Source organism: Helianthus annuus, chromosome 10 (genome assembly GCF_002127325.2).
Source record: "Helianthus annuus cultivar XRQ/B chromosome 10, HanXRQr2.0-SUNRISE, whole genome shotgun sequence".
NCBI classification, from domain to species: Eukaryota; Viridiplantae; Streptophyta; class Magnoliopsida; order Asterales; family Asteraceae; genus Helianthus; species Helianthus annuus.
The window spans coordinates 89,823,973-89,896,061 of NC_035442.2; the positions used below are offsets into that span (position 1 = coordinate 89,823,973).

Sequence of the window (72,089 nt, forward strand, 5' to 3'; positions counted from 1 at the left end):
GAAGTTGGGATGACCATCTTCCTTTGGTTGAATTTTCATACAATAATAGTTATCATTCAAGCCTTCAAGCCGCACCTTTCGAAGCTTTATATGGAAGAAAGTGTAGGACGCCAGTTTGTTGGGCGGAAGTTGGAGATGTCCAACTGTCAGAACCCGATATAGTCCTGGAAACGACGGACAAGACTGTGCAGATCCATGATCGTTTGAAAGCTGCCAGGGATAAACAGAAAAGCTACGCAGATAAAAGACGTAAACCTCTGAAATTCGAGGTAGGTGATAACGTGTTACTCAAGGTATCACCCTGGAAAGGGGTGATGAGTTTTGGAAAAAAGGGCATGCTGAGCCCAAGGTACATAGGACCATTGAGATCAGCTAATGTGTCGAAACTGTAGCTTACAAGCTGAATCTGCCAGAAGAACTCAGTGGAATTCATAATATATTCCACATCTGCAACTTGAAGAAATGTCTAACCGATGAGTCGCTAGCAATGTCGCATAAGGATGTGCAGATAGATGAAAGCTTAAAGTTCATTGAAAAACCTTTGTCGATCGAGGATCGACAGGTTAAGAAGCTTCGAAGAAAGCATGTGCCGATTGTGAAGGTAAAGTGGGAGGCCCGTAGAGGCCCAAAATACACATGGGTGGTTGAATCCACAATGAAAAAGAAATACCCTCATTTATTTCAATAAATCTCGAGGTTGAGATTTCTTTTAAGGGGTGAGGATGTAACACCTAGCAACATCATGACCAATATTATAAAGACACGTGTCATGGATTTTAAACGTGTAACAGATTAAAGATATCTTGAGGGACTAAAACTATCAATCAATGCAAAGATGTAATTAGAAGAACCAAAAGTGTCAGCATGCGAAACTAGTGCCTCTAAATGACTTTGTATAATGTTCGTATTTATTATTGAATAAATTGTCAGACAATAAAAGCCGTTTGCGCTTAAAAATCAAAAGTTACAAAACACAAGGGTTAAAAGTGTCAACATGTAACTTCTTACCTCTGAGAGGCCTTTTAACGTTCCCGAAGCCTTATAATACATTATTATACGCTCAAGTACATCTGATAAAGGTTTCGTAAAGATCCGATTCAAAATTTGTGATGTAAATTGGAGTTTCCAAGAATAGGGGTTAAAAGTGTAAATATCACAATTCTAGTCTCGGGAGACTTTTTCAAAATGTCCAAGACTTTCAAATGCATGGCTACACTCCCTAGAACAACCCTGACCTATTTTCACTGACCATGCAAGCTGAAAATGTCAGATTATCGAGTAATAAGAGTGCAGGGACTGAACATGCAACAAAACAAAACAATTTTAAAACTTGGTGCCTCGCGTGGCGCGCCAGGGTTTGCCTGTCCTGGCGCGTGGCGCGACGAGGAGCATTTTTCAGCAGAACTGGCACCTGCCAGCATGCATGACCTGAAATTTGTTCTGGATCTTCTGCAACCAGTAAACGTAAACAACAGCATGCAACTGGTTTCTAAAAACCACTAACACATGTATGCATCAGATTTCACCTGGGGGACACTTGCCTTGATCCTAGAACATTGAAATCACTATAAATAGGCCTCATTCCTTCTCTTGTTCATTCACAATTCAAGAATTTCTCAAAGCAAACTCTCAAAAACAAGTTCTCTGGAGCAACATGGTCTTTAAGGAGGCTCTATTAGTTCAAACTTTCGTGCTAAGGACCATTGTAAGTGTACTTAGCTTCTGTAATTAAGGTTTTATTAGTTTAATGACCGAAATTCAAAGTTAGCATAATTCTGCTTTGACTTTGTGATTATCCACTAACGATCCAGCCATTATTCAATAGGGGGAGACAGTGTTAGAAAGTGGGTTCAAAATTTTCAAATCAAGCAGGTTATAAGGTGGCTGTTTAAAATTTGTGCGTGTTGGTGCTGAATGGAAAGTGCTTAATCTGTGATACAGTTTGACAATCTCTTGAATAATAATAATTAGTTTAACGTTGTTGAAAAATTCTTATGGTTTCTCGAGATGTTTGTTTTATAGTATACAGATTGAAGCAGTGTGTTGCTGAGAAGTTGCTGTGAAGATGAGAGTTTGATTGGACGCATGGTAGAACCTCCTCTCTACATTGCAGACAGAGTTGAAGAGTTGCAGATTGCTATTCAAATGTTGAACTAGAGTTTACTCAAGTGCTAAAGTTTTGAAGATTTGGTGATTGGATGCATCAGCTTAGGGGGAGTCTGTTGCTGACAAAAGCTGTTAAAGCTGAAGCTATCCAAAGACCAAAAGACTGTGAGATTCTAAAGACTGAAGTTACCTTTGCGAGCTATTGTCAAGGGGGAGTTTGTTGGTGCATATTTGTGACAACAGCTTATATTTGGTCTTTGGATATCTTGTAATTAGTAAAACGATAAACAATTAGCGGGTTTAGCTTTGTAATAGTTAATTAAGAGTGATTGGGCCAAACCAAACCCACATATGGGGAATGGTTTGCGAAATGGGCCTTGCCCATGACCTAGCCCATTTGCAAAGCTTTGTCCTATATAAACAAAGCTTAGCATTAGGGTTTAGGTTAATCTTCTAATCACCTTAATCATTTGGAGAGAATTCGTAAAAGAGAAAGGCTTGGACGAATAGAGATCTTGATTGATTGTAATCGTTTGAAGATAATCAATAAAGATCGGGTTTATAGAGATTTCTGTTTCTACATGTTTTCTGTGAAATCTGATCTTGGGGATTCCGCACTCTAGGTTAGATCGGCGATTCTATTACGATCCGCACGGATTAGGGGACCTACACCCCATTTCAAGGCTCTAAAATAAAGTTAAAGTATATGGAACTTGAAATGTGCTAAAAAATATCTCGGATGTCGGTTCGTTTGGTCGTACGGTTGCGTTGTTCGGTTAATTACGACGGAAATCGTAATGAACGCAAAAACAATCCAAATTACGCGACGAATGGAATTTTATCATGCCAATCACTAAAATAAAATATTTTAATGATTACATAAATTTTTGGATGTCCGGATATATTCAGAACGTAAGATATGCGCGAAAATGCAAACTTATGCACTTTTGACGCTTTTAGTCTCTATTGATCAAATAAGTTTATTTTAGCATACCGAACCCCTTAAAGCCTATTTCTAAGCTATGTAAAGGATATTTAGGGTATGCTTAACTTATGATCAAGTTCCGGAATGTTCTTTACAGTACGAATCGGCATACTTTCGCAGTTTGTCGAAATTAGTCCCTGTAAGCGAATAAACTTGATTTCAACACACCAAACCATCCAAAACTTATTTCAAAGTTATATAAAGGTTATTTAAGGTATGTTAAGCCTATGTCACTATTCTGGAGTGTTTGTTGCATTAAACTGATTATACTTACGCATCAGATCGCGTATAATCTTCTAGAAAGCGATTTAAAGCTCGAAATCGAACAAGAATTGATATGTGAAAACAATACACATATTTATACAAATTCCAAGTATGAAATACAATATTTCATTGGTTTGGTATTTGTATGATGGCTGAAGTGACACAGGTGTCACAGTCTCCCCTACTTCAGGAAATTTCATTCCGAAATTTAATTTTAGAGGAAACTTGTGAAGACTACTGTGATGGTTTCGCTTTCGAATGAATCCCTCAAACCCTAAGTAAAACTTTGGGCCATGTTTGGATTCGTAGCGAAATTGTCAACTGTCAAAGTGAAGTCCTTGTAGTAACAAAACATGGAGTTTCGAACTACGGACAGAAGAACATTTCTTATGAAGACTATCATAGGAAACTTGTGTGTGTTCGAAATTAGATTCGGAGAGTGAAAGATAAAATGACATTGGTCAAGGTCCAGGACTTCTAGTAACTTAAATAATGCTACGTTCGCAATGTAATAAGGAACACTTATATATAGGAAGTACCAGCGACGTATCCACCATGCCCCTTTTCACATTGTTCCCGTATCGTTATTCTCATCACTATAGGTCTTAACACATGACAAAATTTGCTGTGGTTTCTGTGCACTGAATTCCATAATTATGTATGCATCCATAATTACGTAATTCCTTTCACAGTCCGCACAATTCATTTCATAATGCGTAGGGGAAAAATCAATCGAATAACCATGAAGTGACTTGATTAGACCACCAAAGGATCTTTTTAACTAGATCAACGAACAATCTTTTTAACTAGACCAACACATGATCTCCTTAACTAGAGCGTCGTACGATCTCTTTAAATAGACCACTTAAGGGATCTTTTCAGCTATATCATCACACGATATTCCTAACCAGATTTTTAAATCAATCTGTTTAACTAGACCACTTAAGGGGTCCAATTATAGAATAGTACTTTATAATCCAAGGGACTTAACTATAACGTAGAAGCCCATAAAGGATTAAAGGTAGTACCTTTGGATATCCTACTATGAATCCCTCATATAGAGATATGGAAGATTCTATGAGGATTTAGACTGATCAAACAAAAACACGAAACATATAAGAAAACATATAAGCACATAATCACATAATTGTTTATCTTGATCTTTAATTTGTTATCTTTGGACACGGATATTTAAAGCATACCAGGAATCCAATCCGTGGATTTCATTTGGCACTTTAAACATCTTCAAGAATTTAACTATGGAGACAGAAAGATCTTAATAGGAATTCAGCTTTGTCCTTATTGAATTGTAATATACGTATTAAGGCATACGAATAATTCAATTAATGGTTCCGATTTGAGTGATAATCATCCACAAAGATCTAATTGTGAAGATAAGAAGATCCTATATGGATTTTGGGATTTGTGTAACGAAAGGTGTTTCAAAACCTTGCACTAAACGTGCTTAAGTCGATACACAAGGTAGAAAGTTCATGAGGTTGAGGTACTAGATATGCCAAGGCGACATATGAAGCAGAATTTGGAGTTTGAGCAGCGGCATGATTTGCAACAGCTTGGTTTTGGATAGCAAAACGGCACAGGTCAACCAAATGTCCCCATCGTCCACCGTGGGTACATTTGAAAAAGGGTATCTGATTCGGATGATGACGGGTGCATTGATTGCACCAAGGAGCAGTTCCCTTGTATGACTTCATCCCTGAGGCGAGTCATGGTGATAGCTAAATCCACGATCCTCTGGAGTACGACGTCTAATCATTGGGCAATTGCAGCACCTAGTTCAGACATTGTTGTTGCTACGAAGAGGCATTATAAAGATGATGAAAGATATGGGAGGAAACAAGTGTAATGAAAACAGAATGACAACGCGTAAAAATTGCGATCATTTGTTTGTTACCTAAGGCAAACAAATGAGATGGTGACTAATCAAAGTTAGTGGGTCATATTAATGTATCGCGAAGACATGCTTTAGCCTATACGTGGACACTCACCCCAAGAGTTCCCAGGTAAGAGTGACTGGTCCGATTATGTGGATTTGTACGAACACTCTAGCCTTAGACAGAAAGCTCAGAGTACAGGCATCCACCCTTCCAGATTGCACGTGTTCACATTATAAGGCCCAAACTTTGACGAGATTTTGAAAATTTAGAGGGTTCAAAACCTTATAATAAATCATCCTAGAACAGATGACTGGTTTTCAAAGTGGATTCGAGATTTGTATTCTTATTGTGGTTGTCACCTAAGGATAAGTGACAGTATTGTTTTAAAACTAAACACAAGATAACTTGTGTTAGGGTCCTAGGAAGGTTATAGACTAGGTCAAAGCATTACTAATAACCTAATTCCTTATAACCATTGGCTCTGATACCAACTTTTCTGTCACACCCCGACCACGTAAAACAACAAATCGTGGCGGAAACGTCGGGGAGTGTTGTAACAGAATCATTGTTTCACAACCATGGATTAAATAATTTCGTTTTATTGAATGATTGAACTCATTGTTTTATTACAAATCAGATAAATACAAATATTATCTTTCAAGTTTTAAAGTCGCTAAGGCACGAGTCCATCCTATGTATAGCATGCATCAACAATCATCACATAACAACACCTGAAACATGTGTAAAAATAGGTACGTCAGCATAAAAATGCATGTGAGATACATATGTTTTATTATAATAGGATTCATGACTTACAAGTTTTAGAAAATATTTAATCAAAAATAGTCATGATCCTTAAAATACTTTCTTTTATAAATCATACTAAAATTTATAAGAAATCAGATAATAAAACAGAATAATACATAAATAAATAATTAAGTAAAATGAGTTTGTAAAACAATCTTTTGATAAAAAGGTTTGTAATATATATATAAAAATATACTTTGGTTTTAAGAAAGTAGAATAAATAATATAATAAAATATATTTCAGTTCCAAAATCGTTAAACAAATAATATATTAAATACACTTTAGTCGTCAAAATACTAATTTTCAGTATTATATTGATGTGCACAAAATGCAACATATAAATTACATCAATTGTGGCATAAAACTAGCCCTTTTTTAGTACTAATGTTGGAAAAAGTGTGCTTTTGTCTTCCTTTTGTATTTTCAGGATTAATAAGCTCAAATGAACAAAAGAAGCAAAAAGACAGCTAAATCTAACATAAATACAAGAAAAGGAACAAAATGTGGCATGCCCGACCTCCCGACAGCATCTTCCCAAGAAAAACAAGAAGACAGAACCCTGAACACGCCCCGTGCTCAGCGAGCACGGGGGCGTGCCCAAGTGTCAGCAGAAAAGACAAAGTGGTAGAATCTTCCATCGCCCACCACGGGGCCGTGCTCAGCGGGCACGGGGCCGTGGTCAACTATAAGATTCGCGGAATCAAGGCAAATCTTGATAGTATAGATATGCTTCTTCACACGGGGTCGTGCTCAGCGGACACGGGGGCGTGGTCAACTAATGCAGACAAACTGCATTTAATGAAGAAAGAGAGGAGGATGGACACGGGGCCATGCCCGAGCTTTTGTTCAGCCTATAAATAGGAGTGCTTGGAGCTCTTGCAACTCATCCCTTGGCACACCACCTCTCTCACACTTCACCCACCACCCACCACCATCACAACACCATCATCCACCACCATCATCCATTGTCCATCATAGAGTGTGTGAGTCGTCTCGGGATCCAAGATTGATCGTAAGAGTTCTTGACAATCAAAGGCCATGTTTGCCTAAGTCTCTTACATCACTTGGTGAAGACAAGTGTTTAGTGTAATACTTTTTATTTTTAATCTTTTGCACTTTTTAATTGGTTTTGTATTAATGACTTTAATTACTAGTTTCTTATGTTGAAGGTGATTCTTCCTTATCGTTTGTCTGTGGTGTCTTGGCATTATTTTTATGTCTATATAAAATAAAAGATTTTCACCATTCATATCTCCACGGTCTATATGGAGGTATGTTAGCTATCTGGTCGGGGGTTAAGGGAACGGTTTGGTAAGAGTCTTGCCATTGTTCAGTGTATAGATCCTGCAAAGGACCTGGGTCAAATTTAGTAGGACCTCCTTCAATACCCAACGGTATTGGATGGCAAGGGGCCAAACTCTTTGACCCCCTCATAAGTTAAACTACTATTAAAACTTTAACCCGGCTACTTAGGACTGTATCCTTGCTGACTCAGAGTACTTAGCCGAGGGTAACGTCGCCTTCAAAAGAGGGGCCTACCACATTACGCATTAATAACTTAATTAATTATCTTTCAATAATCCGACCCTTTAGGATTATATCCTTGCTGACTCAAACTACTGGGTTGAGGGTAACGTCGCCTTCAAAAGAGGGGCCTACTACAATAACTAAGATAATCTCTTAAACAAGTGCAAAAGTGCAAAAATAATCAAAGGTTACACTACACACGAGTCGGATCCAAGTGATTCAGCTTGTCTATCTGTTTTTATCTTTATTTTATTTTCAGCATTTTAGTTAGTTTTATTTTCCTAGTTTAAAAACCTTTTTTCAAACATTTTGATTTGATTAGATGTTGAGGATAAACCGATACTAAGAGCTCTTGTGTCCTTGGACGACCTCGGTATCTTACCAACACTATACTACGTCCACGATGGGTGCACTTGCCCATATGTGTGTTTAGTGTTAGTGAATATCGTGTTTATAAATTTAAAACTTGGCTAAAAATTGTAAAAAGGGCTTAAAATATACACCTAATATATATAACACTTCACACGCATCAAGTTTTTGGCGCCGTTGTCGGGGACATAAGGATTTTAAGAAAGTTAGGAATCAGCGGCCTAATCATTTTTTCTATTTTATTTTATTTTTTTTTTTTAGGATTTTCTTAATTTTTCAGCTTCTGCAGAACTCAGCACGGGCCGTGCCCGCTGAACACGCCCCGTGCCCAATCGTTGGAACTGGCAATCCTGTTTTAAGTCAGACAGTAAGCTGAACACGGGGCCGTGCCCACTCAACACGACCCTGTGCCCAAGATTCAGTTACTGAAAACAGAACCGTAAGATCCCTACGGTTGGTAATTTCTGACACAAACATGAGTGATAATGATATTTTTTTACTTTCGGCACTTTTATGGTACGTGGTGTCAATTATGTGGTGGCGGTCATAAAGAATTAGAATGTTATTTTTATATACTATAAGCCCCACTATATAGACCCATCGTTTTCCTGTAGCCGTAAGAGGGGCGAAAGTAAAAATAATCCTTATCTCTCCCTCGAATGCGCTTAACCAGATATTCTAGGAGAAATGCTCCTCGACGAACTATTTCAACTAGAAGATCTAGTTCTTAATTGGTTAAAAGAACTTAAGATGGATTTCCTTAATTCATCTCAAGACGATGACCAAGAAGAATTGTTGGGTTCACATTCAAATAAAAACAACCTTGTTGCTCCCGATAATACCTTCCACTCTAGAGAGGACTTGGACGATAGTCGTCCCTGTGCCGATTGTGCCGTGAAGGACTCCCCATCGACTTCGTTCGATGCATACATAGACCTGAGCGATTCGGGATACACATTCTTTAACAAGAGCCCGGAAAAGGGTTGGACTTGTCCACCTACATTAAGCATAGGAATCACCCTCACCGACAACCTCTTGCGTTCTCGTCTTAATCTAGAGCAGTTAAGGTATCTTAGGCACTTTGGGGTTGTTCCATCCAGTAAGGAACCGCCCGATCCGGATAAGTTCCTTGAAAATAGACAAACTTCATAATCAGCCTTTCGACACGGGACCGTGCCCAGCCAACACGCCCCCGTGTCCACCAAAAGATTACCTTCTGACTTCACATCAGAATACAGACAAAGTGTGTCAGGATCTTGCCTGCACACGGGGCCGTGTCCAGCCGACACAGGGCCGTGTCCAGCACGCTGTCGTTTTCAATAAATGCAGCCAAGAATCCTACACATTTGGACCATCCAGGGATAGATATTTGAAGGGATCTTCTCTCCTACCATCCTAGGTATGTTCTAAAAGAAGCTTCCAACAACCATCTTGTCCTTTCCTCTTTTATCCATTTCCTTCTTCTTCATCTTTCTCCAAAACCTCCATTAAAGCTTGAGATTTCAAGCTTTATTGTAAGGATTGTTGAGTTTTGTTCAAAGAATCTTGTTAAAAATAAGTTGTATAACGTTGTTTTAAGTTATTATTGTCCAAAGAGGCTTCACAAATTGGAAAAATAAATTGAAACTTCAAGATTCCTTGTTCCAAAATTCTGCAGAAAGGTGAACACGGGGCCGTGCTCGTTGAGCACGGGGCCGTGTCCAATGTACTGTTTCATTAAAATAAGCTATTTCTGGTTTGTTTTCGTAGAATGTCAAGTCAAAACAGTGGAACATCTTCTACACATTCATGAAACAGTCGACGAGAGAGAAGATCTTCAATTGAAGCTACTCTCGTACGCTACCTCATGGCTTTACGAGAAGCTCTTGATGAAATGACTTCGGTAGAGGAGGTCCTAATAGACCGTATAAACTATCTTACGGTAGGGCTGGAAAATAGTTTTCAAGAAATTAACCTCTTGCACTAGAGGTTAAACATTCTTGTAACACCTCCCATGGAACCGATCCTCCCTCAAGAGGATTGGAACCTAGCACTTGGGGTCAACAATCCTACCGGATGGGATGACATTCCAGCGGAGCCTCCACGTGAAGATCTACAAGAAGTCCCGGTGGAAGTAGTACCTCCTCAAACCGACGCCAACGAGCTCGCCTTCCTCCTCCCAAGGGAGATATAGGAGTGGCTCGCCGACGTGTGAGGAACCCATGCCCGGAGGAAGGAGTTCTTTGAACCCACATCTAACCGAGAAAATTATCTTTTCAGAAGTTTTGCTAATTAAAATAACTTGTAGGCTAGAACTCCTTGATTTAAGCTCCTTGTGCTTACTTATCTAACTTACTAGCTTTTTAGGATAATGTAATTCTCTCTATGACTTTAATGAAATGATGGTTTTAGTGTTTGAATGATGTTGTGATGAATAAAACACACTCGGGATGGTAAAGGATAACAAGGGAAACGAGAAACATAACCCCATGCACGACAAAAATTTCTTCATTACAGTAAGTTCAGCACGGGCCGTGTCCGCCCGACACGGCCCCGTGCTGCACAATCTACAGAAAACGCCCAGTTCAGGTAACTGGACACGGGCCGTGTTCACTGAACACGCCCCCGTGTCCAGACTTCTGTTTCTCTTTACTAAATTTTGTCGCTGGCACCTGAACACGGGGCCGTGCCTGGACACCACGGGGCCGTGTCCATAGTGCCAGTAACATAAAATTTTGTTTTTAACACCCTTTTACACATTCAATCAACCTAAAAACTTATTTTTGGGACACATTGAGGACAATGTGTAATTTAAGTGTGGGGGGGGGGGGATGCTAAAACTTTGAATCTTGCAAGTCCTAATCAACAAGCCTTACACAAAACTCTATTGGAACCGCTAATCACCCCAAATTTTTTCAAAAATTTTCATTTTTTTTACTTGTCTAAGTTTAAGTTGGGAATTTCAAGTTCTAAAAAAGGTTATATTTTTACAAATTTACAACCGATAGCGTCGTGATAAAAAAAGAACCAACATAAGAAAATTATGAAACGGCATGACAAGCTTAGTTAAAATTTGATTATATATACTTGATCACATAAAAACCCATTCCCACAAAAGTGAGTTTTGAGCCTTTATTGAGCATACAAATACATATCTTTACACTAAATGCTCATTTTTCGTTTCTTGTGTGAATAGCCGCTTGGTTCTTACGACTCTAGAACTTGCCACGACAATGCATTCCCGGTCCTTACCAACTTAAACCCAAGTAAGTAAATGATGGAGGCATTAGGACTAACCCTTTTTCTTTCTACACCATTATTTTTCATTTTTTTTACCACCTACCCAAAATCCCCCTAGTTAACCCCTTTGAGCCTAAACCTTTTAATTTCTTAACCCAAAACAATCACCCTTTTTACCCACCTAAACCTTTTTATTTTAACCCTTTCTTTTAGTAACAAAGCTCGGTTTTTCTTATGACTTCTAAAAAAAAAGAAATTATATATTTGATGAAACCAAATAAACAAACAAGTTCATCAAAAATAACTTTGTTTGAAAGAAATGGTTCATCAAAATAAAAATAAAATTGTGAAAAAAAAAGTCTTTAAAAAAACCCGATGCTTTTTACGCTTTTCGCCCTTTTACTAACCACTAACCCAACCACCCACCTTTAGCCCAAGCCTAACCCTTCACCCAAAAAGTTCTATTGATATTTACAAAGGTATATAGTTAAAAAGGAGGAGGATTGATTGCTTGGCAAGCTTATGGTAGGAGTAAGTTCCATGCCGCTCTCGAGTGATTCACTAAAAATACACCTTCAGCCGAGTGTTGAGTGATCCCCCGTGAGGTATGTGAACTTGTATATAAATGGAATTTTAAAAAAGGCATGTTATGCCCTAATAAGTAATTTATCTTATGAAACGTTTTTAATAAATCATGACGAATAGGATTGTAAATAAATAAAAATAAAACTTGATAAAGAATCTTGGAAATCCCGACACTCTATGACAAGCCCAAAAAACCTTCTCTTCTACCCATTCCATTTGGGAGTGAAAAAGCCACATTATAAAGAGTTTTGCTTGAGGACAAGCAAAGATTCAAGTGTGGGGGTATTTGATGTGCACAAAATGCAACATATAAATTACATCAATTGTGGCATAAAACTAACCCTTTTTTAGTACTAATGCTGGAAAAAGTGTGCTTTTATCTTCCTTTTGTATTTTTAGGATTAAATAAGCTCAAATGAACAAAAGAAGCAAAAAGACAGCTAAATCTAACATAAATACAAGAAAAGGAACAAAACGTGGCATGCCCGACCTCCCGACAGCATCTTCCTAAACAAAACAAGAAGACAGAAGCCTGAACACGCCCCGAGCACGGGGCGTGTCCAGGTGTCAGCAGAAAAGACAAAGTGGTAGAAGCTTCCATCGCCCACCACGGGGCCGTGCTCAGCGGGCACGGGGCCGTGGTCAACTATAAGATTCGCGAAATCAAGGCAAATCTTGATAGTACAGATATACTTCTCCACACGGGGTCGTGCTCAGCGGACACGGGGGCGTGGTCAACTAATGCAGACAAATTGCATTTAATGAAGAAAGAGAGGAGGATGGACACGGGGCCGTGTCCAGCGGACACGGGGCCGTGCCCGAGCTTCTGTTTAGCCTATAAATAGGAATGCTTGGAGCTCTTGCAACTCATCCCTTGGCACACCACCTCTCTCACACTTCACCCACCACCACCACCATCACAACACCATCATCCACCACCATCATCCATTGTCCATCATAGAGTGTGTGAGTCGTCCCGGGATCCAAGATTGATCGTAAGAGTTCTTGACAATCAAAGGCCATGTTTGCCTAAGTCTCTTACATCACTTGGTGAAGACAAGTGTTTAGTGTAATACTTTTTATTTTTAATCTTTTGCACTATTTAATTGGTTTTGTATTAATAACTTTAATTACTAGTTTCTTATGTTGAAGGTGATTCTTCCTTATCGTTTGTCAGTGGTGTCTTGGCATTATTTTACTGTCTATATAAAATAAAAGATTTTCACCATTCATATCTCCACGGTCTATATGGAGGTATATTGGCTACCTGGTCGGGGGTTAAGGGAACGGTTTGGTAAGAGTCTTGCCATTGTTCAGTGTATAGATCCTGCAAAGGACCTGGGTCAAATTTAGTAGGACCTCCTTCAATACCCAACGGTATTGGATGGCGGGGGTCCAAACTCTTTGATCCCCTCATAAGTTAAACTACTATTAAAACTTTAACCCGGCTATTTAGGACTGTATCCTTGCTGACTCAGACTACTTAGCCGAGGGTAATGTCGCCTTCAAAAGAGGGGCCTACCACATTACACATTAATAACTTAATTAATTATCTTTCAATAATCCGACCCTTTAGGATTGTATCCTTGCTAACTCAAACTACTGGGTTGAGGGTAACGTCGCCTTCAAAAGAGGGGCCTACTACAATAACTAAGATAATCTCTTAAACAAGTGTAAAAGTACGAAAATAATCAAAGGTTACACTACACACGAGTCGGATCCAAGTGATTCATCTTGTCCATCTGTTTTTATTTTTATTTTATTTTCAGCATTTTAGTTAGTTTTATTTTCCTAGTTTAAAAACCTTTTTTCTAACATTTTGATTTGATTAGACGTTGAAGATAAACCGGTACTAAAAGCTCTTGTGTCCTTGGACGACCTCGGTATCTTACCAACACTATACTACGTCCACGATGGGTGCACTTGCCCATATGTGTGTTTAGTGTTAGTGAATATCGTGTTTATAAATTTAAAACTTGGCTAAAAAGTGTAAAAAGGGCTTAAAATATACACCTAATATATATAATACTTCACACGCATCATATATCAAAAGTATACTTTGGTTTTATTAATAACATATTAAACTATGCTTTGGTTTTATAAATAACATATTAAACTATGTTTTGGTTTTATAAATAACATATTAAACTTTGTTTTGGTTTTATAAATAATATATTAAACTATGTTTTGGTTTTATAAATAACATATCAAACTATGTTTTATTAATTAACAAAATATATGTTGGTTTGTACATTATCACATATAAGAGCATATCAAACTATACTTTTGGGATTATAACTAAATATACAATAAAAATATGATTTAAGAATTCATTCAGACCTGAGTGCATCAAAATACACCTTTGAGACTATAGAAATACCACAAAGCCAATCCCTATTTGGATAAAATATCAGTTTCTGACATTCCATGACAACAGGAATGGGGTGTCAAATCCTATAGCGCTATATCATACTACCAATCGGTCTGGTGAACATAAAATAAGTACTATCCAACAATTAATTTTATAATCTTTAAAAAAATTAGTGTTTAAACCATAAATAATCATTCAGTTTATCAAAACAGTAAAATCATGAACATAACAAATAGGTACACATGCTTCACCCTAAAACAGTTTAAAACAGTAAAAGAGGAGACTATGTACTCACTTGAGAGTGCTTAGAAGTCTTGAACAACTAGCAAGCAAGCTAGAGGGATCACGGAAATCAAACGGCACCTAATATAGATAACTAAGTAAATAAACAGGACCTAAATCGGAAGATCGGATAGGATGAGGTTTCGTAAACCAAATGAGTGTGGGAACTCATATGATATGGTTTAACAAAGCCTACATACTAAAATGAAACCTAATCTAAGTGCTTACGACCCATTTCGACCCGTTTAGGTAGCTTACTCTACTTTAACGCGTCGTTCGCGTAAAACGCGTTTGGAACGCCTAACTAGTCCTATGACAAGTATTATATGCCGAAACATATTTAATTATGTTGCATAATCAGTTAAGTGACAAAAGTTTGGGTTACATATGCTTAAATATCAATTATGCATAAAAAGGGCATTTTGGTCATTTTCCTAAGGCATATAAACTACCTATCATACAACTACTTAAACGAAGTGACCATAAGGTATAACCTCGGAAGGTTATTCCCTATATAACTATTGTCACTAAACATGTTTGGTCGGATCCTAATGATCAACCAAAAGGGTCTAGTTCGAAAGTCTAAGCGGTTGTTTAGACCGCTTGACTTACGACTCTATATAAGCACTAAACTAAAAGTGACGAGCTAAACATGTTTAAAACATGTTTAACAAGGTTTGAAAACAAGTTAGATATCAAAACAAATGGTTTTGATACCCAAGAGTAGTTTGGTTACAAAATACGCTTAAATACGCATTTTGGCCGAAACTACGACTCGTCACTAGACCTAATCAACGTGGTAATCAGTAGGTATAGTCACTTGGGTCTATAACCATCGTGATTACGCTCACGTTGCGAAGTTCAAACGAACTTCGTGTTGACCAACTCGTGGTCAAAGTAGAAAGTCAAACACTGTTTGACTTTCACGCTCGAAAAGCGATAAAAGAACGAAAGAAGCTTACAAAGGGTCCAAGCTAGGAAGATATGATCTATAAATTCTCAGGTATGAAGCATTTGAGCTTCAACTTAGAGAAAATTAGATCATGTGTGAGGAAAGAATGAAAATGAGGTGGGTATATATAGGATTCGGTCCACCGTTAAGATCGTTTATCGAGAACCGTGCTTTAATCATGGCCTTACACTTGGGCCCAAGGTTTTAGAATACCATGGGAACATGTAAAACCATCAAATACTAGCCCATAGGGTGCAAAACCATGGGTTAAAACCATCAAAATCTCAAAAATGGACCAAGTTCAATGTATCTGCCAGAAATTTCAAAAATGGTCCCTGCACTTGTAAAACTTGATTTTTTTGCACTTTTAAGCCCCGTTAACCCCATTTCAAGGCTCTAAAATAAAGTTAAAGTATATGGAACTTGAAATGTGCTCAAAAATATCTCGGATGTCGGTTCGTTTGGTCGTACGGTTGCGTTGTTCAGTTAATTACGACGGAAATCGTAACGAACGCAAAAACGATCCAAATTACGCAACGAATGGATTTTGTATCATGCCAGTCACTAAAATAAAATATTTTAATGATTACATAAATTTTTGGATGTCCGAATATATTCAGAATAAAAGATATGCGCGACAATGCAAACTTATGCACTTTTGACGCTTTTAGTCTCTATTGATCAAATAAGTTTATTTTAGCATACCGAACCCCTTAAAGCCTATTTCTAAGCTATGTAAAGAATATTTAGGGTATGTTTAACTTATGATCAAGTACCGGAATGTTCGTTACAGTACGAATCGGCATACTTTCGCAGTTTGTCGAAATTAGTCCCTGTAAGCGAATAAACGTGATTTCGACACCCCAAACCATCCAAAACTTATTTCTAAGTTATTTATAGGTTATTTAAGGTATGTTAAGCCTATGTCACTGTTCTGGAGTGTTTGTTGCATTAAACTGATTATATTTACGCATCAGCTCGCGTATAATCTTCGAGAAAGCGATTTAAAGCTCGAAATCGAACAAGAATTGATATGTGAAAACGATACACATATTTATACAAATTCCAAGTATGAAATAAAATATTTCATTGGTTTGGTATTCGTATGATGGTTGAAGTGACACAGGTGTCACACATAGCATCCACAATCAGCCATTAAAACCCATCAAAACTTCGAAATTGGACCAGATTCAATGTTTCTGTCTGCAAGTCTGTCGCGCCCCACGTAGATCTGCACAAGATCTTACGCGGCCCGCCTGGCATACTTTGGTAGAATTGCATTTTAGTCCCTGCACTTGAGAAACTTGCATTTTGATGCATTTTTGACAATTTTAAGCCCGTTAACCTCATTTCAAGGCTCTAAAATGATGTTAAAGTATAGGGAACTCAAAACATGCTCAAAAACATCTCGGATGTTGGTTCGTTTGGTCGTACGGTTGCGTTATTCGGTTAATTACGACGGAAGTCGTAACGAACGCAAAAACGATCGAAATTAAGCGACGAATGGAATTTTATCATGCCAATCACTAAAATAAAATATCTTAATAATTACATAAATTTTTGGATGTCCGGATATATTCAGAACGTAATATATGCGCGAAAATGCAAACTTATGCACTTTTTGATGCTTTTAGTCCCTATTGATCAATAAAGTTTATTTTAGCATACCGAACCCCTCAAAGCCTATTTCTAAGCTATGTAAAGGATGTTTAGGGTATGTTTAACCTATGATCAAGTTCCGAAATCTTCGTTACTATGAAAATCGGTATAGTTTCGCAGTTTAACACAAATAGTCCCTGCGATCGAACAAACTTGATTTTGACACACCAAACCATCCAAAACTTATTTCTAAGTTATGTGGAGGTTATTTAAGGTATGTTAAGCCTATGTCACTATTCTGGGGTGTTTGTCGCGTTATACTGACTGCGTTTACGCACCAGTTTGCGTATAACCTTCCAGAAAGCGATTTAAAGCTTGAAATCGAACTCGAATCAAATCGTAAAATCATCAAACATAGATATACATATGATAACACCAAAACACATATAATAACACCAAAGCACATTGTTTTATTAATAATTAACATTGTTTTACATTATACATCGATTACAGAACATAGTTGTCATAGTCTCCCCTACTTTAGGAAATTTCGTCCCGAAATTTTAACTAGAGGAAACTTGTGAGAACAATTGCGGATATTTTGCCTTCATTCGGTCCTCACGTTCCCAAGTAAACTCTGGGCCATGATTGGACTCCCAACGAACTTTGACCAATCGAATCTGATTGTTCTTCAACTGTTTTACTGCACGGTCCATTATCTCCACAGGTTTCTCGATAAAGTGCATCGTCTCGTCAACTTGAATCTCGTCGAGTGGAATGTGAAGATCAGCATCAGCTAAACACTTTCTCAAATTGGACACGTGAAAAGTCGGATGAATATTTCCAAGCTCTGGAGGTAGCTCTAGTCGATAGGCAACCTTTCCAATTCTTTCAACAATCTTAAATGGTCCAACATATCGAGGTGCAAGTTTTCCTTTCTTTCCAAATCTCACCACTCCCTTCCAAGCTGACACCTTGAGTAGGACATGGTCTCCGACTTGAAATTCCAAGGGCTTGCGTTGCATATCCGCATAACTCTTTTGACGGCTTCTAGATGTCACAAGATTATCACAAATTTTCTTGATTTTGTCTGTCGTTTCCAGAATGAGCTCAGGTCCAGTAAGCTGAGCTTCGCCGATCTCATTCCAACAGACAGGTGAATGGCATTTTCGACCGTAGAGAGCTTCGAATGGTGCCATATTGATACTAGCATGATAACTATTGTTGTAAGAGAACTCGATCAATGGAAGATGAGAATCCCAATTACCACCAAAGTCTATCACTCATGCTCTAAGCATATCCTCCAAAGTTTGAATCGTCCTCTCAGATTGTCCATCTGTTTCGGGATGATAAGCAGTGCTTAGATTTAGTTGGGTTCCCATAGCATATTGCATGGTCTTCCAAAAATGAGATGAAAATCGAGCATCACGATCAGATATGATATCCAAAGGAACACCATGTCGAGATACAATCTGTTCAACATAAATCTTTGCAAGTTTATCAGCAGATAGATCCTCGAGAATCGGAATAAAATGAGCTAACTTCGTTAAACGATCGATAACAACCCAAATAGCATCATGACCCTTAGATGTACGTGGTAATTTAGTGATGAGATCCATAGCAATGTTCTCCCACTTCCAAACCGGTATCTCTGGTTGTACAAGCAATCCAGAAGGTCGTTGATGTTCAGCCTTGACTTTGAGACAAGTTAGGCATTTCGACACATACAAGGCAATATCCTTCTTCAAACCAGGCCACCAATACTGAGTACGAAGATCCTTGTACATTTTAACAGCACCAGGATGGATAGAATATCGAGACTTGTGAGATTCGTCCATTACCAAAGTGTGAAGATCGTCTTGTTTTGGAATCCACAAACGATTCTTGAAATAGAGCAACCCATCGTCTTTTGCTTCGAGCTTAAGCTCAAGCTAATGTGGTAATTCCTTACCTATCAGATTTTGTGAAACACAAGATTGCTGAGCTTGAGAGACACGAGTTTGAAGATCAGATAGAGTTCGAACAGAATGAAGCTTGACTCGCTCTTTTCGACTAAGCGCATCAGCTACGACATTCGCCTTACCAGGATGGTAGCGAATCTCGCAATCATAATCATTTAAGAGCTCAACCCAACGTCGTTGCCTCATGTTCAACTCCTTCTGATTAAGAATGTGCTGGAGACTTTTGTGGTCTGTGAAAACCACACACTTCATGCCATAAAGATAGTGTCTCCAGATTTTTAGGGCAAAAACCACAACACCTAACTCAAGATCATGAGTCGTGTAGTTCTTCTCGTGAAATTTCAGTTGTCTTGACGCATAGGCTATCACTTTACCTCGTTGCATAAGAACACAACCAAGGCCAAGATTCGACGCATCACAATAGACAACGAAATCGTCATTTCCCTCAGGCAAAGATAGAACAGGAGCATCACATAGCTTCTATTTCAGTGTTTGGAACGCTTCTTCTTGCTTGGGTCCCCACTCAAAAGGCTTATTCTTCTAAGTCAAAGCAGTGAGTGGAACCGCAATCTTCAAGAAGTTCGAAATAAACCTTCGATAATATCCAGCAAGACCAAGAAAATATCGAATCTCTGTGGGTGTCGTTGGCGTATTCCAATCCTTAATTGCAGCAATTTTGGATAGATCCACATGAATACCCAGCTCGTTGACTATATGACCCAAAAATTGAACTTCTTTAAGCCAAAATTCACACTTGGAGAATTTAGCAAAAAGTTGTTCCTTCTTCAGGAGTTCCAGAGTCAAACGAAGGTGTTGCTCGTGATCAGCTCGAGACTTTGAATAAACAATAATATCGTCGATAAACACAATGATGAACTTGTCTAAATAAGGTTTACAGACCCTATTCATTAAGTCCATGAAGATAGCTGGGGCATTTGTCAAACCAAAAGGCATGACTGTGAACTCGTAATGCCCATATCTTATACGGAAAGCAGTTTTGGGAATATCTTCTTCGAGAACACGAAGTTGATGATACCCAGAACGTCGATCGATCTTAGAAAAACAGGTAGCATCTTGCAGCTGATCAAAGAGATCATCGATTCGAGGTAGGGGATATCGATTCTTGATGGTAAGCTTGTTAAGCTTACGATAATGGATACACATTCGAAAAGATCCATCTTTCTTTTTCAGAAAGAGGACAGGAGCACCCCAAGGTGAAAAGCTCAAATGGATGAATCCTTTATCAGATAACTCTTGAAGCTGTTTCGATAATTCTTGCATCTCCGACGGTGCAAGACGATAAGGTGCTTTCGCAATCGGGTTGGCATTGGGTACAAGATGAATATGAAACTTGACTTGACGAACTGGAGGCAAACCAGGCAGTTCATCAGGAAACACCTTTGGATAATCCCGAACAATCGGAATATCCTGAATACTCTTGCTCTTGCCTTTCTCCTCGGTGACATGTGCCAGAAAAGCAACATATCCTTTTCGTAGATAACTTTGGGCTTTCGTACACGACATGAGTTTCAAACCAACTGGTGGTTTTTCGCCACAAACTTCCAGAACATCGCCAGACGAAAGAGGAATACGAACGATCTTATCGAAACAAACCACCTCAGCATGATATTTGGTCAACCAATCCATCCCTACGATAATATCGAAGCTCCCAAGTTGCATCGGTGTGAGGTCAATAGGAAAAAGATGGTTATCAAGGTTCAACTGACAATCACGAATAACGGAATCGAGTACAAGCGGTTTACCAGTAGCAACTTCGACAGATAAGGGTTTCCTCAGTTTAGTTCTAGGTATCGCAAGCAAAGGATCAAATGGAAATGAAACAAAACTTCTATCGGCACCAGAATCGAAAAGAACAGATGCAGGTCGATTGTTAACAAAGAACGTACCAGTGACAACCTCTTTGTCAGCCCTCGTCTCGTTTGCATTCAGATTGTACGCTCGTCCACGAGCGGGATTCACATTTGCGTTTGCATTCACCAACCTCGGGCAGTTGTTGCGGAAATGACCCATTTCACCGCAATTGTAACACGAACCTGGTGGGAATCTAGCATCGTTCCCTTGAACTGGATCTTGATTCTAAAAAGCTTGATTTTGACCCATACGACAGATGTTGGCCAGATGCCCAAGTTTACCACACGTAGTACACTGCTTACACGCCTGTTGGGTAGCATGATGACCATTGCATCGAGCACAGTGAGGTGCGGTACCAGCATATTGCTTCTTCGCGGGAGGTTGTGCTGGTGGGTTCTGAGGGTTCTGAGCAGTAACTGCAAAGTTCTGGGAAGCCTTGCGCTTCCTCGACTTCTTCGAAGACTCACCCTTCTTCTTATCCTTACCCTTACCTTTTTCCTGTGTGGAATCAGCTGACTTCTTCTTATCACCCTTGCGGGTCAATTTACCTTTTCTGACCCGAGACTTGGTCAGAGTAGTAGCCAATTCAATCACTTGACGAACAGTAGTAGGATTACTGCCAGTCACAGTGTCTTGCACAGAATCGGGTAAACCATCGATATACTTCTCTATTGCTTTCTCCAACGGGGTAACCATCGTAGGACACAACAAACTGAGCTCCTCATAACGATCTGTATATGCATGGTGTTCTCCCCTAACTTGTTTCAAATCATCGAATTCTCGTTCCAAAGCTCGAATCTCGTGATGGGGACAAAACTCTTTCATCATGAGAGCTCGAAGCTCTTCCCATGTTTGTGCCATAGCCACATCGGCACCCCTATCACGCATCACTTCGTTCCACCATGTAAGAGCATGCTTCTCGAACACACTTGATGCAAATTCAACCTTACGCTCATTCGGACATTGCACATGTTTGAATGTGCTCTCGATACTCTCGAACCATTGCAGGAGCGCAGTTGCTCCTTGCGACCCAGAAAACTTCAACGGTTTAGCAGAATTGAAATTCTTGAAACTACATTGTGCATTATTGTTGTTGTATAACTGATGGATCTGGGTTACTACACTTGGAAGCACTGTAGCCATTTATTGAGCAACAAGGGTTGCGACTTCTTCATTGGTTACAGGTTGTGCATCACGTCGAGGAGGCATTGTCTAAAAAGGACAAGGAAACATGAGAAACGAGTGAGGTTGACAATTGGAAAAACACAAGAGGTATTGAAAACATCGACAAACACAAGGAAGGCGATCATTCGTTTGTTACCTCGAACAAATAAATGACACGTAGTGACTAATCAAAGTAAATGGGTCAAAATAATGTATCGCGAAGACATGCTCGCCTATAAGTGAACACTCACCCCAAGAGTTCCCAGGTAAGAGTGACTAGTCCGATTATGTGGATTGTACAAACACTCTAGCCTTAGACAGAAAGCTTAGGGTACAGGCACTCACCCTTCCAGTTTGCACGTGTTCACACTATTTAAACCCAAACTTTGACGAGAATTTGAAAACTTAAAGGGTTCAAAACCTTATAACAAATCATTTATGAAGAAATGATTAGTTTTCAAAGCGGATTTGAAATTTGTGTTCTTATTGTGGTTATCACCTAAGGATAGGTGACGGTTTTGTTTTAAAATATAAACGCAAATTTCCTTGCGTTAGGTTCCTTGAAAGTTATAGTCTAGGTCAAAGCATACTAATAACCTAATTCCCTATAACCATTGGCTCTGATACCAACTCTTCTATCACACCCCGACCGCGTAAAACAACAAATATTGGCGGAAACGTCGGGGGGTGTTGTAACAGAATTATTGTTTCACAACCATGGATACAAAAAGTTTCGTTTTATTGATTCATTAAGTAATTTACATTGTTTTAACACAAAACAAACGAGTTACATATCAACTATCATTGTTATTATGTCACTAAGGCCTCGTCCAGATCCTATGTGACTCATGCATCCTAGCAATCAACATCAAGCTACATCACCTCAAACATATGTAAAAACAAAGTCAACAAAGAAATGCTGGCGAGCACATAGGTTTTATGAGAGTATCGGATTCATGGCTCGTTTACATGTTGCAATACCTTGTTAAAAACCTTGTTTTGAAAAGTATAGTATTGAGACATTATTTAACCAACTCAAATCAAGTTGGTTACAATTTGTAAAATCTCGTAACCATGATTCTTAACCCCAAAACATTTATTTAATTAAATCAAATTGTAAAACATCTCGTAAAAACTTGTTAATAAAACTCGCATGGTTTATATTATTTTGAAAACCTCGTTGTGTGACATCGTTTTAAAATCGTTTCCCCAGTGAACCAAATAATGACACAAAATGTAATATGATAAGAGCACATATATATAAGATGTACCAGTGGCGTATCTACCATGCTTTTATCATGCTACACCTGTCCCATTATCTAATCACAACCCAAAACCAATCGTTTAATCAAATCGTTTATCTCGTTTAAGTCGTTTTAAATTGTTTAACTCGCCCCAAAATCGTTTAACTCGTTTTAATTATGAAAACTACTTTTGGTCGTCTCGCTAATAACATTCAAACCTTCTCAAATCGGCTATCTCGCTTCTCGCATTAACAAACCACCAAAGGGTAAGTTAACTATCACAGATTTAGTCGTTACCCACATAACCCCCATACATAACCATGGGTGCAGTCTGATAACGGGATTTGTCAGATCCTATGGTACCATAACCTAATACTGGTCGGCTTGATCAATGTTAATGAATGTCATTCATTATGTAATTACAACCAAAAAGTTTGTTCACTTTATCGAAATCGTTATTAATTTAATATAAACCATTTTAATCATTTTTGAAAACCATCGTTAAAACATCGAAATCATTTAACACATATGAATCACCCCAAAACAATCGAAAATAGTAAAATAGGGGAACTATGTACTCACGTGAAGTGCAAAGTATCCTCAATCAAAAGAACTTCAATAAACTCAAGCAAATCAGAGAAATCAAGCAGCACCTAGTAATCGAATCACTAGTCAAATAATCGACACCTAAATCGGAAGATCGGATAGAATGAGGTCTTGTAAACCAAATGAGTGTTGGAACTCATGTGATATGGTTTAACAAAGCCTGCATCCTAAATCGGAACCTAACCTAAGTGCTTTCGACCCGCTATGACTCATTAAGGTAGCTTACGCTACTTTAACGCGTTGTTCGCGCAAACGCGCGTTCGAGACGTCTAACTAGTCCTATGACAAGTATTATATGCCTAAACATGTTGCATAATCAATTTAGTGACAAAAGTTTATGTTACATATGCTTAAAATTCAATTATGCATGAAAAGGGTATTTTGGTCATTTTACCTAAGGCATATAAACTACCTATCATACAACTACTTAAACTATGTGACCATAAGGTATAACCTCGGAAGGTTATTCCCTATACAACTATGGTCACTAAACATGCTTGGTCGGATCCTAATGATCGACCAAACGGGCCTAGCTCGAAAGTCTAAGCGGTTGTTTAGACCGCGCCTTTGGTTGACACCACCTTAGCCTTAGTCAATAAGCTTTTGCACTTACTCGCAAAAACTCTTTTTTCTGTATTTGGTACATGTACTCTATGTTTAGTTAAGTTAGAAAACAGGTTTTGATGTCAAAACAGAGTGTTTTGATACCCAAGAGTAGTTTGGTTACAAAATACGCAGGAATACGCATTTTGGCCGAAACTACGACTCGTCACTACGCTTAGTCAACGTGGTAATCAGTAGGTATAGTCACATGGGACTATAACCATCGTGATTACGCTCACGTTGCGAAGTTCCATGAACTTCGTGTTGACCAACTCGTGGTCAAAGTAGAAAGTCAAATATTGTTTGACTTTCATGCTAAAAACGCATAAAAAAAGCACGAAAGAGACTTACAAAGGGTCCAAGCTAGGAAGTTTTGATTCAAACAACTCAGGTATGAAGTAATAACTTCAACTTAGAGCAGGTTTGAACCAAAGTGTGAGCAAAATGAAATGAGATGGTGAGTTTATATAGATTTTGGTAAACCATGAGGATCGTTTCTCGCATTCCGGGCTTCGATCTTGGCCCTCCACTTGGGCTCATGGTTTTCAAAACCATGGGAACATGGAATACCATCAAATTTGAGCCCATAGCATCCAAAATCAGCCATTAAAACCCATTAAAACTTCAAAATTGGACCAGATTCAATGTTTCTGTGTGCAAGTCTGTCACACACCCCGTAGATCTGCACAAGATCTTATGCGGCCCGCCAGGCATACATTGGCAGAATTGCATTTTACTCCCTGCACTTGAGAAACTTGCATTTTGATGCATTTTTTTTGACACGTTTAAGCCCCGTTAACCTCATTTCAAGGCTCTAAAATAAACTTAAAGTATAGGGAACTCAAAACATGCTCAAAAACATCTCGGATATCAGTTCGTTTGGTCGTACGGTTGCGTTATTCGGTTAATTACGACAGAAGTCGTAACGAACGCAAAAACGATCCAAATTAAGCGACGAATGGAATTTTATCATGCCAATCACTAAAATAAAATATTTTAATGATTACATAAATTTTTGGATGTCCGGATATATTCAGAATGTAAGATATGCGCGAAAATGCAAACTTATGCACTTTTTGACGCTTTTAGTCCCTATTGATCAATAAAGTTTATTTTAGCATACCGAACCCCACAAAGCCTATTTCTAAGCTATGTAAAGGATATTTAGGGTATGTTTAACTTATTATCAAGTTCCGGAATGTACGTTACTATACAAATCAGTATAGTTTCGTAGTTTGACACAAATAGTCCCTGCGATCAAACAAACTTGATTTTGACACACCAAACCATCCAAAACTTATTTCTAAGTTATGTGGAGGTTATTTAAGGTATGTTAAGCCTATATCACTATTCCGGAGTGTTTGTCGCGTTATACTGACTGCGTTTACGCACCAGTTTGCGTATAACCTTCCAGAAAGCGAATCAAATCGTAAAATCATCAAACATAGATATACATATGATAACACCAAAACACATATAATAACACCAAAGCACATTGTTTTATTGATAGTTAACATTGTTTTACATTATACATCGATTACAGAACACAGTTGTCACAACTTTCACCTCTGTCCACCTTGTGACCTGATTCCTTGAGCCATAGTTTGCAGCTATAAGCTCTTCCTTCATTCTTTTCAGGTTCAAAACCCTTTCAGGTACATTCTTCTTATATTTGGACCAAACTAGAGGAGTTTGTTTTATTTTGTCATCAAGCATCTTTTGGATTCTTGCTATTTCTTCCTTGAGCTCACTTATGGTGCATTCCTTGAATTGATACTTTTCTGCCTTGTATTTCTTATATGCCATGATGTGCTCAATGTAGTCTTGTTTTAAGCTTTCATCATCCTTTTCTAACAACTTTTGACAAAGGTCTTTTGAAAACTGCTCCAAAGTTCTGACTTGTGTAAGCAGATATTGCAGATTCCTTTGAATTTCATTGTCAGATTTTCCCTTTGGGTCTCTTTTTGATATATCCTCTGCTTGTTTGGCCTTTAATTAAGATACTCCTCTATATTTCTTGGCAAAGGATAACCTTGAAGAGATGGAAGATTCCTCTTTTCAGGATCATCTTTAGAGTAGAAGGATTTGATCTCCTCCCTAACTGCTGGAAGATGCAAAGGATATTTTACTCCCAAGGGGACCAAGGTAGTGTTTGGTTCAGGGGCTTGAATTGAAGAGATTGGAATAGGTTTTTCAACAGCGAATAGGATCAGAGGTTGTGAATATACTGGAAGTGGAGAAGGTACATTGTCATCTTCAAGTATAACATTTGTTATCCTTCTTCTTTTGAGTTTTGGAGTGGTTGGTGGTGTATTTGAGGGTTGAGTGGTGGTTGGTATGGTGATGAGTGACTGACTAATAGCTGTTGAAACAACTGGTGTCTCAACCACTGTTGTCACTACAACTGTTGATGTGTCAACTGTTGTCTTCTGCTTTTTGGCAGGTGGTTTTTGTGATGGTGGTGTTGTTTGTGGTGTAGCAATGGATTGAGTAGTGATGGTTGGGGAAATGATGAGGGCAGTGGTTGAAATAACATTTGTTGAAACCACTGAAGTATCAACAACTGTTGATACAACATGTGTCTTAACATCTGTTGGTTTGGAGATTTGATGTGAGGAACTTTTGGGGATTTTAGGAGGAGGTTTAGTGGTTTTGGAAGGTGTGGTTTTGGGTTGGCTAACCTTTCTGGTAGTCTTCTTCTGTTTGAAGTACCCTGTGCCTCCTTAGCCATAAAAACTTTCTTTTCCTCTTATCTCCCTTTGTTTCCATTTTCTCTTTTAACTTTGCTTTTTCTTCAGCAAAAGCATTTAGAGTCACATCAACCTTTTTTGAACCATCTGGCTTAGGAATTTCCACAACTGCTTTAGCCATTGGATCTGGTGGTAGGTACAGGCCCTCTTTTCCCTTCTTTCCTTTCTCCCCCTTTTTGGCATCATCAGGGTTTTCAACATAAATGATGGTAGGAGGAGAAGTGTCAGTGGTTTGGAGCAGATGAGCTTTAATGGCCTTGATATCTGTTTGAGTATCTTTGTACCTAGCTTCCATTACATTTCTGAACATTTGAAGTTGAATTTCATGCTGTTGATCAGCATATTGCCTTTGTTGATGGAGTAGAGGTTGAAACAGATGCCATAGCTCAGTGGGGGATGGGCAGATGTTGTAGCAGGGGATGGAGCTTTTTGAGATTGTAACAACTGTTGCAGCATATTTTTGATATCTACAACAGATGTTTCAATTTTGTCTACCCTCTCCGTCAATTCTTTGTATTTTAAACCATCACCCAAATGAATGGGATCATCTGATTTCCCACTAGCAGTGGTTGTATCAGCAGTTGGACCAGAAGAAGTTTCTGCTAGTTCATCCACTGATGCCCCTTTGTCTTGGTGCTGGGGACTTCCCTTTTCATTAACTATCTTGTTTAACACACCAGTGGGTAATATAAACACACCAGTGGTAACTTTGATAGCATCAGAAATGGTTGCCTTCAAGAGAGACTTACTGATGTAACTACTGCCTAGGTATAAATCAGTGGATTCAATACCTTTAGTAGTTGCTCCACTTGAACTACTGACAGGAATTACATGTAATTCCTGTAGTGTAACCTCCTCAGCTGTTCATGGGTTAGCAATGACAGAGGAATCAGACTCAGTCACTTGTTGAAGTATTTTCTCAGTGATAGGTTGTTGAGAAGAACTGATTTTTGTCTGATCCATATCCAAAGCATTCAACAGAGGTAAAAATGATGGTGGAATTTGTGAAGTGAGGATAGGGGTTGAAAGAGAATTTGCCCCAGGAGTAGGGCTGAGGAAGATGGAATCAAGTGGATCAAGAGCTTCACAATGTGGTGTCCCTGTGTATGCAACCTGATCCTTTTGTGAGGATGCAAGAGGAGTTTCAGACTTAGGTTGAGATCTTTCTACCATTTGATGTGAGGAAGTAGCAGCAGTGATTATTGGTGACTTTGGTGTTGTCACAGGAGTTACTTCTGGGATCTCATCTTCTAGAAGATACTTTTTTGATGGGTTGGTGGGCTTTTTAATAGTTTTCTTTTTGGGCTTATTGGTGGATTTTGGTGGGGGTTTCACAGCAGTGGTTGTGCTGCTGTGATCACCAAGAGCAGTAGGCTCAACAGCAGAAACCTGAGGAGCAGAGGTTGTCTCAGCTAAATTCTGCTCAGGTTCATCTGTTTGTGTTTTAGAAGGTTTTGCCAGCCTTGTAAAAGTTGATGATAGGCTGTTTATTTGAAAAGGATTTCCTTGGATAAGCACATGTGCACTATCCTTTGGAATTTTCTTTTGTAAACAAAAACTTAAAATCTTGGAAACAATAGAAATGGTTTTTTCTTTTCTTTGATATTATTAACATTTTTGACCAGATCATTGAAAATCTCCTAGGAGTAGTTAAAATCAACTTCAGCCATTATAGCATATCCCAGGTATTGGATTTCCAATGGAATTTCATTGAAAGTTGTTGTTTTATTTGAAACACACATGAGGAGGGTATGGAATAAAAATCTCATGGGAGGTGGAAAACTCCCCTTTTGCAAAGTATCTTTTTTCATTTGTTCCTCATACCCCCTCTTAATCAAATCAGTTTGATATTCTTCCTTTGGGAAAGAAGTTTTACCTGTAAGATCATTTATTTCAAAAACCTCAGAAATGGTTTGTGGTGTGACAGCAACCTGAATTCCCCCTATTGTTGAAGTGATAGCCCAAGGCTTTTTGTCTTGAACTTCAATTTGTGCATGTTTCCAGAAATCACGTAGGGTATCCAGGTAAATCGGTGCGTTACAAGTCAACAAAGTTTTGTACTTTGAAGAAGAAAGTGCATCAATCATGGAGTGGAAAGTTGTGTTTTGACTTGTTTTCTCAAGGGTACACAGGTAGTTATGAGGGGTTTTTAGTGCGAGAGCCATGGTGAATCGAAAGTAGTTTAGAGAGAAGGAAGAAGATGAGTGATTTGGAGGATTTTGATGGTAACTGCTTTTGAAAGGAATTTTGAATTCGATTCGACAGTGAAAACCCTGTTTGGGGTTTTGATCAGGGTTTTATAACGTGAAAAAGTGAATGCTGACGTGGCAGCGGTTACAAAAGATCTGACGGTTAAGTATTGTCCACGTGACAACCTCTGATGAATAATGGATGACAGTTGTTGAGGAAACCACTGATTGAATAATATCAGCGGTTTACAGTGGTGAAAATGAAAACAGTGGCTGATTTTTGACAATCAGTGGATGGCCATCAGTGGGTTAAAAACACTGAGGTTTGACAACAGTGATTAACAATGAAAATGAGAGAACAGAGGTTGACTTTCAGCAGTGGATAGGATTCAACAGATTAGATGTTTGAACCAAAACAATGGTTATGACAGACTTTTAGGATTAATGAAACTTTTCATTTTTAGCTATTTTTTAAGGATGAATTTTTGATTTTCTGAAAACATTTTAATGCTTTTTATTCATAGAAAAATAGGATTGTGCCTGTTATTCCATGTTAAGCATTCCAATCCTAGAGATCAAGCTTTCAAAGGTAGATGTGTCTAAAGCCTTTGTTAGCCCATCTGCCAGCTGATCTTTAGTATGAACATGATGAAGAGAAATCAAACCTTTTTCATAGCAATCCCTCACAAAGTGATGTCTGATATCAATGTGTTTGGTGGTTGAATGTGAAACTGGATTTTTGATGATATTTTCTGCTGCCTGACTGTCCAACATGAGAGGTGTCTTTATGGTAGTGATACCAAAATCCAGTAGTTGATTTTGAAGCCATAACAGTTGGGTTGTACAGCTTGCAGCAGCAATATACTCTGCCTCAGCAGTGGATGTTGAAACAGCTGCTTGCTTTTTGCTTTGCCAAGAAACTAAGCAATTACCTAGAAATTGGCACCCTCCTGATGTGGATTTCCTTGTTGCATTGCACCCAGCAAAGTCACTGTCTGTGAAACCTGAAAGCTTAATATTCCCATTAGCAGGGTACCAGATACCAAGTGTGGGAGCACTTTTTATGTATCTGAGTATCCTTTTCACAGCTATTAGGTTAGACTTTCTAGGGGCTGATTGGGATCTTGCACAAACACATGTTGCGAACATGATGTCTGGCCTAGACGCAGTTAGGTACAATAAAGACCCAATCATGCTTCTATATAAGGTTTGATCAACCAAATCATCCTTCTCATTAGTCATGACTAGCTTGGTGGTTGCCATGGGTGTACTACATGGTTTGAAGTCATTCATCTCAAATTTATTTAAAAGTTCTTTAGCATATTTGCTTTGATGAATGAATGTACCATTTTGCAGTTATTTTACTTGGAGACCAAGAAAACACTGTAGTTCACCCATTGTACTCATCTCAAACTCAGCTGTCATGAGTTGTCTGAACTCTTCACACATTTTAGAACATGTGCTTCCAAAAATGATATCATCCACATAAATCTGGACAATCATCAAGTCTTTCCCTCTCCATTTTAGAAACAATGTTTTGTCAATTTTACCTCTTGTGAAGCCAATAGAGAGAAGAAAGTTGGAAAGAGTTTCATACCAGGCTCTAGGTGCTTGTTTCAGGCCATACAAAGCTTTATTTAGCTTGTAGACATGATCTGGATTAAATGGATCTTCAAAACCAGGAGGTTGACAAACATATACCTCTTCTTGAATCTTACCATAGAGGAATGCCCATTTGATGTCCATTTGAAACACCTTTATGTTATGGTTGACAGCAAAGGCCAAGAACAGTCTGATAGCTTCCAATCTTGCTACAGGGGCAAAAGTTTCATCATAGTCAATGCCCTCCTCCTGTCTGAAACCTTGAACCACTAGCCTTGCTTTATTCTTGACAACAATGCCCCTTTCATCAGTTTTGTTTTTGAAGACCCACTTTATGCTAATAGGACTCACACCATCTGGAAGTGGTACAAGCTCCCATACTTGTTGTCTTTTAAACTGTTGGAGCACTTCTTGCATGCCTTCCACCCAACTATTGTCTTTCAGTGCCTCTTGGTACTTGACAGGTTGATGAAGAGATAGAAAACCAGCAAAAAGACAGATGTTTTGGGATTGACTTCTTGTGAGCACCCCTTCACTGATGTTGCCAATGATTTGGTCTGGTGGATGAGACTTCAAGAAGATTAGATCTCCTTCGTATGGAACAATGGCATTTAGAGGTGAGGGCTGCAGATGTGAATCATCTGAGCTAACAACTGTTGGTGACTTTGATCCAACAGTGTCTTGAAATGGAGGTGGAGGAATAGGAGGAATTGGTGTTGAAACATGTTGACTTTTATCCACTATTTGAAGATTTTTATCAACAGTGTTTGATGATGTGGAAGCAGGGGTTTGAGGACTGCTTTGGTCAACAACTATTGATGTAGCAGTGGTTGAGCTTTGACATCTGTTTTGAACATCTGCTGCTCTGGCAATGGATGTGAACTTTTGTTGTGGAATGATTATTTCATATCCATTGTCTGATGGAGGTGGTTGAGATGGACCTGCACTGTTAGTCTTGACAGAAACATTTTCAAAGGTGAATTTATCAAGATCAAATAACTCAGCAGGGTTTGCAGGGATTTTCATTGAAGAAAGTTCATTGAACTTTACATTCAAAGTCTCTTCCACTGTCTTAGTCCTAGTGTTAAACACTTTGTAGGCCTTAGCAGTGGTTGAGTATCTCAAATGATATCCACTATCTACTTTGGCTGCAAATTTTGAAATTGAGTCTTTTAGGTTCAAAATAAAACATGGGCAACCAAATACTTTAAAGTATGAGATCAGTGGTTTGATTTTATACAGAATTTCATAGGCAGTCTTTTGATGCCTGGGGTTGATCAAAACTCTGTTCTGGACATAGCAGGCAGTGTTTACGGCCTCTGCCCAGAAAGTTAATGGTAAAACTGAATCAGCAAGCATGGTTCTGGCAGCCTCAATCAGTGTCCTGTTCTTTCTCTCAACAACCCCATTTTGTTCTTGTGTCCTTGGAATGTTGTACTGCCTTACAATTCCTTTTGACAAACAAAACTCATCCAACTCCCTATTTCTGAATTTTGTGCCATTGTCACTCCTAAAGACTTTTACTGGCAAGTCAAACTGCTTTTCAACCTGTTTGACAAAGTCTTGCAGAATGCCTGTAGTCTCATCTTTAGAATGTAAGAAATAAGTCCATGTAAACCTCGAAAAGTCATCTACAATTACCAAGCAATATCTTTTCTTTTTGAGACTCATGACTTTTACTGGGCCAAACAGATCCATGTGCAGCATTTGCAAGCACTTGGTTGTTTTGGACTCTTCAATGGACTTAAATGAGCTTTTATGTTGTTTTCCTTTTAAACAAGAAACACAATGCTCAGGACAGGTGAATAGTTTTTGAGGAAGACCACTTACAAGACCCTGTTTTGACAAAGCAGTGATTGTCTTGAGATTTGTGTGCCCCAATCTTCTGTGCCAAAGTCATGTCTCTTTGTTAGAGGCAGCTGAGAACAGACGGGCATCAGTCCTGGGGCTCTCTTTTGACAAATCAACCACATAAACATTGCCACTCTTTTTAGCAACAAGTTGAGTTTTTCCAGTTTTTATTATTTCTTCAATCTTTTTGACCATTTCTTGTCCAACAATCCTACAACATTCCTTAGTAAGGAATGAGCCATAACCTTTGTCACTCATTTGTGAGACACTAAGGAGGTTGAATTTTAGATTGTGAATCAGATTGACATTTTCAAACTTAACATTTCCAGACTGTACTGTACCAGAACCCATCACCTTCCCTTTACTATTATTACCAAAAGATATATCACCCCCTCCATGAGTTTTGAATTCTTTGAGTAGGGCTCTACATCCAGTCATGTGCATGGAGCCTCCACTATCTACATACCAAAGACTATCTAAGCATGCAGAAGTTCCCTGCACATCAAGTAAATAATTAGCTCAGGAGGGTCTCCAAAGCCAATAAGGCTTTGGATGGGGTCTCAACATTGTCTGTCTTAAGTTGAGGAAGATGGACAATGGTTATCTCAAGGGTTTGGGCAGTTTTTGAAACATTTTTCTCTAACCACTGTTGGGGGTCATTTCCTATCAACTGTTGATAACCAAAGGGATGCCTGTTCACTTTTGGTTTAGAAGGCCTTTTGTAAGCCTCATAAACATGTGGGACCCTTGGGTATGGTGGTTGACCTTTACCTCTTTGGTATTGGTTTGCAGGGGGTGCATTTGTCACTTGAACATCTCTTTTAACAGAGGTTTGGTTCAGCTGTTTTGTAACAGCTGTTTGGACAGGCACAAATGGTGGTTGCTTTTTTACTTGTGATTTTGATGAACTCATGAGTGTTTTTGAAGTGTACTCTTCCTTTTTGACCTCAAAGGATTTAAGGTACACACACTCCTGAGTGAGGTGGTTTGTTTTACCACAGATGGTGCAGCTCTTTGAAGGCACAATGGTACTTGTTTTGTTAATGTCATATGCTTTCAAATGAAAACAATCTTTGGTCAAATGATTTTTCTTTTCACAGAAATCACAAAACAAGTTTTTAATCTTTTCTTTTCTTTTCTTCTTTTCAGACTCCTTTGCAACAGAGTTTTGAACCACTGTTGGGATGTCCTTAAGAGGAATTACCATGGCCTTTGGAGCTTTGACACCATCCACAGTTGTGAAGTCCATGGGTTTGAAATTTTCAAGGATGTCACACTCATCAGACCATGTGGGTTTGAATTGGTATTTCTCAATCTCCTCAAAAGTTGAGGACCCCACAGATCTTTCCAGAGTGATTCTGTTTCCACTTTTGTCAGTTACTTTGATTTCCTGACCATCCTTGTTAGTGGGTGTGATTTCAACAGAACCAGATTGATTTGCAGCAGTGTTTTCAACTTGGTCATTTTTTCTAAACCCTATGCCAAATTTTACGTTGCTTTCAATCTGTTTTTTCAAGCATAATCTCATAACCTTTGCAGGATTCCACCCATTTTTCACAAGTGATTTGGGTGGATTCCAACTCCTTTTTACAGGTTTGATATTTTTTTATCATGGCCTGGATTTGGTCCTTGGTTATGCTATGCTCATGTTTGAGACTGCAAATCTCATTTTCCTTTTCAGACAATTTGATTTTCAATTCTTTTAAAGATTTTTCAAATTGTACTTCATCATTTAACACAATCTCTAAGGTTTTCATTCACCTCCTTGATGTTTGCAAATGCTATGATGCATTTGTCTGAACAAAGGTTTTTAAGAACCTGGGGTGATACCTTAGTTGCAGCCATCATGGCACAATCACAGACATGTTCACTTTCTCCTGGCTTTTTCTCTTCTTTTTCACCTTGTTTCTTCTCTCTTCTTCACCAGACCAGGGGTCAGACAGTGGTTCCAACAGGGGTTCTGAATTTTCTTCCAACAGTTGTTCACCAACAACAGCAGTAACCACTGCTTCAGCAATTGTATCCACTATTTCTGCACTGGATGTTCCTTCTTCAGTTTCAAGCCCTTCAGGAATTGATTCTAATGCTGCAAAACAAAATTCATCACTAGAAACAACATTCTCAGCATATAGAGCAAAGTTTTCATCACCTAGATCCTCAGGCAAGCTACTCCAATCAACATAACCTTGGGTGAAAAAGCTTTGCTGATCTGCTTGAACAGCTGTTTGTGTAGCTTGTTGAGGTGCAACTTGTTGCACCTGAACCTGAGGAGCTTGGGCTTGGACATATTGTATCTGAGGAACAGTGGTTTAGACATAGTGCACAGGAATAGGTGTTACAGGGTGTGCATAATGAGCAGTGTTTACATGGGCAGCACGGGTATATTGGGAATACTACACAGTGGTTTGGTTATTTTGTGGTCTAGAGCTAGGGTGTGTGATGATTGGTCCACTGTTTTGACTCCTACACTCTCTAGCAAAATGACCTAACCTATTACACTTGTAGCATTTGATCTTTGACTTATCCAACCCTACTTTCAAGTTCCCATGTAACCTTGGAAATTTTCTCCCTGTTCTCTTGTAAAACTTGCTGGTTCTAACACTCAGCAGTGCAAGTTGGTGCAAAATATCCATCCCTTCTAGATCAGTTGGATCAAAATGCTGGAGATCATTGAGTTTAAAAGACAAATTGTCAGAATGCTGGTTTTATCCATTAGCTGTAAAAGCATAATTGGATGAGTAAGAATCAGAGTTGTTAAAAGCTCCACCAGCTGTTATGTCAATGTAATGATCATAACTCGGATCCTTACTACTACCAGATTCTTCCTGACCCAAAAGAACTGTGTTGCCAAATGAATAGTCATCTGCAACCTTCCCAGTCTCTTGTAGCTTCTTTTTCTAGTTCAACTCCCTTTCATAGGCCAGGAGTCTACCAACAAGCTGGGTTAGGGTCAGATCTTTGAACCCAAATGAATTTCTAGTTACAAAAGCAATTGTGTCCCATTTTTCAGGAAGTGACCTAAGAAACCTACTATTTTGTGTTGCATTAGCAAATTCAACCTTAACAAGTTTCAGTTCACTTATGAGACAGCTAAAACGTTCAAACTGTTGTGTTAATGATTCACCCTTAGTGTGACAAAAGGTTTCATACTGTTGGTTCAAAATTTCCCTAGTATTTTCAATTACTTCTTCAGTCCCACCAAACTGTTCCTTAAGTGCATCCCACAATTCCTTAGCACTGTTACAATGTAACAGCCCAACATAAATTTCATTTGGGAGTGCAGATGCAATGATGCTAAATGCCTTGGCATCCAGTTCAGTTTTCTGAAAGTCCTGATCAGAATAGTTTTCAATTTTCTTAGGTACAAGAACTTTTAGATCCTCAGCACTCGGCACCATTGGAACATGTGGTCCAAAGACAACCGACTTCCAACATCTGGTATTCTGTTGAACTAGGATGTGACTCATCCTTCGCTCCCAGATGTTGTATTCAGATTTGACCAACATAGGTGGTTTGAAGAGTGAACCAGTGTTATTAGTGTTATCATGTGATTGTGAAGCCATTTTGGTTGTTTTACAGGTACTGGATGATCAACTTTGTACGTGATTATACCTTACTATGTTTTTTCAACTAAAAACGAACAATCGAAAGTATCAACGAAATTGAGCTGAACTTTTACGTCAAAATGACTGTTAAATCAAATTTGACTGTCCTAGCTCTGATACCAATTGTTAGGATCTGAGTTTCTTTTGATTGTGTTTGTTTAATACGAATGAAGATGAAACAGAGATTAATTGCAGCGGAAATATGAAATAAACTTTTAACACACAATCAATGGAAGAAAAGTTTCAGAAAACATGTTTAACATAGAATCGAATGATTGTATTTGATTACAATAAACAATACTAATGCATGCATGCACAGATCTCCCCCTCAGCCTGAGCTCACTTGATTGTTTGTACAAAATGACTTGTGTGAAAAGAGCTCACAGAACAGTACAGGGTACTATTCTATTTATAGTACAGAACAACCACTGAGCATCTTTGGCTGACGTCACCATGAAAGTGACATCTAACCTCCTAACAAACTCTAACTACTGACCATTACAACCACTAATTACAAACTACTGATTACATATACAAAAGATAAGTAAAACCCTGATTCTTCATTCCACTGCTATAGCTCTAGCAATGCTTTGGTCTTCAATAGTACTTGAGACATATCAGCAGATAGAGTATCAGCACTTTAGTCTTCATCAGTCTTTAGGTCAACAGCAGTTGTGAAGAGTAGTACTTAAGTCTATCAGATGTTAGGAGCCACTGTCAAGGGGAAAGATCTGTTACAGATAACTGCTTATTATGGATCCACTGATCTGAACTAGTTTTGGCTTTATCAACTGTTCCTTTGTAGGGTTCAATCCCAACAACAACTGATCAACAGTTGCACCTAATCTTTCTTCTGGAAAGTTATCTTCCATTACGGCTTCTTTTTGTGCTGATAACAACTTCTCGTTTAAATTATTCTTTAGTCCAATGCTTTTAGCATTGATCCTAATAGGTTTGACCCTTTCTTTCCTACTTAGAGCATCAACGACCACATTCGCTTTACCCGGATGGTAGCGAATTTCACAATCATAATCGTTCAATGTTTCCATCCAACGACGGTGCCTCATATTGAGATCTTTCTGGTTAAACAAGTGTTGGGGGCTTTTGTGATCTGAGTATATCACACAATTGGTTCCATACAGGTAATGACTCCATAGCTTGAGTGCAAAGACAATGGCACCCAATTCCAAATCATGGGTGGTGTAGTTCTTTTCATGCACCTTCAGTTGTCGTGATGCGTAGGAAATCACTTTACCTCTTTGCATAAGCACACAGCCCATACCAGTGTGCGATGCCTCACAATAAACAACGAACTCATCTATTCCTTCAGGCAATGTCAACACAGAAGCATTGCTCAATTTCTGCTTGAGAATCTTGAAAGATTCTTGTTGTTTGGGACCCCAATCAAACTTCACATTCTTGCGAGTTAAAGAAGTTAGTGGTGCAGCTATCCTTGAAAAGTTTTCGATAAAACGCCTGTAATAACCTGCCAAACCTAAGAAGCTGTGAATTTCTATAGGAGTCTTAGGTGCTTGCCAATTCATAATTGCTTCTATTTTAGCGGGATCCACCTGAATGCCATGCTCGCTTACCACATGTCCAAGGAATTGGACTTCTCGAATCCAGAATTCACATTTGGAGAATTTCGCGTAAAGCTTATCCTGTTGTAAAAGTTTGAGGATGCATTAGAGATGTTTCTCGTGATCAGCTTGACTCTTAGAATAAATAAGTATGTCATCAATAAAAATAATGACAAACTTGTCCACATACGGCTTGTAGACTCGATTCATGAGATCCATGAATGCTGCAGGTGCGTTAGTGAGTCCAAAAGGCATCAGTAAGAACTCGTAGTGGCCATATCTTGTTCTGAAAGCGGTCTTGTGTACATCTTTGGTTCTGACCTTCAATTGATGATATCCCGACCTTAGATCGATCTTTGAGAAGAAACTTGCCCCTTGCAGCTGATCGAACAGATCGTCGATCCTGGGCATTAGATAGCGGTTCTTGATTGTTACCTTGTTTAGCTCACGATAATCAATGCATAGACGCATTGAACCATTTTTCTTCTTTACAAACAGAATGGGCACTCCCTAAAGTGACGAGCTTGGTTGAATAAAACCTTTTTCCAATAAATCATCTAACTGTGTTCTTAATTCCTTCATTTCGGTCGGTGCCAAACGATAAGGAGCTCGTGCGACTGGTGCTGCTCCTGGTATAATATCAATTCTGAATTCCACTTGTCTGTCAGGAGGTAAACCAGGTAGTTCTTCAGGAAAAATGTCTGAGTATTCTGAAATAACCGGAATATCTTCTATCTTGAGCTTTGGCACGTCTATCGTCGCATGTGCCATGTAAATGACACAACCTTTCTTCAAACACTTAGATGCCTTAAGCATAGATACTTGATCGAGCAATCCATATTGAGTATCTCCTTGAATAGTAATTGATTCACCATAAGGGGTTTTGATAATAACTTGCTTCTTATCACATGCAATTTGAGCTTGGTTAAGAGATAACCAATCCGTGCCTATAACTATATCAAACCCCGCCAATTTCATCGTTAACAATGACAAAGGAAAACAATGATTCCTAATGGATATAAAACATCCATCTAGAATTGTTGAAGCGGTTTCTAAGGTACCATCAGCTAGTTCTACCTCATATTCAATGTCTAGAGTTTTAGGTGTTGTTTGTTTTTTAAGAGGTAAAACGTCTGCAGTCTGCGGACCACATCTGCAGACATCTGCAGCTGAAGAGGTGGACCAAACCTCTGCAGTCTGCAAGAACAAGACTGTTTGTTTATTAACTTCTGCAAGCTGTTGAAATAAATTGAAATATAAATAAACTGATTTTATTTCGATCAAAAGCGTTTTTTTTAACATTCAAACATAAATAATAGTTATACAATACTGAAATAATATTCATAAAATGACAATAACATTTTTTTAAATAATTGAATCCATGCTTCGATAAAACCTTTTACTCCTGTAGAATGTTAATTTCGTTAAAAAAATATGTACAAAATGTTTGATTTATAAAAACAAATATCACGATTTTCTAATTTACAATATTCTTTTTAGAACAGGAGATATTGGTGTGGCAGAGCTCTCTTCTTCTCCATCGGCGTACGGTGGTCCAACGATGGTGTTTGTTGCATCTTTTCCGATGTCTCATCCTCAATTTCAACCGTCAATCTTCACAAACCCCACCGCCTTGAATATTCCCTCACCGTCATCAATCGTCACCAGAATCAGAACAAAGAGGGTAGTTCGTCAAAGTCAAAGATGCACCACCACCACCGCTGTCAAGGCCATGGCCGGTGGCGGACTCTACTCCGCTCAGCAATTTGAACTTACCACACAAAACATCGACACCGTTCTCGATGACGTCAGACCCTACCTAATTGCTGACGGCAGAAATCTTGATGTTGTTTCTGTTCAGGACGACTGGAGAAGGTTGACAGCAGAGAAGGTTGACGGCTGGAGAAGGTTGACGCCAGCAGTATGTGAACGACTAGAGATGGGTGAACGATTGGAGATGGTGAACGACAGTGGAGGGGCGGCGGAGGTGGAGGGGGTGGCGGTGGAGGTGAGGTGTCGGCTGGAAGTGGAGATGGGTGCTAGGGTTTTGAGGTTTGAAGATGTGGAGGTGTTTTGAAAGAGAGAGTTGTTTTGAAGATGTTTGAAGAGGTTGGTCCAGATCTGCGCGAGGAAGAGCTCTAGAAGAGCTTTTTTAGTGAATTCTCTTCCAAAAAACAAACAAGCTGCAGACCCAAAAGTCTGCGCGTGGTCTGCGCGGCGCAGATATAAGAGGACAGGAAGTACTTCTTGCAAAAAAACAAAAACCCCCTTAATAGGCAGATTCAACAGTTTACTAAATTTATTGTCTACAAAGGACTTATCTACACCAGAATCAAATAAAACTCTAGCATAGACATCATTTATGAGGAAAGTACCTGTTATAACGTTGTCGTTCTGCACTTCCTCCTTGGCATTCATTTGGAAAACTCGAGCATTTGTCTTTTTAGCCTCTCCAGGCTTCTTCGTGTTTTTCGGGCAATTAGGCTTAATGTGCCCCTTCTCATTGCAACCATAACAGGTTGCATTCTTGAGGTCCTTGCACTCCAAAGCTTTATGACCCTTCGTTTTGCAAATTCCACAGGGTCTCTCTCGTGGATCAATAGTGCATTTACCGTGGTGGCGTTTCTTGCAGTTCTTACATACAGGTCTGTCACCTGACTGGTTGGAGCTTTTCTTAAATTCAGAATTACCCTTCTTTTTCTTATCGGAACGTCGAGAGTTATCATTTTCTCTTTTTCTCTTCCCATCATCTGTAGTCCTTACGGACTTATTTCTGATAATATCCAAGGTCAAAGACAAAGACAGATCTACTGCTGACAGGTAAGTTGCTGGCCTGGAAGCCTTCACATGACCTTTCACCTCAGGATCCAATCCACCAATAAAGCATGCAATACGCTTTGGCTCTGGTGTAATTAAATAAGGTACCATTCGAGACATGGCGTTGAAGCTAGTAACACAAGCTGGACAATCTAAATTCTTCATAACCAGAGTTAAAAAGTCAGCTTCAGCTTTCTCTATTTCGTGTTGGGGACAGAAAGTTTCTCTCATTAGATCAACAAATTTATCCCATGACAGATTATAAAGTGGAACTTTCCCTGTGGCCTGTATCAGGGCTTTCCACCAAACTAGAGCTTCACCTTTAAAAGATTGAGAGACAAACTTTACAATATCCTGCTCAACACACCCACTAATATCAACAACTGTCTCCATTTCTTCTAGCCATTTCATACAATCTATGGCACCCTTTTCGCCCGTGAAATCTCTTGGTTTACAAGAGACAAAGTACTTATAAGAACAAGTCTTGGAACGAGGTTCCTGATCAAACACTATCTTTTTTGACGGCTGACTATTCTGATTTGACGAATGCTGAGAATCGTCCTTCTTTGATGTATGTGTTTTGGAAGGGGGCTTAGTATGAGTCACTTATTTGGTCTTCGTGCGAGCAGCACTTGAATCTTTGAACATTCTGCCAACAGCTTTAGTTACAGCATTGTCTATCAATGCTTGCAGATCAGCACCCGTTACATTTAATCATTTGTTATCATTCCTTTCATTAGGGTGACTATTAACCTCTTATGAGTCTGCCATGGTAAAGCTTGAATGCTGTATAACATATGACAACAACTTATTCAGTGGACTTGTATTGAATTATCATATTCTGTGATTCATTAACCATGGTAAAATAGACCATATTGGCTAATCAGATAATTAGATCTATTTAAACTTTTTCATTATAGTTAATCTTGGTTATAAACCATAAAACCATTATGGTGGCACAATGGCCTTGTCACAAGGACAGTTTTTAAATTATAGGCCATGATCTTATTGGATCTAGGCATTAAGGTTTGAACATAATTCTCACCTTTCTTGATAGGAAGTCATAGACTACTACTGTCATTGATGTGCAATTGGAGTAGTTCAGCCTGAAGGCGAAACAATGACATCGCTAATGGATGTTTTAATAAGATTATATCAGCCATGATTCACTAAATATTTTGGCTAAATAAGGAATTGGAAGAATCCAATATAAGGATGACTAGTGTGATTTTCTCGAACCACATTTGTCAAGAGTGCTAACATGTTCTTAGATGTTAACAAGGATTTATCATCTTAAGAAGGCTTTACCATCATGGCCATGTCTAAAATTACATATAGGCTAGGTTATACCTTTAAGATTGTCTTTTGAGGTTTATTGGCAGATCAATTATAAATTGAAATGATAGTTTAATCAATGATATAATGTATATGCATATGTATAATGACAAGTGTAATTTTACGAAAGGAAACTTCTCATAAATAGTCCTAAGAATTACAATAACTTGCCCTAAACGGGTCTTCAAATAAATAAACTTGTCCACGCATGGACTAAAATAAAAAAACAAGTCCACGCAGGGACTTAATTGAAATAGAAATTACAAAATGATAGATAAGGGTCTTTAATGATATTTCTTCTTCTTCCCTTTGATGAAGTTTGCCAAACCCTTAAGAAACTTGCTGTGCTTTCTATCCTTTTCTTCCACACTTCGTTCCACCTCTTCCAACCTTTGCAGAATTTCTTGTGGTTGCGGTTGTTGAAGTGGAGGTTGAGGTTGCTGCTGCTGAGGTTGTGGAGGTGGCGGGTATTGATACCCATAAGCAGGGTACCCAGTTGGGTACGCGGGTGGAAAAGGTGAGGGGTAGAGAGCATTAAAGTTTACTGCCTCAATGTATGGGTCGACAGCAGGTGCGTGATAGTCATAACTCGTGTAAGTTTGAGGCTCAAACGGGTTGTACCCAGTTGTATCTAGGTAAGCAGGGATTGGGTTTTCATAACCCATGGGTGGTGGTGGTGGTGCAGGAGCGACCGGTGCAGAGTCGACTTCTGACACAACATTTGAAGGCCCGCCCATTTGTGAGTCTTCAAAGATAGGAGGATAGTTGCTGGAGTTTTGTGGGGTGCTGAAATGGAAACCCCCTCGCACGGACATCCGTGCGCTTCTTCTCCGCCTCGATGGTTCTGGCGGCGGAGGCTGCTCTGGTGGTGGCGGTGGCGTGACCGCTTGAAAGTGTGGGTCCTCAGAGGGAGCCCGTTGTGGTGGAGGTGAGTTGTGGTGAGGGGGAGTAAACTCCCAGTTGTAAGTGCTCTACCTTTCGGCCCATATGTCGGGGCCTCTGTATGGCGATCCTGCAAAAGAAGAACCGCTGGAGATCTCTATAGGATGCGTAGGCCTCCCAGAAGGTGGCATGGCGGGATCTGGATTGTCGTCCACATCCATATCCTGATATTCAGGAAAGTGATCTGCTAGCCCCAATGGGTTATGTCTAGGGGCGGCAATTCTTGACACGACCCGTTAACCCGACCCGAACCCGACACGAAAAAAACAATTTTGGGTCGACTAACATGACCCGTTTAAAAAAATGGATCGGGTTCGGGTTGACCCGTATAAAAATGGGTTGACCCATTAACCCGTTTAACTATTTAGATAAAAAAATCTTTTATTTTTTTGTTTTTATTTTTTTGGTTTCTATTTTACATGGTTAGTTATAGTAATGTTAATTTTGACACATTATATTATTTATTTATGACACTCATACTCATCATTAAACATGTTATCGATAACCCGCTTAAAACCGAACAACTTGTTTATAAATCATCAACTTATATCACTCATTTAAAAATATGGGTTTAACGGGTCGGGTTCGGGTTGACCCAAATTAATATGGGTCGGGTTAGGGTTGAAATCTTTGACCCGAATAATAATATGGGCCGGGTTTGGGTTGAACATTTCAACCCAACAACCCGCCAACCCGTAAACCGTCAACCTGCCAACCCATCAACCGGACACGATTGCCACCCCTAGTTATGTCCCACTGGTTCATCAATTTGGTCAATAGGGTTGAAACGACTTTGAAAATAAGGAGTGGGGTTCTGGAAAGAATGATGGGAACCCGAATGTTGCAAGGAATGGTGCGAGTGGTGCGAGTCCTGAGGCTCTTCTTCTTGATGTGGCCCAAAAGAGTTATGGTAAGAGGGCGAAGAACTGAGTGAAACGGAACGTCTCGCTGGTTCGAGGTAATTTCTCCAATCCACGTGTGAGTCGGAGCTGTAAGTTGCAGAAGGAGTTCGTCTATGCGAAGGCTCTGCTTCGTGATCATGTCTTCCTCTCATTGGTGCCTTGCCTCATCCTCCTCTACCTCGGATTCTAGGTGGCATGTTTAGTATGTAGTCCTGTCAAAAACAAGGAAACAAGCAAAATATATAAACCAAATAAGATTAAGATTAATCCTAGGCCGTTTGCCTAGACTTAGAAGTCAAGGAATGTGCTACTGTGTCATTGAGATTAAACACTGTTAGTGCATTACGTCTATTAACTTCGTCTTGTATCATGTAATAGGATAGGATAGGATATCCAGTGCACGAGGTTTGAGAAACAATTGTTAGAGAGTTAGCTTGTGATTTCGCTCATATGTACATGCCATATAAGCGAAATCAGAAACATCAAATTTCGCACATATGTACATGGTCATATAAGCGAAATCATGCATCCTATATATAGTGCACTGTTCATTCATTTGGTATCGCAACTTCCGGAATTGTAACGAAGTGCTGCCAAAATCTGTCCAGGTTGTAATTGATGTTAAAATCAATATAAGTGACAGATATTATAGTATCAAGCTGTTTACACGTCCGTTTCACTGATTCCGCCTTTGAACCAGATATAAAGCTCTTCTGATCGACTCAGTCGGGTCAAACAACGATCCTACAAGTGGTATCAGAGCTCAGGAAGAAGAGTTTAGCTTGATATCATCCTCATTTTGACTTCTACACCTTCTTTCATCATTTCAGAGAGATTTATCGGTCAAAATTCGCTCAAAATTTCACAGATTATAGATAATTGGACATAGATAAACCCTTGAAAGTTGGACATTGAAATTCGGACTAAAAATGGACCAAATTGACCTCGGACTTGATTTCGCTCATACGAACATCTTGTGATTTCGCTTATAAGTCATATTGATTTCGCTCATGGGTCACATAATCTGAAGGATTTCGCTCATATGTCCACCTCAAAACCCTAATTTCGCTCCAAAGGTCACTCAGAATCCTGATTTCGCTTTTGTGGAGATCCTAATTTCGCTCTTGTGTCACACATATCTTGGGATTTCGCTTTTGTGTCACATATTCATTAAGATTTCGCTCCAAGGGTATCCAAAACCCTAATTTCGCTCCAAGATACACGTGATTTCGCTCATAGGGTTCAATCTGATTTCGCTCAGAAGTTCAGTCTGATTTCGCTTGAGTGTCATATTTCGCTCGAAAGTGAACTTTTTCGTGTCGGGATCATTTCGCGTCGATCGAGTGTCAGTCTATTACAGTTTATTTGATATTGATTATACTGATTGTGTTTGTTTCAAAATCTGTCCAGGTTTACATCATGGCTGAGGAATTCTACAACACGTTTTTCAACGCGTTCACATCCGAATCGTCTGAGGTTACAAATGTTACACCAAAAACCATCACGAAGGCGATCAACGAAAACATCAAGCATGATAATTTTTACGGAACACAATCAAAACCACCAACTCTGGAAAGCATTGAGGATTATACATGGTGGAAAGAAAGGTTCATCAACTGGGTAAAAGCATATGCACATGAAAGCTGGTTCTGTTTAGAATTTGGACACGAAAGGCCAAAAGATGATAAAGGAGAAGAACTTCCATTCAAGAGGCTACCGAGAGAAGACAAAGCAGAATACGCAGCTGAACAAAGAATGATTGCTTTGATCCAGACAGCAATCAGAAATGATATATTTGCTCTGCTTAATCATGATGGATCATCAAAATCAGTTTGGGAAGCTTTACGAGTTAAAGCTGAGGGGGGAAAACAGATTAGAAAGAATAAAATTGCCTTACTTAAAAAAGAATTTGATCTGTTTAATAATATAAAAGGAGGCACAGTGAGACAAATGATAGAGAGATTCTGTCACCTTAAAATCGAACTTGAGCGTTTTAAAATTGATAAAACAAGAGAGGAACTTATTGATAAAGTCATTGAAGCGTTACCACGAGCTGATCAGTGGCAAACTTTGTTTTTATCCTAAAAAATGATGCTTCATATGACAATATTGCTCTTGATGTTTTGTTTGAAAAGATTGAAAGTCATGATTTGGAGTTGCAGAAACAGAACAAGATGACTGGTTCTTCACATCAACAGAATGTTGGTTTGTACTACAAAGGCAGTATATCTTCTGATAGAGGCATTGGTTCACCAAAAACAACATTTAGTGGTGAAAAGATGAAAGAACCACCAACTACTTCAACAAGTCATCATTCTGGATATCATTCATCTTCAAAGTCAAATTCTGATGAAGCTGAAGAAATTCTGTGCAACATTGCTCTCAAATTGAAGAATTCTCCCGCAATGAGCATCAATGCAGCTAAGCAGCAAATGAGTTTTCTTGCATCTGTTCTGGAGTCATATGAAGGTCTAGTAGCTGGCAAAATTGGAAACTCTGAATTGACCAAAGAAGATTACGACCTAATTGATCCGGAAGAGATGGAACTCATTGACATCCGTTGGTGTTTAGCCAGTTGTATTCGCAGAGCTCAGAGGTTTATGGAGATTACCGGGAAACAATCGCTTGGAGGTAGGGATGGGATTGGTATAGTACCCGTACCTATACCCGTACCAGTACCGAAAATACCGGTACCGAATTTGAACAAAACTAGGTACCAAATACCGTACCAAATATATAGGTATGGTACGGGTACGAGTACGGGTACTGGTACGGGTATTTTCGGTACAGTACCCGCTTGGTACCATTTTGTTTTTATTTACTTTTTGAGCACTTGTACGAGTACTAAATAGGTAAAATTGACATGGGTACCAATATAGTACGAGTACTAAATTGGTAAATTTGGTACGAGTACCAATACGATACAGGTACCATATAGGTAAAATCAATACGAGTACACTATAAATAACATAATATGAAATAAAACATAATACAAAAAACTTTTAAAGGTATACATAGAATTCGGTACCAGTACCCGTTTTTACCCGTACCCGTAGCAATACCGAAAGTACCGAATACCAAAATCAATAAAACTGGGTACCGATACATGTACCAAATACCTAAAATCGGTACGGGTACAGGTACAGGTACAGGTACGGGTACGGTATGAGTACGAGTACGGGTATTTGGGAAAAAAAGCCCATCCCTACTTGGAGGTGCTTCAACAAAACTTGGATTCGACAAATCCAAAGTGACCTGCTTCAGATGCAAGCAAAAGGGTCATTTCAAAAGAGAATGCAAAAACTCTGAAGTTGCTGAAGGAAATGAACGTCCTTTCAACGATGACTATTATCGAAAGGCGATCTACCATCGAAGCAGAGAAGAGCCAAAGTTGATTGAAGATAAACCGAAAGAAAAATCAAGAGCTTATGCTGTAATTTACGAGGATGAAGGTTATGATTGGAGCTCAATTTATCCAGAAGAAGATCGTTTAAAGAATGTTCGAAAAACAGCTCATGGTAGAGCTATGCCAGAGGAAAGAAAGTTTGTTTTTGTTGCTGAGATTCAAGATGAAAACAAAGACAAAGACACTGCTGAAATCCATGAAGAAAAAGTTGAGATCAAAGAGAAAACTCGAGAAGAGATCTTGAGTGAGAAGACTTACAGAGAAAGAAACGTGGTCTACAACAGAATGGATGAGATGCAGGAAGAGTATGAGAGTGCTGTTAGCAACAGAAGATGGGATAAGAAGAGAGAGTGTTACTACAACAGAGAAGGTGAACCGGTTGTTCCAAAGAAAGACATAATCTTTGATGATGTTCTTCTTATAATTCCTTTGAGAGCTGAGTACTATAGTAAGGTGATGGAAGATGACACATATGCTAAAAGGCATGAAAAGGAGATCAGATACGCTATGTTATCGTGTTTGAGAAAAAGGGATGAAGAGAAAATGAAGAAGAGTGTTGAAGAGATGGTGAACAATCTGAAGAAAAATGCTGATGAAGTCAACACAGAAGCTGTTGAAATTGAAGTTGTGAAAGAAGCTGTTACTGAAGAACAGCAGATTGAAGAAGAGGTGAAGAAAGAAGAAAAGAATGAGAATTTGGAAGCTGGTGATGCTAGTGATGAAGTCAGTGTTGAAAAGAAACAAGATGAGGCTGAGATGAAGCAGACAGAAACTGCATAAAACACCGAAGTGCCAATCACTGAGGTAAATTCTGATTCTGAAAACTTGAAACAGATTGATCAGTGCAAGAAATGCATAGAACCGTGCAGAGCTTGTACTAAAAAAGATGAGGAATTCAGAACAAGAGATCTTGAATTCACAAAAATTGAAAAGATTTTCAAAGAAAAATGCAAAGAAATGCTAGAAAAAGAAAAGTTTTTAAAGAAAATGATGAAAAACTTTCATGAAAATGTAAAAAATTAGAAAAAGAAAATGAAGTTTTGAAAGAAAATGTTTTGAAAATGACAAATGAATGCGAACAAAAAGAAATTGCTTGTCAAGAAATGAAAAAGGAATATGACTCAATGAAATTATCATATCACATTACAAAAGAGTCATATGAAAAAGTGAAAGAAGAAATGAAATATGCTCAATCTAGAATGAATTATCTTTCTGAAACAACCAAAGAGCTTAAACGAATGTATGCTATAAAACAAGATGTTGTTAACTCCTATATTGAGGATGTTGCTAAGTTAAAGCGACAGATTGCTGATTTAGAACAGGAAAACAACAAGTTAAAAAGTTACCACGTGTCGTCATATGTGCTTGAAAGAATTTTCAATATAAAACCGGGTGATGGTGAGTCTGAGCAGAACAAGAAAGGCATTGGCTCAGAGTTTCATCAAGTTCCACCACCGGAAAAGTTTGCATTTTATGATGAGGAAAAGGTCGAAAAAGCTTTCAACATGGTAGATCAATTGCCAGACAACATTGACATAACCTATTCCAAATCTGATGATTCTCATGATTCAGAGGTGGTAGGTAAAGTCGTTGAAAGTGTGTTAAAAGAAGAGTCGATTGTTACAGGTAAATCTGAATCACAGGATGAAGATGAAGGAAATCTTCATGATGGATATCTGAAGAACATAAAATCCGAGAAAAATTTGAATGATGATTCAAAGGGATTGGTTTATATCATGATTGGGTCAGACAAATTATTCTTATGTTGTATTCCCGATTCAGAATGTGATTTCAGAAAAGGTTGATAAAGTTTTCAAAATGGTTGAGATTGAGAAGTCTGAGATTTCAAAGTTTGTTGGTAAGAGTCGTAAAGGTTCGTATAACAAACCTGGTTTCAAGAAGAAAAACATGAAGGCTGGGTTGGGTTATAAGAAGAAACAGAATCGAAACAAAAATGAGACGCCAAATTATCAGGCAAAAATGAGTTTTGTTTAGGGAAACGGTTTAGCTGAAGAGAAAGAAGTTAAACTTGGACGACAGTCTAATGATGAGTTTCATGCACAAAAGAAAAAGCAACAACCACAGGTCAAAGATGTGTCCATGAGAGCATGTTTCAAATGTGATCAAAAAGGACATCTTGCACGCAAATGTCCAAATCTAAAACCTGTGGATGTTGACAAAAAGAAGATTGATGTTGAGAAACAAAAATCTGAGAACGAAAGACAAAGGTCAACCAAATTTTATTCGAAACAAACTTGGAGGTACAATACAAACAAGTTTGTATCAAATCAAAATTGGAAATCAAACCAGAACAGGTTTGATTCAAGACAGACCTGGAATTCTCACACACCCAGATTCAGAACAACACAGAGTTGGAAAACAACAATTGATATGACAAAACCCCAAGAGTTTTGGAAACCAAAGAATGTTGTTCAAAATCAAAGTGTTCAAAAAGATTCACATTTTTACAAACGAGGAACACCAAAAGGTCAAACATGGAGTGTTAAGAACCATGTTAAATTGGTAAAAGATGAGAAAGTTGAAATCAAAATTGAAAAAGTTTTTGTGAAAAATGACAAAGAGTTTCCAGCATTGAATGAAAATTATTGTGTTGAAATGCCTAAGGTTCAACAGACCTAGGCTAAATTGTTCAAGTAATTCAGTTAGTTGAATGTGCAGGTGCTCAAGAATACCAAAGACTGTGAGATTGGAAGCTGGAGCAGCCTGGCACAACAAGAGGAGGAGGCTGCTGCTGGACCCTGTGTTGGTTGAAACAGGGAGTTTATTTGTTTTTCTGTACATAAATAAACAATATTTTCAAAACACTAAAAATTTGAAAAATTAAAAACCAAAAATATGTTTGTTTTAATTTTTGTCAGAAATAGAAAATTTCAAAAATATATGTTGATTGAATACGCCGAAACCCTCACGGCTGAACAAACATGATTACTTTTACCAGATTGAAAAACGGTTTTCAAACTGTAAAAATCAATGTGTTGAAAATCATGGGGGTACTTTATGTTAGTTTTTCTGCTAACTGTGCTATATAGTATGTTATATTTTCTGTAATTCGGTACACGATAAGCAAAACATGGATGGCGAGACAAAGCTATCAGCATCGTATTGTCAAATTTCCTTTAATGGTTTTGCATTTTAGGGGGAGAAAAATTGTCAGAAAATACAAAAACATTAGAAAATTTGAAAAATACAAAAACATGATAAAATTCAAAAATTGAGTTTTGCGTAAAAAGAGGAAATGATAGTACATCAGTAGACAGTTACAGTATGCTAAAGAATTGTAATGTTTAAATACTGTTAAACAGTCTCACTGATGATATGTCAATAGGTTTTTAGACATTTAGTAAACTTTTTCGGGATATAAACCTAAATTCAAACACCGGCTTATTTCGTGGGGAACACTACTTGGATATATAGGTAACCCCTGAAATCTTGTTTGAAAGGTCCCTTATTCTGAGATACTAGGTCTTTATACTCAGTGATATCTGGGGTATTATTCTGGGACTTCTGCTGAATGGAAGTTCTGACCTAGTCCCCGAATAATACTTTTCGCAAATGCTTAAAACATAGCATCGCCCTCAGCAAGCTGATGAAACAACAAAATTGATAGTCGCTGCTGTTGTAATTAAAAGATCCTCTAAAGGGGACACACCGAAAAGTCGAAGCCGTCATCTCTCTGCGTATACGGAAGTATCGACCTGAGCTCTCACGACCCTCGCATTTAACCCCTTACAGATATCATTTGTGGTATAATCACCTGTAAGACTGAATATTGGGATCTGGATACGGGAGTATATTCAAGAGGTGGGACACATGAATGAGTTTAAGTCTTAAAACACCTAATTCGTATCCTGAATCAGTTGAAATGTGTGTGAAAATTTAAGTGGATCAGTATATCGACAATTTAAGTGAATTGTTTAATTCTTAATGTGTAACTAAGCTCAACGGTACTTGTGATTTGTCAAAAACTGATATGATCCTCTGACGAATACTTAAACAAAAATATTGTTTGTAAATATGTCTGTAAATATGTTTGTACATATTTCTTTACTGCTTTATTTTTTCAGAAAATTCAAAAAGATTTTGATTTCTTTTTTATTTTCGATAAACCGATGTCTGAAATGCTGAGTTTCAAAATCTAAGTAAGTTGATTGTGTTTCTGAAAATAAAACAAGTTCATTAATTTGAAACTTGAATTAAAATCAAAAATTTCAAAAACAGTTTGTGACATCTCCAAGGTCATTAACTTGAACTTGAATGATTAACTGTGAGGGAGTTGGATTCTTTAATACTGTCAAATCTGTAAAGTTTGTTGATAGGGGGAGTGGATTAGAGCATTTGTTTGATAATATGAAAACATTGTATTTATAAATGTTTGAGTGTTTGCAGATAGTCCAGACTACGATCCCAAGAGCAGAGTCAAAGGGGGAGTCTAAAGACAAGCTTGAAGCAAAGAGGAGCTTGTAGATGGAAAGCTAGGCGTCGATCCCAAAGCACGAAAGCTTGACGAAAGGGGGAGCCTGAAGCTGATAGAAGAAGAGAAAGATTGTTGGATGCTTACATTGTTACAACTTGAAAGGAAAGGCAGAATGATCAAGATTGAAGATGTGTCATATTGAAGATTAGTCACTGAAGACTTCGTCAATATCCGAGGGGGAGTCTGTTAGTGCATTACGTTTATTGACTTCGTCTTGTATCATGTAATAGGATAGGATAGGATATCCAGTGCACGAGGTTCGAGAAACAATTGTTAGAGAGTCAGCTTGTGATTTTGCTCATATGTACATGCCATATAAGCGAAATCAGAAACATCAGATTTCGCTCATATGTACATGGTCATATAAGCGAAATCATGCATCCTATATATAGTGCACTGTTCATTCATTTGGTATCGCAACTTCCGAAATTGTAACGAAGTGCTGCCAAAATCTGTCCAGGTTGTAATTGATGTTAAAATCAATATAAGTGACAGATATTATAGTATCAAGCTGTTTACACGTCTGTCTCACTGATTCCGCCTTTGAACCGGATATAAAGCTCTTCTGATCGACTCAGTCGGGTCAAACAACGATCCTACAAACACAAAAGGCTAGTGTTTAATTCACTCAATGTGTAGGATCGATTTCGACCTGAATGAGTCGTTCGGAAGAGCTCTCGTACGTTTCAGAGGCGGAAACTAAGAAACGAACTTGAAAACAGCTTGAAATACACTATAATCCTCTTGTACATTCAAATAACAGTGTTTACAATGAGAGGAAATACCGGCAGCACTTCGGTATCACTTTGCCTAACCGTTACAAATGAACTTGTATGAAACCTATTTATACTAGACAGACCTACCGTTTGAAATCCCTCAAACGGACACTAATTCAAACTAAAGGGCTTTTCAAACGGTTACATGCTCATGCGGAAGCCATAAAAATGATTACAATATTCAAACGGCAGCCTCCTATTCCAAACTAAAGTCAACACTTTCAAACAATTAGAACTAATTCTATGGCCATTCAAACCTATGATTGGTCCTTTCAAACGGCAACATCTTATTGGACCAAGCTTCATTTGTCTTATGTGAGAATGATGCAATGATGATGTCATCATTGTGATGTCATCATCAAAGATGATGACATAATCTGTGATCAAATCCGCAACGAACCCGAGACTTGATATTAAGACGAAGACGACAGATGACTGCACCAACAGACTCCCCCTCAAATGTTGACGAGTCTTAAGTGTCGAGTCTTCAACGACTTCAGTCTTTATCAGTCTGAACACTCTCTGAAATATCTCACAGTGTAAGCATCCTCAAATCTTTCTCTTCTCTTTTCATCATCATCTACAGACTCCCCACGAACAATCTCTACTCGGATGTCTTCAGACTCCCCCTTTTGAAATGCTGGGATCGCAGTCTGGCATGTTGAAATCACAAAGTCTTCAGGTATCGGAACCTGGATCTCTATCTCCTAGAAACCTGCATATCCTCTACCTCACAATAAATTTTCTGATGATAACTTGTAAGAATAATCTCATCATCTAATGAATCACTCGCAAAAATTATACATTCAAAGAATGATTTTACAATGTTAATCTTTGAAGATTCACTTGAAGGTATATCATTTTTTCAAAACAACACACTCTCCCAAACCATCTGTTCATCATGTTTAGCACCCGGAATTTTGAAAATCAGCTTTTCAATATCAGTTGTCGAAAATCTTTATTTTGGATTTTTGACATAAAAGAAATAAAATGCAGTAAAGAAATATTCACAAACATTATTTTTGAGAGTTTGTGTAAGAGGATCATATCAGCTTATGAGACAAATCACCAACATCGTTAAGCTTGATTTCATTTTAAATTCTAAACAATTTACCTAGATTGTCAGTATACTGGTCCACTTAAATTTTCACACAACGTTCAACTGATCCGAGATACGATATTAATGTCTTAGAGACTAAAACTTATCCGTGTGTCCCACTACTTGAATATACTCCCGTATCCAGATCCCAATATTCAGTCTTACAGGTGAGTATACCTAGATGATATCTGTAAGGGGTTAGGTGCGAAACCGTGAGAGCTCAGATCAGAACTTCCGTTCAGCAGAGAGATGACGACTCGACTTTTGGTGGGTCCCCTTTAGAGGATCTTTTTTACAACAGCAATGACTATCAATTTTATTGTTTCATCGATTTGCTGAGGGCGGCGCTTTTTCAAGCATTTGCAGAAAGTATTATCCGGGGACTAGGTCAGTACTTCCATACAGCAGAAGTCCCGGGATAATACCCCAGATATCACTAAGCATAAAGACCTAGTATCTCAGAATAAGGGATCTTTCAAACAAGATTTCAGGGGTTACCTATATATCCAAGAAGTCGTTACCCACAGAATAAGCAAGTTTGAAATTTTTAAGTTTATATCTCGTCACAGTTTATTAAATGTGCAAAAATCTACTGACACATCCACAGTAAGATTGTTTATCACTTTTAAACTTTCCAATTCTTTAGCATGTTATGATAGTCCGCTGATGTACTATCATTTCCTCTTTTACACAACAAACTCATTTTTGGATTTTATCATGTTTTTGTCTTTTTCAAATTTCCTAATGTTTTTGGATTTTCTGAAATTTTCTACTCCCCCTAAAATGCAAACACATTAACGAAAATTGAAAACAAACTGTACAGAAACAAGACAACCGATATCAAATCGCATCAATTCGCAATTCACTTTTGGCATAAACAATCAGAATGATTTTTCTTAACTTTGTTTTAATCAAAATGATTTTTCTGGAAAATAAGTTTGGTTGATTTTACCACTTGTAGGTATATCAATACTATGTTCGGGGATGTGGTTCATCATCTTGTTTCTCAATCACTTGTAGGAAAATGCAAGTACAAATTAATGTCCTTGATTTACCATATGCACAAGTTATGCACAAACAAATCTGCTAACCACTTGTAAACAAACATAAACAAACCTTTTTTACCGTTTGCATGATTGACATTACCGTAGTAAAATCCTCAAGAAAGATGCCGATACCTGCTCCTCGCTTAACAACCTGGGAGCTCCGGCATAGTCCTTCACCCTGTAAAATTTTAACAATTTCAAACACTTTCAAATTATCCTAATTAAACATGAAAGATGCCGATTCCTGATCCACGATTACCAACTTGGGATCTCCGGCAAGTCCGGTGTTTTACTCAAACATAATGTCCACCCAAGCCTCACCAGCCTTGGGTGACTTTGGAACACATCTGTCCCACCAACATTTTGATTTATAAAATTCTTTAGCACCCTTTACCTTCTTATCAACCATCTTCCCGAAAATGTGTTTGACTTTCCCGTTGAAAGCCTTCTCAACATCAAATTCTCCTTTATCAGCGAAGAATTGATTTAAGATCTCTACCTTTCCCACTTTCTTCATCAAATTTTCCTTTGACAATGACGGAAAATTCTCATCGTTCATCACAGGAACGGAATTCACAATCCTTTTATCAACCAATGATTCCTCTGATTTTATGGAATCAGATTCATTGTCAGAATTACCCTCAGATTTAACAACCCATTTTTGTTTACTTAAATCACCTCTTCTTTTGTAAAAACTTTTTGAACTTTCTCCTTCCTCAGAAGTAGAATTTTCAAACCTTTTTACAATTTTTACAGATTGTTCTTTCCTATCAACACAAGTCTTTCTCAAAACAAAGTTAGAAGAAACTCCCTGTTTTTGGTAGTTAGTCTTGGGGCAATTCCAAGCTATATGTCCAACTTCCTGGCATTTGAAACAGGTTCTTCTGTCAACTCTTTGAGCAGATTTTCTCATATTCTTCTTCACTTCAGCAAGAAACTCTTGATTTGACTGCTTCCAGAACGGTTTCTTCTGTTCATCCTCTGAACTTCCTCCTGAAACAAATTTTGTTTTAGGTTTATAAGTGTTCTGATTTTTATAATTTTCTGAAAAATTGAAACCAAGACCTTTCTTTTTGAGATTACCATTATGGTTTGGTTTCTTTCGATAACCTGAACCATAACCGTAACCCTTTTTCTTGTTCAATCTCTGTTGAACTCTTGAAGTGTACTTTTTAGGTTTTTCAGTAAGATTTACATCTTTTATTTCAGAAATATTAATTTCTGTTAATTTGAAAACCTGTTTGATCATTTCAGTTTTGACACTTCTTATTGGGAATTCCTCATCAGAATATAATTTGTCTGAATCATCCAATGTATATGCTACTTTGATTGATTCGTCATTCAAATTAGATTTTGATAACAGAAATTCTTTATTGTAAACCCTCTTAACCGGCGAACTCGGATTTTTCTCAGATGAACTCGAACTATCAGACTTAGACTCCGACTTTGACTCTTCATCCATATCCAACACCTGATCAACAACTCTTTTGACTAACTTAGACTCATGATCAGTGTCAGACGCTGTGAATGTAACATCAATATTGTCTGGTAATTCATCAGTGATTTAAGACTTTAATTTGATGTTTAGAGCCTTGTCTACTTGTTCTTCGTTTGGTTTCCTGGGGGAATAACTTTCAAAGATAGGAGGCGGACATCTGTTATACTTGACACTTGGTTTCTTACCAGTATCCTCTTCTTTTTCTTTCTTCTTGAACGCTTCAAGACCTGCGACAGTAGGATAAACACGATCAATCAGATAATCACAAGTTGTATAACTCAAAAGTAATCGGTTAATCCTTTCACTTTCAATTCTCTCAAGTTCCAACTCCTTCTTCAAGTTAGCACAGTCTTCAATATAGTCATTGATGACACTTTGCTTTGTCATTAAAGTTGCACTCATCTTGTCATTTGCCTTCTCAATTTCTGCATTCGTTCTTTTCAAACTGTCAACTGTCCTGTTCAGTACATCGTATGACTCTTTAACATACTTCACATCAGACAGTAAATCTTCCTTCATTTTCTCTAACTCAGCAATCTTTTTGTCTTTCTCATCACAGTCTTTGCAAGATTCTGAACATTTCTCACAAGGCTTAGTAACTTCAACCACCTTTTCAACTATCTTTTCGACTTCGACAATCTTTTCAACTTCAACAAGTTTCTCGACTTCGACAATCTTTTCTATTTCGACAATCTTTTCTACTTCGACAATCTTTTCTACTTCGACCACCTTTTCAACTTCAACTATTTTCTCAACTTCAACAATCTTCTCTATTGCAATCTCAGCAGTTGCTTCATCTTTTGTTTCTACAGCTTCAGTCTTCGCCTTTTCATCAGCGAGTAGCTTTGCTGCTTCTAGCTCTCTCTGCAATCGAGCAATCTTCTTCTGATTCAGCATCTCAACTTTATCTGCATAGAAAAAATTAAAACTGTCAGGATCAATGCTTTTTCTACATTTGTTAAGATACTCTTCCTCATCATCCGTATCAACATCACTTCCAAGATCTAGAAATATTGGAATCCTTTTCTGAAAATCCTCATTTTGATCCAGAATTCTGGTAACAAGTGCCACATCTGGTTTAGTTCCACTAGGTATATACTTATCCCAGCTAAACCCCTGTGCAACAACCTCATCACTTTGGTCTATTATCCCATAATAAGCTTTCCTATTGGCTTCTTCAATCATTTTCCCATGAGCCGTTTGCGGTTCCTTTTGTTGAGGTTTTTGATCGATTTGATGAAAGATTGATTTCTGATAGTAATTGCTCTTTTCTTGACTACCAGTTGACTCTTGGTTCTTACATTCCCGTTTAAAGTGACCTTTTCCTTTACATCGGAAACAGGTAACCTTTGACTTGTCAAAACCAAGTGGAGAGGTAGCCATTCCTCGAAACTCGTCTCTTCCAGTAATCTGTTGAAATTTTTCAGCTCTCCTGCAGGCACTAGCTAAGCACCACTTCACATCCATCAGCTCAAGCTCTTCTGCATCGATTTGGTCGTAATCTTCCTTTGTGAGCATCGGATTACCAATTCTTCCAGCAATCAAACTTTCATACGACTCTAACATGGCGACAAGAGATGCTATGTGTTGCTTTGCCACCTCAAGAGAAAGATGTTGACCATTCTGAATGTTCAAGGTCACATTACACTACAGATTTGTAGAATTTTGCTTCTGAGGGCTAGGTGTGTTGCTGTTTGGATCAAAGCTTGAGAATGATGAAGTAGATCCACCACTTTGAGTTGTAGTACTTGCATTTGGATTTGCAGAACCATCAACACTGAATGCAGTACTAATCTTTGGACTTTGACTGGGAGTGGCCTCAAACTTGTTCCCTCGATAGTACAGACTGACATCTTGCTTTGCATTTGGATTTGTCATGATAGCTGTCTTTTGAATATCCAGCTCCTGCTCTTCGATTTTCTGAATAAACTGAGCCAAATTCATGCTCTCGGACTTTCTCATAAGTTTCACAACCATCAAATATGTTCCCCACTTATGCTGTGGTAGCGCCTCAGCTAGTTTGTCAACCCATTTATCTTCCTCTTTCTTGATATCCAACCTACCCATTTCCAATACCAGATGACAATATCTATCAATGGTCTGTTTTGTAGTTTCATGGTCGAAAGCTGTAAACATATCGAATGATTTTTTCAATAACGCCTTTTTGTTTTTGATCATATCAGCACTCCCTCTGAATTTCTGAAGCAAAGCTTCCCAGATGGATCTAGCTGTTCCGTTATGTTGAAGTAACACAAAAATATCTTCTTTAACAGCTTGCTGAAGAATGCTGATCATCATCTTTTCACTTGTGTATTTCAACTTGTCAGCTTCTGTAAAATCATTAAAACCTTTCTCTAATCCACGTTCATTCTTTGATTTCTCATAATCTTTTAGCAATGAACACCATGCATCAAGTCTGTAAGCTTGAACCCAGTTCTCGAATCGGTTTTTCCAACCCTGAAAATCTTCAATGTACATGAGTTTCGGTGGTTTTTGATGAGTTCCCGTCTCATTCTCATTATACAACGCTTCAGCAGCGGTTACAGGGGCAACGGGTGTTACGAAAGCATTGTAAAATTCTTCAGCCATGTTTCAAAACTCAGATGATACTTCGGGAAATACCTGATAACATACAAACAAAATGATCAGATTAAAGACTTATCGATTATTAGAAACGAACTGATACTCGAACTGGTGAATATTCTGTGCGGACTGAAGGTTGACACACTGTGCGGACTGCTATGACCCGGAACAAATATGGATGATTTGACCCTTTTTCGTGCAAACTGACTGACTTTCAAATGACCTGATGAATACTTCAAACGAACTGTACAAAATTCAAACGATCTGGAATTCGTACGACCAGGAGATGATTTTAACCACTCCAAGTGAAAAGATGACTTTTTCAAGCAACCTGAACAACTCGTGTGATCTAAGCAACTCAAACTTCCAACAACCTGAACTGGTGCGAATAGAATTTTGTGTGGACAATCTCAAACCTTGGGCCGAAATATTTAAGTGACAAACAATTATATGGCTGCACAATGATACTTGGGCCGAGATATTTAAGTGACACACAATTTCAAACCTTGGGCCGATTTTGTTTTGCCAATTTACCACAAGTGAGTGGGCTTCTAAATTGTACAATTTACTATGATTGGGCCGCAATGTGACTCACATGGATCGGTTTAATTCATTACACCACACTTATTAAATGCTCGATAATTCTAATATACTCACATGAGAACATGACAATGATCACATGAAACTATGTATCACATGCAATTTTATCATATCAATAACACATACAAACCGACAATTTGTTATGATTCACATGGGTCTGACTAATCACATGAACCTATGACTTATGAATTAGAACCTATTTAATGATCATGCGAAATTTCAAGTACTGGCCGACATCTTTATCTTATCACTTCACATGCAATTATGATCTTCTCAACAACTATTTGCCGACAACTTCAATACCCAAAATCAGTGATTGGGCCGCTAATGTGTGGTGGGCTGACAACTCACTTTCCAACAAAAATATTATTGGACCGCCAAATACACCTTTGTGAGCTGATTATTGGGCCGCCAATGCACTATCTCGTGACCTCACACAAAACATTAAACGAACAACTGATTGGGCCTAAAAATCTCTAGTGGGCTGACAGCTTTTGAATTTTGTTTGCACTAAAATGAGTGGCCGACAACCATTTACATGTTCAACACAATTGATTGGACCTACAAATTTATATTGGGTGGCAACAATAATACTAATCAGACAAATTATTGGGCCGCTTGATCACATGCAATACTTGAACTTATCTAGTCACATGCAACCGATTATAATTCAAACCTAATGATGACATTTGATCAGATTAAGACACGTATCGCATGAAATGCTGAATCATTTTCAAACGGAAGTTGGTTTCAAACGGTGCTGTTCAAACGGAAGCCATGTTTTCAAACGATATTTTCAAACGATTATGTCAATTTTCAAACGGGGTGGCTAGTTTCAAGCGATAGGTTCAAACGGAACGGTCATTTTTCAAACTGAAGACAACTATTTCAAACGATAAAACCAAATTTCAAACGGAACCCCAACCTTCGTTCAAATGGACATATGTTTTTAGGCTATTTTTATCACTTTCACGTCGAGTTTAAATCTGAAATTCTCAAGGCTTTGTTAAACTACTATTACGCATACATTGTGAAAATTATAGCTGCAGGATCGTTTGCTGACCCGAACGAGTCGTTCAGAGGTTTACTCTTGCAATTCAGATGCGGAATAATAAGAAAAGCAAGTAGATATAGCTTGTTCTTCCTCCTAACTATCTTTTGTATTGATTAGAAACGATTTACAGCTCGATCGTCACACCGGCAGAGCTTCGGCGTGGAATACAAGACTTCTCTACTTGGATCGCCCTAACAGACCCCTATATATAGTGTTCTGGGTCCGCTCATGTGGACATGTGACACATGAGCGGTCCAGGCTTGACCATAAAAGCGGTTCACACATGACACAAAGGCGATCCACCATCCTATGTCCATATGAGCGACCCTAGCTTCTAAAACCTATACAAACACCTGTTTTCTCGTATAACGTGCCCTATGCTATACAATACAGTGTAAGACCTGATCATAGACACCTAGACGGAATCAACAGATGTAGTGTACCAACAGACTCCCCCTCAGATGTTGATGGAGTCGCCAACACACCTTGATTTCAAAACTGTGTCTTCACATTTTCAGACTAGATCAGTCTCTGGGCTTCCTCTTCTTTCAATCTTCAGATTCCTCCTCTCGATTTACTGGCATTCTTTTGTTCTTCAGTAACATCTTCAGGATCGTTGTCCGATACTAAAAACCTCTAATTCTCTTGATCAGATCTCTTGATTCCTTAAGTTCATCAGCATCATCAGTTTGACATGATCTTCAGAATCAGAATCTGATCTTCACAGACTTTTAGAATCGAATATCCTTGCTCTATCAAAGATCTTTAGCATTAATTTCTGGGATCGAAACCTGGCTACCTGCACAATCTTAACCCAGAAATTAATTTTCTAATTTTATCATATATCAGATACCTCTGCACCAACATATGACTCCCCTCAAAACAATCTATGATGAACCACTTGAAGAAGGTTAGATTTAACAAATACAGTTAGATTTACACAAACACTCCCCCTCAAATTCTGCACATCATGTTCAGCATTTGGAATTTTGAAAATCAGTTTTCCAACGTCAGTTGTCGAAAATCTTTTTGACTTTTTCAAAAATTTATGCTAAAACACACTAAAATCTTTTTTGGATTTTCAATATGAGAAAATAAAATGCAAAGAATGAAATATTTACAAACATTATTTTTGTAAGTTTGTGTAAGAGGATCATATCAGCTTATGAGACAAATCACCAACACCGTTAAGCTTGATTTCATTTTAAGCTTTAAACAATTTACCTAGATTGTCAGTATATTTGTCCTCTTAAATTTTCAACACAAATTTCAATTGATTCAAGATACGATATTAATGTTTTAGAGACTTAAACTTAATTGTGTATCACTCCACTTGAATATACTCCTGTATCCAGATCCCAAATATTCAGTCTTACAGGTGAGTATACCACAGCTGATATCTGTAAAGGGGTTAGGTGCGAAACCGTGAGAGCTCAGGTCAGAACTTCCGTTCAGCAGAGAGATGACGGCTCGACTTTTGGTGGGTCCCCTTTAGAGGATCTTTTTGCATTTCAACAGCAGCGACTATCAATTTTATTGTTTCATCAGCATGCTGAGGGCGACGCTTTTTCAAGCATTTGCATAAAGTATTATCCGGGGACTAGGTCAGAACTTCCATTCAGCAGAAGTCCCGGGATAATACCCCAGATATCACTGAGTATAAAGACCTAGTATCTCAGAATACGGGACCTTTCAAACAAGATTTCGGGGGTTACCCATATATCCAAGAATAGTTACCCACGAATTAAGCAAGTTTGAATTTAAGTTTATATCTCGTTTCAATTTACTAAATGTGCGAAAATCTACTGACACAACCGCAGTAAGATTGTTCAACTCTTTTTAACTTTACATTTCTTTAGCGTGCCGTGATAGTCCACTGATGTACTATCATTTCCTCTTTTTCGCAACAAACTCATTTTTGAATTTTATCATGTTTTTGGCTTTTTCAAATTTTCAAATGTTTTTGGATTTTCTGAAATTTCCCTACTCCCCCTAAAATGCAAACACATTTTAAAGAAAATTTGAAAACTTCAAAACTCTTGACCTACTAGAAACATAAAATGCAAAAACAAACTGTACAGAAACTTGACAACTGACACTGAAACACATCAAATCGCCATCCACTAGGCATAAACAATCTGAACTCCCCCTTTCACAAATCATTTTCTCATTTAGATTTCAAAACACTTAAGTTTGTTTTAATCAAAATGATTTTTTCGGAAAATGAATTTGTGTTGATAACAACCACTTGTAGGTCTATCTTTTAAAAATGGGGATGTGGTTCATCATCTTGTCTATCTTTTGCCATGAATAGTAAATCAAGTACAATTTAATGTCCCTGATTTACCATTTGCATTTAATAGCCTCCTGTACCACTTGTAAATGTAATTAATTCAACGTATCCAATCATCTCAAAATTTAACCACAATTACCACTTGTGGGATCAAGATTACCACCTGTAGATACCCAAAAACTACCAATTGTAGGAATATTACATCTACATCACCATTATATCAATCAAAATGCCGATTCCTGCTTCGCAATTACCCACCTGGAAGCTCCGGCGTAGTCCTTTCACCTGTAGAACATCCAAACATTAATCACAATCATTCAAACAAATATATCATAAACTAGAAAGATGCCGATTCCTGATCCACGATATAAACTTGGGATCTCCGGCATAGTCCTTCGACTATTCTGGGAAACAAACTTCCCTCCAAGTCTTCTCAGACTTGAGGGCTTTCAACTCTTCAGCTGTAGGGTTGTATGTCGCCTTTTTAGTTGCGTAAAAATCTTTTACCCCTTTAGCTCTCCCACTCAACATTTTCCCAAAAATATTTTTAACATTCCCGTTGAATGTTTTCTCGACATCAAATTCTTTTTCATCATCATAAAATTGATTTGAAATTTCAATTTTTCCAATTTTCTTTTTAACCTCCTCAAACTTCAATGATGGAAAAACATCATCATTCACTGAAACTTTCTCCACAACTTGTGGCTCTTCTGGCTTTGTGGAACCAGATTCATTGCCGACTTTTTCTTCTATCTTTTTAGCAACCCACACTTGGTTGTCATTTCCTTTTCTTTTGTAAAATTTTGTCTTCTTCGAACATTCTCCAACCTCATTTTTCGAATTTTTAAAAATTTTGGATTTCTCAAATTTTTCAACAACTTTTTCTTTCATCTTCTGAGAAGCTCCCTATTTTGCTTTGATATCTTTCGAACAATCCGATGCAATGTGACCAGCTTCACTGCATTTAGAACAAGTTTGAGTATTTCTCGGATGAAATACTCCAGTTCCATTCTTTCTCCTCTCAGCAAGAAACTCTTTGTTAGTTTGTCTCCAAAATGGTTTCTGCTGTTCATCTTCAGAGCTTCCACCTGTCACAAATTCAGTGTTTGATTTAGAATTGTTCTCATTTTTGTAATATTCTGGTGGAACAAAACCTAAACCTTTCTTTTTGTAGCTACAATTTTGGTTGGGTTTTTTTGGAAAACCTGAACCAGAATTGTAACCTTTTTTCTTGTTTAGACGTTGTTGAACTCTAGAAGTATATTTTTTAGGTTTATCAAAACTTTTCAAAACTTTTAATTCAGGAATATTAACTTCTATTAGTTTAAAAGTTTTGTTGATTAATTCCGTTTTGATACTCATTATCGGAAACTCTTTGTTATAATATAATTTGTCAGAACCATTCAAAGTATAAACAACTTCGAATGTTTCATCATTCAAATCTGCCTTTGATAACAAAAATTCTTTACTATAAGACCGTTTAACCGACGAATTTTGATTATTGACTGACGACTTTGGCACTTCAGACTCAGATTTCGACTCTGTCTCCTCATCAGTATCCAACACCTGATCGACCACCTTTTTGATTATTTCAGACTCATGATCAGTATCGGATGAGGTAAACGTCACATCAATGTTTTCTGGTAAGACGTCAGTTGTGTCGGTTTTAAGCTTTATATTGACTGCTTTTGCAAGTTGCTCCTCATTTGGTTTCCTAGGTGAATACCCATCCCAAATTGGAGGTGGACACTTGTTATAGCTAACAGTAGTTTTCTTACCACAGTCTTTCTTTTCTTTTGGCTTCTCGTCTTGAAAAGCTTCCATACCTGCAACAGTTGGATAAACACGATCAATAACATAATCAGAGGTAGAATAGCTCAACAATAACCTTCTAATTCTCTCATTTTCAATCTTTTCAGTTTCCAACTCTTGCTTCCATTTGGCACTCTCTTCAATGTAAAAATTTATAGCTTTTTGCTTCGACATTAAAGTTGCATTCATCATAGTCAGCGCCTGTTCTCTTTCTGTGTTTGTCTTTTGGAGACCAGTTACTGTTTTGTTCAACACGTCGTACGATTCCTTCACATAATTGAGATTGAACAATAACTGCTCTTTCTTTTTCTCATACTCAGCTATGATGTCGTCTTTGGCTGCACACTCTTTGCAGGCTTTCAAACACTTCTCACATGGCTTGACGACTTCAATAATCTTCTCAACTTCGATTGTTTTAATAACTTCAACCACTTTTTCTACTTCGATCACCTTTTCTATTTCTTTCACAACCTCACCAATCTTCTCAGCAACATTTTCATCATTCTGAACATCACCTTCAGATTCAGATTGTTGTTCTTTAGCAGCTTGTTTCTCTTTCAGTTTCTCCATTCTTTCTGCAAAATAAAAATGAAAACTTTCAGGAGACATATGAGATTTTGCAATATTTATATGTTTCTCTTCCTCATCATCACTGCTACTATGATCTGGTGATTGATCAAACTGTACAGATTTTTCAGAATCATCATCAGAAACACCAGAATCAGACGGTGTTTTATCAAATACAACTTCCTGTTCTTGAACAGTTTCATCTTTTACAATCTCATCTGAATTATCTGAAACATCTCAAGAGTGTTCTGAAAGTCTATCAGTACTATCTGAACTTTCATCAGATGACACAGACTTTTCATCTCCACTTGACACATTCTCTCCAATAGATCTCATCCAAGTAGCAAACAAATTTGGCTCTCGGACGATCTTGGCAATGAAAGCTTTAAAACTTCCATTTTCATCCACGAACATATCCCAACTGAAACCTTCTGGTAGTTTCTCATCATCTTGATCGATAACACGTTCTGCTGTGGCTTCAGATGATATATAATCACTCCAGCTGAAATCTACCAAACATGCTCTTTTGGAATCTTCAATCTTTCTCCCATGAGCTGTCTGCGGTTCTTGGGATTGGCCGATTTGCTGATAAATAGCTTTGCGGTAGTAATCATCTTTCCCAAATGGATTCTGTGCTCCGCTAGCTTCTCTTCCTTTGCACTCCCGCTTGAAATGGCCTTTCTCCCTGCATCGAAAACATGTAACTTTAGATTTATCAAAACCTAAAGTTGAAACATGAGCATCTAAAAAGTCATTTCTCCCGGTAATGGTTTTGAATTTCTCAGCTCGACGAAGAACACTTGCAAGACACCATTTGATATCCATAAGTTCCATTTCCTCGGCATCTATTTGGTCGTAATCCTCTTTAGTGAGCATAGGATTTCCGATCCGACCAGCAACAAGACCTTCATAAGATAATAGAACTGAACCCAGAAGTGCCATGTGGTCTTTAGCAGTGTCTTCAGAGAAGCTTTGACCTTCTGGAAGGTTGAGAGCTATGTTGCATTGAATTATGTATCCATTTCCTGTTTTTGTACTCTGAGACTGAAAGCTTGTGTTAGTTTCTTTCGGATTCACACTCGGAAACGATGAAAACCCACTGCTACTCTTGTTTGAACCCTGATCATCTTTTTCTGATGAATCTCCAGCACTGAAAGCGGTTTGAATTTTCGGACTTCTTTCAGCTTCAGAAACTGGAATACTACCTTTATAGTACATTTTAACATCTTGTTGACCACTAGGATTATTCATCCTCGCGATCTTTTGCTGCTCAAGATCCTGACTCTCAATTTTTTCAATAAACTGACCAATTGTTAGTTTGTCATAAACACCCGTGTTTTTCAGTATCATCAAATACGTTCCCCACTCTTTCTGAGGTAACGCATCAGCCAATTTATCAACCCATTCCTCACGACCTTTTTCAACTCCCAACATTGATAACGAACGCACTAAGTGACAGTATCTCTCAATCAGCTTTTTAGTATCCTCTCCCGGCAAACTGCTAAACAAATCAAATTCCTTTTTAAGCAATGCCTTCTTGCTTTTGATCATACTTTCACTACCCTCGAATTTTACTTTAAGAGCATCCCAAATTGACTTCGCAGTTTTGTCGTGCTGTAGCAAAATGAATATATCTTCTTTAATCGCCTGCTGTAACAAATTGATCATCATTTTCTCTGCTCTGTACATTGCACGTTCTTGTTCTGAGAATTCAGATATCTGTTTAATGACTTGCAACTCTGTTCGAGGCAATGTGTACTTTTCCAATATGCATTCCCATGATCTGAGATGATTTGCCTGAACCCAGTTTTCAAAGCGATCCTTCCACCCATAATACTCCTCAATGCTCATCAATTTCGGGGGCTTTTGAGTTGTTCCTGTCTCATTTTCTAAGTTCATTGCTTGAGCAATTGCGGCTGGAGTAGTCGATGTAGCAAAGGCGTTGTAAAACTCAGAATTCATGATGACTTAGCACGATTTTCAAAGCAACTGACAGAAAAGCGATTCTACAGTGAACAGAAAGGCGATCCAAAACAATTCTTTGGAGCGGTCCAGAAATCTTAATCTAAGAGCGGTCCTCAAACTGATTTTGAGCGATCTAAAATTTGTCTTATAAGCGATCCAGAAATAACTACTTGAGCGATCCAACAATGTTCACAAGAGCGATTCAAGAGTAAAATTTCGAGCGGTCCATGAATGTACTATGAGCGATCCAGGTGATTAATTTTGGAGCGGTTCAGAGGCAATTTTGTATTAATGAGCGGTCCAAAACACTGAATTATGAGCGGTTCACGATGACGTCATTCGAGCGGTCCAAATTACGAACAAGTTTTGATCTGTTTTTAAGTTCAATTTTGGTCTGAAACTTCCAAGGGTTTGTCTCGGTATGATAATGAACAATCTGTGAAAATTTGAACGAAATTCAACCATGAAATATCCTGGAAATGAGAAAAGAAGGTGTAGAAGTGAGAAGAAACAGTGAAATCCGGCTATAATCTGTAGAAAACCTCCTCCCAAGCTCTGATACCACTTGTAGGATCGTTTGCTGACCCGAACGAGTCGTTCAGAGGTTTACTCTTGCAATTCAGATGCGGAATAATAAGAAAAGCAAGTAGATATAGCTTGTTCTTCCTCCTAACTATCTTTTGTATTGATTAGAAACGATTTACAGCTCGATCGTCACACCGGCAGAGCTTCGGCGTGGAATACAAGACTTCTCTACTTGGATCGCCCTAACAGACCCCTATATATAGTGTTCTGGGTCCGCTCATGTGGACATGTGACACATGAGCGGTCCAGGCTTGACCATAAAAGCGGTTCACACATGACACAAAGGCGATCCACCATCCTATGTCCATATGAGCGACCCTAGCTTCTAAAACCTATACAAACACCTGTTTTCTCGTATAACGTGCCCTATGCTATACAATACAGTGTAAGACTTGATCATAGACACCTAGACGGAATCAACAGATGTAGTGTACCAACAATAGCCGATTTTAACCGTGAAAAATATCAACTTTATGAAAGAAGGTGTAGAAAATCAGATTTTCAAGCTGAATATGGCAAGAACTTCTCGTCCTGAGCTCTGATACCACTTGTAGGATCGATTTCGACCTGAATGAGTCGTTCGGAAGAGCTCTCGTACGTTTCAGAGGCGGAAACTAAGAAACGAACTTGAAAACAGCTTGAAATACACTATAATCCTCTTGTACATATAAATAACAGTGTTTACAATGAGAGGAAATACCGGCAGCACTTCGGTATCACTTTGCCTAAACGTTACAAATGAACTTGTATGAAACCTATTTATACTAGACAGACCTACCGTTTGAAATCCCTCAAACGGACACTAATTCAAACTAAAGGGCTTTTCAAACGGTTACATGCTCAAGCGGAAGCCATAAAAATGATTACAATATTCAAACGACAACCTCCTATTCCAAACTAAAGTCAACACTTTCAAACAATTAGAACTAATTCAAACGGCCATTCAAACCTATGATTGGTCCTTTCAAACGGCAACATCCTATTGGACCAAGCTTCATTTGTCTTATGTGAGAATGATGCAATGATGATGTCATCATTGTGATGTCATCATCAAAGATGATGACATAATCTGTGATCAAATCCGCAACGAACCCGAGACTCGATATTAAGACGAAGACGACAGATGACTGCACCAACACAATGTTGGCTCTGATACCAACCTCTCACACCCCGATATTTCCACATATTATCGGTGGGCCCAGCGGGGAGTATCGTGACGTAGTTGATATCATCATAGTCAAATATACACAGATTATAGCACAATGGAAGTCTGGGTAGAAATTACTATTACAAACCGAAAGTGTAAAGTACGAATAAAATAATATACAGACGGTTATAAGAAAGGATCCACAGGCGGATCTAAAATATAATACAAAACATTATTCAACAGACTTATGGCATTAAGAACTTGCAAGATTCCCTAATTAACGCCCAGAAGCTCCCAGCCAATTACGAGTAGTACCTGTCACTTAATCTTTTTGAAAATACGTCAGTTTACACTGGTAAATACAATTAACCAACTCTTTTGAAAACATTTATGAAAATTGATTTAAATGCACAAGGTGCAAATATTCTTTTATAACTTGGGATAATTATATAATGATAATCTTGTATCAGATTTACATGTTTGTCATACATTTAGGGTCCGGGATAGAAGCAGGGACACGATTAACCGACACACCACTAATATAAACCCACATGGAGTTATCCCCGACAAATGGGTATATCTTTTTACATACGCAACTGTCAGGTGTATGCCTACACCCCGTGCTTAAGTCGTGGCCATTTACAATTGAAATGAGCCGAGGATATCCAGGACACGGTCGCGTTAACCCCCAATGTTTATGTTATCAAGCAAAACTGATTAAAACGGGGTTATGTAATTCATTAACCATTATTCGATTAAATGATTTTATACCTGACCAAGTGGTAATATATTTTTACTATAACCCAAGCCCGTATAAGGGAAAATAAGTTAAAAGTGTTTACCCGAGCTTAAAATGCGGGATTTGATTACTCAGCCGTATAATCTAATCAAACTAGTGCAAGTAGCTTTTACCGGGGCTCCTAATCTGGAACGAAGGTTTTATTAACCTATTAGATTACTAACGGGTCTTATTTAAGTTGTAAACTTAGACCGGTTAGTTTAAACAAAGGTTTACGGTACGAAACGCTAGATTAAGCGATGACCGGATTGGAATGTAATTTAGACCCGACAAGTATGGTGACTTGCATTATATGGGTAAACTAAATACATTCTGGAATTTGAAGTTTAAATGATAAGATTTGACCCGTTTCGGCTAATTTATGTAAACTAGTCACATAAACCGCACCGTACGCGTATAAGCATAAATAGGTAACCAGATGAGTCATATACAAGTTCCATAAGTTATTATGCTTAAATTATGTTATGATATTAGTAGGATATCAGCAAATATGCCCAAAAAGGTTTTAAAACCAAATTAAGTCTCGTAAGGGCATTTTGGTCATTTTAAGATTTATAAAAGAGGTTTTAAAAATAAACTGATGTTCTGGTCTAAAAATAAACTGATGTAGGATATCATACATATGTGTGGTTTACCATTGATGGCCAAACTATGCACCGTAGGGGCATTTTGGTCATTTCACATATATTTTTAAAGACAAAATTGGAAGTCTGAGTTCACGACTTATACTTACTGTATAAGTATAAAAATTTATCTGTAAATTCAGTAGGTAACAAGTCTTAGGTGTTAAATATGGTTTTAAACCATACTATGCACCTAATTAGCGTAAAAATCGATAATTGACGATATTTGAAAAGTTTATGTGATTCTGAGATTTTGACCAGCCTTGGATGATTAAAATATTTTATTTTACATATTAAATCAGTAGAAAAAGGTTTGGCATGTTAATCATATGTAAATCACATTTTATTAGCAAAAAGGGTATTATCGTCAATTATGGAATTTATACAAGAACTCAAAGTTATGGTCAGTATCTAATCTGACCTGACATTCCAAAAATTCCTAAAAATGATATCATAACAGTAGGTAATGAGTTTGGTGTCAAAATTTATGTTTAAACATGATTTATGCATAAAAGCGTAATTTAATTTTATAAAAGTTAAATTTTACGATATCTTGCATAACATTAGTTTGAGACCAGAAAATAATGTCAAAACAATTTAGACATGTTTATATATCAGTAACTAAGTTAATTGCATGCTTACATATTCAAAAATCTCATTTTTAGACCATAAGGGCATAACGGTCAAAGTTAAGCATAATAACGGAAACAAGTAAATAAACTCAGATTACTAATGGACCATGTAATATAATCTCAGAGGGTTATACTACTATATAATATGGTCACAAAGGAACCTTATTGCATAAAGAAACTAAGCTAATTCGGGTCAGAACTGAAAGTCAAAGCAAAAGTCAACTTTTACGACTTTCGGTTGCGAAGCGAGCCTAAACTCAGAATTGTCGGGTCAAACATGTCTAGACATGTTCTAATATTATTTACCAAGTTATTAAAGTGATAAAACATATTTTATAGCTTCTACATTATCAGATATGAATTTATTTAAAAACTGACCCGTTTGACTTTTTATGTTAATTACTTTGACCCGACAATTAACTAAGTAAACGTGGTAATTAGGAGGTGCCCTTTTGAGGGATTATCACCTATCTAATTACGATCACGTAGCCACTTTCGTTTCGAATAATGGCTGGACTGATAAAGATTAAACTAAAAGTCAAAGCGTAATTACGACAACTTAGACTTTTGGTCTTTAAACATATAAAAACCGAACTACAGAGGCTAAGAACACTTACACAAGGTCCTAGCACGAAGTTTGAACTGAGGGGAGACTCCTTTAGGACTAGGAAGCTCCAGAGAAGAAAAATGGAATGAAAATTTGAATGTGCAACAAAGGCACCTATTTATAGAGAAATGAGGATCTTTGAGATCAATCCAGCTGTTATAGGAGGCTACCAGATGATCAAAGGTGTTAAGGTGTCAGTAAAAACCATCAACAAGGCCTTGGTTTTGAGAAATGAGCATGCAATAGCGGTTTGAAAGCTGCAACATGTAGCTGTCTAGAGTTTTGGATGCTGGCACCTTCCTCGCGGCCCGCGTTGGAGACAAGGGGGTGCCTACGCGCCCCGCGACGCTCCTTGTTTCCGGTTAACAAGTTTCCAGGTTGACAGTTTCAGTCCCTGGTCCTTTATAACTTCAAATAACTTTCATTTTTAGCACTTTAGACCCCCAAAGTTTGTTTTTAAATATCTTGGGACATATATCTAACATTGTTAAGCTTCCATACAGTTACGAGATCA

At 38.1% G+C, this 72,089-nt stretch overlaps 2 protein-coding genes across 2 annotated transcripts; both read right to left on the reverse strand.

Annotated features, from left to right (window-relative positions):
- Nucleotides 1-40,298: 40,298 nt before the first annotated feature.
- LOC110882155 (zinc finger CCHC domain-containing protein 9-like) lies at nt 40,299-41,202 on the reverse strand. Its single transcript, XM_022130240.1, has 2 exons — nt 40,378-41,202; nt 40,299-40,313 (listed from the first exon to the last, which is right to left on the reverse strand). Exons 1-2 carry the CDS (start codon nt 41,200-41,202, stop codon nt 40,299-40,301), a joined length of 840 nt encoding a protein of 279 aa, XP_021985932.1.
- Nucleotides 41,203-42,428: 1,226 nt separating this feature from the next.
- Nucleotides 42,429-42,881, reverse strand: LOC110882154 (extensin-like). The gene has a single exon (XM_022130238.1). It carries the CDS (start codon nt 42,879-42,881, stop codon nt 42,429-42,431), a length of 453 nt encoding a protein of 150 aa, XP_021985930.1.
- Nucleotides 42,882-72,089: the final 29,208 nt, after the last annotated feature.

Excerpts from the sequence above, each read along its gene's own strand:
- LOC110882155 (XM_022130240.1), bottom strand. The coding sequence starts at position 41,202 with ATGGAGACAGTTGTTGATATTAGTGGGTGTGTTGAGCAGGATATTGTA.
- LOC110882154 (XM_022130238.1), bottom strand. The coding sequence starts at position 42,881 with ATGGGCGGGCCTTCAAATGTTGTGTCAGAAGTCGACTCTGCACCGGTC.